Source organism: Chelon labrosus, assembly GCF_963514085.1.
Source record: "Chelon labrosus genome assembly, chromosome: 6".
NCBI lineage: Eukaryota > Metazoa > Chordata > Actinopteri > Mugiliformes > Mugilidae > Chelon > Chelon labrosus.
The window spans coordinates 22,555,085-22,627,173 of NC_140342.1; the positions used below are offsets into that span (position 1 = coordinate 22,555,085).

At 41.4% G+C, this 72,089-nt stretch overlaps 4 protein-coding genes and 1 pseudogene across 5 annotated transcripts in view; all 5 read left to right on the top strand.

Annotated features, from left to right (window-relative positions):
* Positions 1 to 10,202: 10,202 nt before the first annotated feature.
* On the top strand, positions 10,203 to 26,786 carry LOC311488876 (CD48 antigen-like; the record flags this gene model as incomplete). Its single annotated transcript, XM_084545738.1, has 4 exons — positions 10,203 to 10,260; positions 25,399 to 25,704; positions 25,789 to 26,073; positions 26,582 to 26,786. The coding sequence occupies 4 exons, from the start codon at positions 10,203 to 10,205 to the stop codon at positions 26,650 to 26,652; spliced, it is 720 nt and encodes a 239-aa protein (XP_084401864.1). The 3' UTR covers positions 26,653 to 26,786.
* On the top strand, positions 12,508 to 20,231 carry LOC311489182 (annotated as a pseudogene). The gene is made up of 5 exons: positions 12,508 to 12,541; positions 14,365 to 14,670; positions 14,755 to 15,039; positions 16,092 to 16,135; positions 20,067 to 20,231. The product of its transcript is annotated as an uncharacterized misc_RNA (transcript).
* A 3,464-nt stretch (positions 26,787 to 30,250) lies between the features above and the next one.
* On the top strand, positions 30,251 to 35,152 carry LOC311488877 (SLAM family member 6-like; the record flags this gene model as incomplete). Its single annotated transcript, XM_084545739.1, has 5 exons — positions 30,251 to 30,308; positions 31,988 to 32,293; positions 32,378 to 32,662; positions 33,911 to 33,963; positions 34,988 to 35,152. The coding sequence occupies 5 exons, from the start codon at positions 30,251 to 30,253 to the stop codon at positions 35,150 to 35,152; spliced, it is 867 nt and encodes a 288-aa protein (XP_084401865.1).
* Positions 35,153 to 39,657: 4,505 nt separating this feature from the next.
* Positions 39,658 to 45,676, top strand: LOC311488878 (SLAM family member 5-like; the record flags this gene model as incomplete). The annotated part of the gene is made up of 5 exons (XM_084545740.1): positions 39,658 to 39,706; positions 42,775 to 43,080; positions 43,165 to 43,449; positions 44,521 to 44,564; positions 45,659 to 45,676. The coding sequence occupies 5 exons, from the start codon at positions 39,658 to 39,660 to the stop codon at positions 45,674 to 45,676; spliced, it is 702 nt and encodes a 233-aa protein (XP_084401866.1).
* Positions 45,677 to 70,138: 24,462 nt separating this feature from the next.
* Positions 70,139 to 72,089, top strand: part of LOC311488879 (SLAM family member 5-like) — a gene marked incomplete at both ends in the record, with an annotated part of 13,095 nt that continues 11,144 nt past the window's right edge. Inside the window, 1 exon segment of the mRNA XM_084545741.1 lies at positions 70,139 to 70,448. Within this exon segment, the coding sequence (XP_084401867.1) occupies positions 70,139 to 70,448 (310 nt within the window).

Genomic DNA, 72,089 nt, shown 5'->3' on the forward strand with positions numbered 1-72,089 from the left:
GGTAAGACGGGCAGTAGGGACAGACAGATGTACGGAGGAAGATGATCGTAGAGAGCGGGAGGGAGTGGGAACATGGAGGAGATCAGACAAATATGGGGGGGTGAGGTTGTGAATGGCCTTGAAAGTAAGCAGGAGGACTTTAAATTGGATGCGAGATTGAACTGGGAGCCAATGAAGTTCTTGAAGGACAGGAGTGATGTGGTGAATGGAGGGGGTTCGAGTTATGATGCGGGCCGCTGAATTCTGGACTAGTTGAAGTTTATGGAGAGATTTGTGTGGAAGGCCAAAGAGGAGAGAGTTGCAATAATCCAGACGGGAAGTGACAAGACTGTGAACTAGGATGGCGGCAGTGGGGGGGTGAGGGAGGGGCGGAGGCGATTAATGTTACGTAGGTGGAAGTAAGCAGACCGAGTAATGTTATTGATATGGGATTGAAAGGATAGTGTGCTGTCAAGGATGACACCCAGACTCTTAACCTGGGGGGAGGGTGAAACGGAGGAGTTGTCAATGCTAAGAGAAAAGCTGTCGGTTTTGGATAGAGTGGATTTGGTGCCAATGAGGAGGACCTCAGTTTTGGTACTGTTAAGTTTAAGGAAGTTATGGGTGAACCAGGTTTTTATTTCGGAGATGCAATCAGTAAGGGACGTGGGTGGGAGAGCGGACGAAGGTTTGCTGGAAAGGTAGAGCTGGGTGTCATCTGCATAACAGTGGAAGTGAATATTAAATTTGCGGAAGATATTGCCGAGGGGGAGGAGGTAGATGATGAAGAGTAGGGGCCCCAGGACAGAGCCCTGGGGCACACCTGAAGTGACAGAGGAGGGGATGGATTTAAGGGACTTAAGTTGAATGAACTGAGTGCGGCCAGAAAGGTAAGATGTGAACCAGTCTAAAGAAGTGTGGGTGATGCCAATGGAAGACAGCCTGTTGAGGAGGGTGGTATGACAGATGGTATCAAAGGCTGCACTCAGGTCGAGGAGGATGAGGATGGTGAGGAGTCCAGAATCAGCTGCCATAAGGAGGTCGTTGGTAATTTTGATAAGTGCAGTTTCAGTGCTGTGGAGTGGGCGGAAACCAGACTGGAACTGTTCATACAGGTTATTATGGGATAAGTGAGAATGGAGTTGGGAGGCAACTGTTTTTTCGAGGATTTTGGAGATGAAGGGTAGATTAGATATAGGACGGAAATTGTTGAAGTTAGAGGGGTCTGCACCAGGTTTTTTCAAAATTGGGGTAATGGCAGCAATCTTGAAGGATGTAGGGACAGTTCCAGTGGTGAGAGAGGAGTGGATGATGGCAGAGATGAGAGGGGCAAGGGAGGGGAGGCAGGTTTTAACAAGTTGTGTGGGGAGGGGGTCAAGTTGACAGGTGGATGGCTTGGATTTCCGAATAAGTTCTGTGATTTCTGAAAGAGTGGGGAGCTGGAAGGAGGAGAATGAGTGTGTGAATGGGTGGGAGTCGGCTGGGATACTAGAGTGAGGAATTGTGCCAAGGTGCTGATGAATATTCTGAATTTTTTTCGATGAAGAATGACATTATGGAGTTACAGAAGGAGGTAGTGTACAAGTGAGGGGGGAGAGAGTCTTGAGGTTGGGTGATATTGTTAAGTAGGGAGAACAGTGACTTAGAGTTGCCTTTGTTGGCAGAGATTATACTGGAGTAGTAGTGGGTTTTGGTGCGGGTAATGGAATCCTTATAACATAAGATGTGGTTATTGTACATTTCTTTGTGAATAGTGAGACCTGTTTTTCTGAAGAGACGTTCAAGTTGGCGACCTCTGGCTTTCATGAGACGAAGGTCGGATGTGAACCAAGGGGCGGAAACAGAAAAAGAAAAAGATCTGGTTTTTAATGGAGCGAGGGAATTAAGGATATTATGGAGATCGGTGTTGTAATGGGAGACCAGAGCATCAGGAGTGGATAGATTGTGGATGTCAGGGAGGCAGGAGGAATGAATACTTAAGGTGAGAGTGGCAGGCTCGATATTCTTTATATTCCGAAAAGTAATAAGGCGTGTTTTTTTGGAGATGGAGAGGGTGAGTTTCACTGTAAATGAGAGGAGAAAGTGATCAGTTATGGGGAGTTCATCGGCTGTAAGGTCCAGAGGGGTGACACCAGAACAGCAGATTAAATCCAGGATGTGTCCTTTGGAGTGTGTGGGAAAAGTGGTATGTTGCTGACATCCAAAACTATCTAAACAGGAAATAAAGTCTTTGGTGAGAGGCTAATTGATATTGTCCATGTGGATGTTAAAATCTCCCAGAAGTATTATGTTTGGTGAGAGAGAGGACAAATGGGTGAGAAAAGCAGCAAAGTCATTTAAAAATTCACTGTTTGGTTAAGGGGGGCGATAAACAGTAGCAATAATGGTAGGAGTGGGACCAGACAGCTCGCAGACAGCAGATTCGAACGAGCTGGAGACGGGCACAGATACCGGCAAGACTTTCCACTTCTCGCGGTAAATTATCGCGAGACCTCCTCCCCGGCCAGAGCCACGAGGTTGACAGGTGTAAACAAACCCACTAGGAGTGGATTCATTCAGCTGAGAGAAGTCATTGGGCTGTTGCCATGTCTCGGTTAAACAGAGAAAGTCAAGCTTACGGTCATCAATGAGGTCCTGGATGAGATGTCCCTTGCTTGTCAGTGAGCGGATGTTGAGCAGAGCGAAGTTGAGTGAGTTGTTGTCACAGCTGATGGTGGTGCGAGCCGACCGAGCTAGGCGGGCTAGCACGCTATGGTCAACAGCCCGGCTGGTGGAGCGTGGAGGGCGACGAGAGCTGGACCAGATGGACTTTATAGCTGTTGAACTGTTGTGGAGGAAATGCCGGCGGGATCCTCGGTGGATATATCTCCGGCGAGGCTGGAAGGCGATGTCTGGGTGAAGGTGGAGAGCCTCCGGCGCAGGTCCAGGCAGGTGGCAGCGCAGCCGTAGCAGGTCGGTGGCCGAGTACTGAAGCAAACCCGTCACTAGCTGGTGAACAGGCAGTAGAAACAGCCAGGCGCAGACAAACAGGGTGTATATCCTACCGGCCCACATTGTGGATGAGGACTTAGGCAGCATCGACGGCTAGTAACGCCAGGTGAGGCTCAGACCGGGGAACAGGTGAGCTAGCAGTGAAGGCTCACACAAACGGTAGTGCCGACAGATCGTTTCAGTATTCCAAATGAAGGCAATTTCACTCGCCGGTTAGGTCATAAAACCAGAAAATGATTCAGAAGAGTCCGGAAAGTTAAAAAGTTAAAAGGTTACCGGCAAGCAGCGGCAGCAAGTTGTGCCAGCGTTCACTCGCGCAGTGATTTTTGTGCAATTAATCAGCCAATGTCTACATGCCTAAATGCATTGAGTTGCTGCCATGTGATTGGCTGATTAGAAATTTAAGTTAACGAGCAGTTGGACAGGTGTACCTAATAAAGTGGCCGGTGAGTGTATATTGTGTCTATCTAATATTGTGTAGGTCTCCCTTGTGCCTTTAAAACAGTTGTAACTCATCACAGAATGGACATGGGCCTTCTGAGGGTGTCCTGTGGCGTCTGGTGAAAGGATGTTGTTAGTGTGGGGTCTTTGAGGGGAGGGGCCTCTGTGGATCATCCCACAGATACTTGATCAGTTTGGGATCTTGCGAATTTGGAGGCCAGGTCAACACCTTGTGCTGTTCTTCATGTTTTTTTTTTTTTCCAGTTGTTCCTAAAGCGATTTTGTGTGTGTGTCTGTGTCAGGCTGCATCCTGCTGGGGATGGCTGCTGAGATCAAGGAGTATCATTGCTATGGGGTGGGGGTATCTGGTCTGGTCTAGGTGGGTGCTACATGTTTAAATAACATCCACACGAATGAATGCCAGGTCCAAAAGTTTCCCAACAGAACACTGAATGGGCACAAGATGATCAATGTTATTAATTTCTCCTGTCAGTGGTTTGTAATGTTGTGGCTGGTCGGTGTATTCAAAAGTACTTGTGTAGAAGCTAAGCTAATGCTTTGAGAAAATTGTCCACTGTCACTGTGTTTTGTTTGGGTTTTCAGCAAAAATATTCAGTCTTGTAATATAATACCCACTTGTAGTGAGTACAGCCTTAAACTGTTCACCTCTGGACAAAAGATCTATGTTTCTGTTCATCACCACAGAGTAACTGAGAAAACAGTTTACTGTTTAAATCTAATTTCTAGGACATAGTTTGTTAAAGGTTTAATCCTCCAAGACACGATGCTACACTAGTACATGCTAAACTATGTTGAGTGACTGAAACCAGGCATCATTTTCTAATCTGTTTTTTGTTTTTCTGTACAGACTCTGAAACCAACCACCACCATATTATTGCCATCGTCTGTGCAACAGTAATAGCTGTTGTTGTCTTATAATTCTTGCTGCATGTTATTATCATCGTAAGAGAGGAAAGAGTAAGTCCAAATGTTTATTATATCTTGAATTACAAACTAGAAAGATGAGTCTGTTTTATCTCCTGCCTTACTCATTAATAATGCTGAACCCTTCTGTATATAGTATTCATGATAGTTTACAGCTGCTCTTTAGAAACAGCAAATGTTCAGACAAGCACCTGTGTTTTAGAGTCTCTAGTCTATGTGCTGCTTTAAGCTCATTCATTCTCAGAATCCTTCACTTGTGATCATCTACATTATAAAACATCACATATGGAGACTTTATAGTGTGTGTCTGTGTGAGATTAGAATTATTTATACTTGCAAGAAATTTGGACTCAGTGTAGAAACAGCTTAAGAAATGTGAGGCAATTATTACAGTAGAGCTTTGAGCATTTGTTGGATAATCCTCTGTACACAAGTCACTGATGAATTCCTGATTTTTCTGATCAGGTGGTCTCTTTATTTTTAAAGACTGTATATTAAAGATGGGTGACAGGACAGCTCCTCTAAAGTGAAGCCAAAGTAAGTAGAGCTCCCCCTGGTGTCTGGCTGCAGTATAGGTCATAAGCTCCATCTCCTCCATGTTAGTGGATGGGACTTGGGCCAAACACTTATGTATTTGAAGTAGCCTGCTGCACATTATTATTGCACCCTATTAGATTTTTCAGAAAGGTCAGAGAGTCAAGAAATCAGGAAATCAGGAAACTGGCTGCCCCCACATTCAAATATTATGTAATGTTTATAAATATGCCATGCAATGTTGTTGCTGTAAAGCTTCAATTCAGTAATTCAGTTACAATCCCTTGTGCCAAGAGCCCAGGCAAAACACATTTAGAGGCCCCGTTCAACTCAGACGGTCATGTGATATGACGATTAACCTACAAGCTACATGAACTAAGTAAATGCTGCTCGCTTGTAAGCCCACAGAGCAGCAGAGGATAATTCAAACATTGTGAAACATAAGCTAACCTACGCTGCTGGCTTGTATGACCCGCTCAGCAGCTAACCATAGCTACCAAGCAACATGAAGACATCAGGAACCTGGCCTAAACAACAGCAGTATACACCATGTCATTGAGGTTTTCAAGTGGGTACCTCCCTTCACCGATGTTTCGTTAAGTTAGGCCCACGACACCTTGAGAAGGCTTAACAGTGACTTCCAGCGTCCTGGAGTCACCCCCCTCCACACTGCCACTGCACAACCCCGTTTTCCTCACCATTCAATGTCTATCAACAACTAATATTTCAATCATTAGCCTAGTCCTTTCATGAACCACGAGCCAAACAAACAAATCTACCATGGTTCGCCCCATTGATGCGGACTGAACCACGTAACAAACAACCTTTTGCCAACACCGTCCATTCGCCCGACAATCAACCGGAGTTACATGAGTCACGTAGATGACTGCACAGATTTTTTTCATTTTTTTTTTTTTTCATTTTTCACATAACCCAATTAATTACATGTAGGTATATGGGTCTATGTTAATTTTAGGAATGAAATACAATTTATTTGGAAGCAGTTTGTGTTGTTTGGTCTGGGATCAGTCTATTCCTCGCCCCCCTCCTCCTTGCCTCTTCTGACACACACAACCTGTATGACTCTCAGCAGCAAGTTGACGTGAGAATTGACATGGAAATGAGTGGAAGTTTTGTTTTGAGTTTTTTTTTTTTTTTTTTTTTTGAGGGCGCTCGTGTGCCCTCACATAGATTGCACCCTGGGCGGTCGCCCACATTGTCCACAGCAAAAACAGACCTGGACTCAGAGCCTCCTTCCTCCATCTCACCTCTCACCATCCTGGAGAAGGACATGAAGAGGCTGTTTGCGAGGCAGAAACCCCGCAAGGCTGCTGGACCGGACGCTGTGTCTCCATCCACCTTGAAGCACTGTGCTGATCCGCTGTCTTCAGTGTTCACAGATATCTTCAACATCTTCCTGATGTCATGTCACGAGCCAGCTTGCTTCAAGGTTTCCACCACCATCCCAGTCCCCAAAAAGCCAAGGACCACTGGACTCCATAACTACCGCCCTGTTGCCCTGACATCGGTTGTGATGAAGTCTTTCGAGCGCCTTGTGCTTTCACACCTTAAGGATTTAACAGACCCATTCCTGGACCCCTTGTAGTTCGCCTACAGATCAAACAGATCTATGGATGACACCGTCAACCTGTCCCTCCACCTCATCCTCCAGCACCTGGACTCCCCCAGATCATATGCCAGGGTCCTGTTTGTGGATTTCAGCTCGGCCTTCAACAGGGTCGTTCCGTCTCTACTACAGGACAAACTCTCCCAGCTGACCGTGCCTGACTCCATCTGCAGGTGGATCACAGCCTTCCTGTCTGACAGGAGGCAGCATGTGAGGCTGGGAAAACACATCTCAGACTCTCGTACCACCAGCACAGATTCCCCTGAAGGCTGTGTCCTTTCTCCTCTGCTCTTCTCCCTGTACACCAACAGCTGCACCTCCAGTCACGAGTCTGTCAAGCTCATGAAATTTGCGGATGACACCACCCTCATTAGGCTCATCTCAGGTGGAGATGAGAGCACCTACAGACTAGAGATTGACCGCTTGGTGACTTGGTGCAGCTCTCACAACCTGGAGCTGAACGCCTCCAAGACAGTGGAGATGATCGTGGACTACAGGAATAACAGAGCCCCACTCCTTCCATGGACTCCTTCCATCTCCCAGGACCTCAAATGGGAGCTGAACATCAGCGCCCTAATTAAAAAAGCACAGCAGAGGATGTACTTCCTACAGCAGCTGAAGAAATTCAACCAGACAGTGATGGTTCACTTTTACACTGCCATCATTGAGTCCATCCTCTCCAACTCCATCACCCTCTGGTATGCTGCAGCCTCAGCTAAGGACAAGAGCAGACTGCAGCGTGTCATTCACTCTGCAGAGAAGGTGATTGGCTGCAGTCTGAAGTCTCTCGACGAGCTGTACGCTTCCAGGACTCTGAAGCGTGCAGCTAAGATTGTGGCTGGTCCCTCTCACCCTGGACACGGACTATTTAACAGACTCCCCTCTGGCAGACGGCTGCGATCCATCGAGTGTAGGCCCACTCGCATGGCGAACAGTTTTTTCCCATCCGCAGTGCGTCTGCTGAACAATGCCAAGCCCCACCCATGAACACATCAAACCCACTACCATCCCAGTGTAAATGATTTTTGTGTATTTGAGAGCCAAGTTTCTATATTTTATTTTATTTTTTATTATTATTTAATTTTTTATGCATAATGAGTGCAACAACACCAAAGCAAATGCCTTGTATGTACAAAGATGCTTGGCAATAAAGTCTTTTCTGATTCTGATTCTGATGGTGAAATGTATTCAAGAAAAGTCAAAACTAGTCCCGCTGCCTTTGTTTTAGATATACTGTGATCTTCAAAGACATATTGCTCTTCTGTGTACTGTATCTCTCGATGGAGTGGGTATTCCATTTTATGTATAACTGTTAAATGCTTCATAATGTTAGCACATATTGTACATTGGCACTTTCGGCAGTCATGTGTAAAACATGTAATACTGCTAAAGACACTACATAAAAATCACTGGCTGTACATCAACTAGAGAACTTCTACAAAGCTAACTGTGAGCTAATTGTAATAGTGTGTCTATGTCTAAGTACAATAAATTCATTTTTAGTTATAATGGCTGTTTGAGGACCCAACAACTGGATACAGACTATAAATACACTATAATAACCAGTTTATTGAATCATCATAAAGTTACAAGTTGGAGATGTGTGTCAGTGGTTGAAGCTGAGTGCGTCAGACAGGTGGCTGATTGGAGGTAAGATGTGATGTGGCCGGCTGGTTATACTGACCAGATTTTGACATTGGTAGAGGTGGCTTGTAATCCTGGAGAGCCGAGAACAAGTAAGTTAAATTGCAAACAAAACAAGAAAACACAAAACAAACTTTTAGAGAACTGGAAGATACACACAAGGAGAAAGAAATTCAACAATCAATGGGGGAAAAAATCAAGGAAGACAAGAAACACAGAGGAAGAAAACAAACACAAGAGAAACAAAACAAAGAAATGTAAGTTTCTTTGTTTGATCTCTTTTTTCCATTATCACTTTTTAAACCTTAACCCATCATAGTGCACTGGTTCAAAACTCTCATATCATATTTTTATTTCCTCAGTTCCAGTGTCTCCAGTAGTGACCTCCATCAGCTCACATCCCTGTAATCTCGATGTGACCTGTAGTTCATTTACCTCTTACATCAGCAAATCTGTCCAACAAACCTGCACTCAGGAGGAAGAAGAGAGCTTGGATGCCACAAAATATTCTTCCTCTCTCAGTGTCTCCCTGAATCAAAGTTACATCATCTGTAACCACAGCAATACAATCAGCTGGAAACAGGACAAGAAGGAGATCAAAACCTACTGTGGGACAGGTAAGACTGAAAAGATGTAAAGATGTAAATTGTGCTCATTTTAAAGACTTTGGCATATATAGAATTATAGCGTAGGTGGGATATAATTTTTTCCATTTGTCACGTCTTTTGTCATGTCTTGTTCTTCGTCATGTCTTTTGTCATGTCTTAGTTTCTGTCATGTCCTCCATTCTTCGTTTTCTGTCATGGTTTTGTCATGTCTTTCGTTCTTGGTGTTCTGTCATGTCTTTTCACAGTCACGGTTTAGTTTGTCATGGTTTCTGTTTATTGTATTTTGTTAAGTTCCTGGTTTTTCAAAGTCAGTCTTGTCATGGTTTAGTTTCTTGGGTTTTCTGTTTATTGTGTTTTGTTCATGGTTTAGTTTTTCAATTTTCTGTTTCCTGTTTTATTTTGTTATGTTCTTGACTTCCTGTTTGTCTCTACCATGTTTTCTTTTGATTAGCTCATTGGTTTCACCTTGTCCCTTGATTTGCTTCACCTGTGTCTCGTCACCCCTGTTCCTCATGTGTGTGTATATATAGCCCTGCCTTCCCCTTTGTCCCTGTCGCGTCATACTACTAGATTACCATGTTCCATGTTACTGTTTGCCATGTCTCTTGTTAAGTGTTTCATGCTTAGTTCAGGTCATAGATTTTCATGTTTCATGCCACGCAGTGTTTTTGGATTTCCTGCCCTGACAGCAGCGCCCTTGGTTTTTTTGTAAGTTTGTTTCTTTTTTTGTTAATTAAAACCTCATCTTTCGCCTACTCCTGCCTCCTTGAGTCCTGCATCTGGGTCCGCACCCCAACCCCCGCTACCCTTTGTGACACCATTAAGTATTGTAGCTTTTCCCCATGTCCCATTTGCTTTTCAGAGCATTTGGAACAGTTCTCATATGGTGCTTTTTTTTGCGAATGTACTGCCTTTGCTAGCTATATTATGTTTGTGAGAAGTTTTCGGACACTCACTGTCGTAAGTTTGCATGCAATGCTTTGGGGACAAAAAAAAAAAGAAAAAGATTTGCTGCTGTTCTCCTGAAAAAAGCTTAAAATCTTAAAAATCTGTTTCTATGTGCTGAAGCCACACTGAACACTGAATTTCCCTCAGGATAAATAAATTATCTATCTATATATCTGTTTTACTTGACGTATAAAGGATTGTTTTTTTTCCCCATGTATATCAGTTTAACTTATGAGGTTATCATGACTGTAGCCTGTTTTCCTTGTGAAGTGTAATAGTGGAAAAGTGGATCATCTCACCATTGTAGTCTGACAAACTATAGGCCCGCAAACAGCATCTTTCATAGGGTAACGACAAAGCTAAAACACTTCTTCCGTCACTCACTGTCACGGCTGTAGGATATAATTCAACAGGAAGCTACATCTTTTCATTCACTCTCATGAACTGATTCGAGCACTTCCTTAAACTGGATCGCATGTGTTGAAATGGCACCTATATACTTCTTCTTGGCTGTTTTCATGCTGTATTCAAGTCAAATTCAAGGTAAAATCTTATTTTTCTACTAATAGTTGATGTTTTGCATCTTTTTAATTTTAAAATCTGCTTTTCATACTGTAGCGTGCAGAGGAGGAAGAAGGTCCAGTAAATGTTGAAACAGATATTAAAGTACTACATGTGGGTGGCACAGTGGAGAGGTGGTTAGCACTGATGCCTCACAGCGAGAAGGTCATCCGGTTTGAATCCATGGGCTGGCCTTTCTGTGTGGAGTTTGTATGTTCTCCCTGTGTCTGCGTGGGTTCTCCAGCTTCCTCCCATCATCCAAAGACATGCTCATTAGGTTAATTGATGATTCTAAATTGTGTTAAAACTGTTCAAAACATGTTGATTATAGTACAAGTGTAAGAAAAGTATTGTTCAAAGGAGGTCCAATACCATTTATATCGATCAGGCAAAACAAAAGGGTGTACCCCCGCCTCTCACCCGATGACAGCTGGGATAGGCTCCAGCAGACCCCCGCGACCCTTAACAGGAATAAGCGGGTATAGAAGATGAATGAATGAATGAAAGTACTATATGTCCATAGTACATTGTAACCTTAACTGTTTCTTGAGAGAGAGAATTTCTGTTTGAGTTTGTCTTGTCTAAGAATTTAACATAAAATTACAGGGTGTGTAACCATTTCCTGGGTTCACGGCTTAAAATGGCGCCACAACAAATTAATTTTTTTATGACAAAGTTAAAGTTAGAACTTTACAAACATTGTCACTTCATCTCCTGACTTACTGGCAGTACTATCATACACCTAAAACAATACGTAGGTTTTAGCTATATAGATGGTACTTTTCTAGTAAGATCAGTAAAACATGTCGAACAATTACATCCGATCTTTCAGGCATGATATCTTTAACGTATATAAAACATCCTGTATCAGACGGTCTCTGCTTGACTGAACTTCCTCAAAATAAGAGTTTAAAATTGAACAGAATACCAGTGGGAAAAGACTATGTTCAGCGCTACTTTATGATAAAATACAGTTTGAAATTAAATCCTACAATTCCTTTTATATGTACAGCATACACTTGAAACCAGATGTTTACATACACTATGTTAAAAGACACATAAACATTTTTTCCTCACTGTCTGAAGTTAAATCAGACTAAACCTCTCCTGTTTTAGGTCAGTTAGGATTACTAAAATTATTTCTATTTGCTAAATGCCACAATAATGAGAGAGAGAATTTCTTAGATAATTTTGTATTACTTTCCTTTAAAGTCAGAAGTTTACATACACAGAGATTACTATGTCTTTAAACAATGAAGGAAAGCCCTGATGATGATGTCATGGTTTTGGAAGCTTCTGATAGGTTAACAGACAACATTTGAGTTAATTGGAGGCACACCTGTGGATGTATTTTAAGGTTACACCTCAAACACACTGCTTCCTTGTTTGACATCATGGGAAAATCAAAAGAAATCAGCCAAGATATCAGGAAGAGAATTGTGGAGCTCCACAAGACTGGTTCATTCTTGGGTACAATGTCCAGCCATCATACCGCTCAGGAAGGAGACAGGTTCTGTGTCCCAGAGATGAACATGTTTTGGTCCGAAACGTGCGAATCAACCCCATAACAAAAGCTAAAGACCTTGTCAAGATGATGGCCGAAGCTGGAAAGAGAGCGTCATCCTCCACAGTGAAACGAGTCCTGTACCGACATGGGCTGAAAGGCCACTCAGCGAGGAAGAAGCCATTACTCCAAAAGCAATTTAAAAAAGCCAGATTACAGTTTGTAAATGCACACAGGGACAAAGACCTTAATTTTTGGAGACATGTCATGTGATCTGATGAAACTAAAGTGAAACTGTTTGGCCATGATGACCATCGTGTGGGCAGATCTGAAAAGGTGTGTGCGAGCGAGGTGGCCTACAACCCTGACTCAATTACACAAGTTCTGTCAGGAGCAATGGACCAGAATTCCAGCAGACTATTGCGAGAAGCTTGTGGAAGGATACCCAAAGCATTTGACCCAAGTCATACAGTTTAAAGGCAATGCTACCAAATACTAAGGAAATGTATGTAAACTTCTGACTTTGAAGAAAGTAATAAAAAATTATCTAAGAAATTCTCTCTCTCATTATTGTGGCATTTAGCAAATGGAAATAATTTTAGTAATCCTAACTGACCTAAAATAGGAGAGGTTTAGTCTGATCTAACTTCAGACAGTGAGGAAAAAAGGTTTATGCGTCTTTTAACACAGTGTATGTAAACATCTGTAAAATATAAAAGCCTAAGATGAGTTCATCTGCTAGTGATCTAGAAAACTCAAGTGAGATCAGAACTAATATGAGAATTACTATAGTTCATAAACAAAATGATATACAATGCTGTGTATATATAACATGTTGAATGTGTAGATTGTATAAATAAAAGACATCATCGAGAAGCAGGAGAGAAGCTCCTAGAAACCAGGTGTGAGCTCTTTGATGCTGTGAACTGCTACTATTGACTAAATAGCTCTCATACACTGATAACATTATGACCACCTTCCTAAGATTGTGTAGGTCTCCCTTGTTCCTCCAAAACAGTTGTGACTCATCAGAGAATGGACATGGTCCTTCTGAGGGTGTCCTGTGGTGTCTGGAAACACAATGTTGTTAGTGGGGGCCTTTGAGGGGAGGGGCCTCTGTGGATCATCCCACAGATACTTGATCAGTTTGGGATCTAGTGAATTTGGAGGCCAGGTCAACACCTTGTGTTGTTCTTCGTGTTTTTTTTTTTGTTTTTTTTTTTAGTTGTTCCTAAAGTGTTTTTTTTTTTTGTGTGTGTGTTTGTGTCAGGCTGCATCCTGCTGGGGATGGCTGCTGCCATCAAGGAGTGTCATTGCTATGGGGTGGGGGTGCCTGGTCTGGTCTAGGTGGGTGCTACATGTCTAAGTAACATCCACACCAATGAATGCCAGGTCCAAAAGTTCACCAGCAGAACATTGAATTGTCACAAGATGGTCAATGTTATTCACTTCTCCTGTCAGTGGTCATAATGTTTTGCCTGATCGATATAAATAGTATTAGATTTCCTTTGAACTATACTTTTCTTACACTTGTACTATAATCAACATGTTTGGACAGTTTTACCATATCAGCTTACATTCCTTCACATTTAACACTATAAAAATATATAATATATAATTAAGCTTGGGGCTACCACAGTAATTAGTAAAAACATCACGTATCCAAATCTTTATACAGAGTTATATTATAATGAAGTAAGTACACAGACAGTCTACAATGTTCTTAGACATTTTAGCCATACAAACTATGCTCTTCTATTTGTATTACATCGTAGTATGATTGCTGTTAGTCAGAGACTCAGGGCTGTAGAATTTTATTTTTTAACAACTTCCTTTTTTTAATTTCGTTTTCCTACCATCACCCTCAGTATGTCATGGTATAACAGTGTCATAAATAACAAGGCTATGCAAGGCTATTATGAGCCAACCATACATGCAGTACTCACATGTCTGCTGTAAAGCAGAAGTTGGACAAACTGACATGGTTACTGTTTCTTTGTATGTTTCTTTGTGACTGACACATAATTTAAAGATAAACAAGTCGTATATCTGTGAGCTCTGTTTTAAGAAATGGTGGAACCAAAAGGAAGAAAATAAAAGCAACAGACACATCAGTGGCTGTTGATGCTGAAGAGGTTTTCACTGAACTATTTCAGCTAAAAAAATAAATCGACTCTATGAAGAAGATTCTGATAACAAAAGAAACGTGATAATAACACACTGCAAGATAATAACACATAGTGCACTGAGACAAATTTAAGTTTGTCTTAGTCATTCGATCTTTTTTTTTTTTTTTTCCTGTGGTGACTTGTAGAAAGGGAGTGAAAGATTCAGAGACAGAAAAGACTGTAGAAAGTCCAGAGGTTTTCAGAAGAGAAAGAATGGACAGATGGAAAAGACTCATTATATAATTTCATGAATGACAATTTCATCAATGAGAATCCACCTGTTAGTAAATCCAGATGACCTAAATGTACATAATAATTTTTTACTGATCAGAATTCTTTTGGAAATTAGGTAGAGGAATACAGTATTTGTGATTGATCTTTATTTTTCATTATTATGTATCTACTGTTTTACAGGGTCCAGTGCTGTGACTCCTGAGTTTGTGAAGAGAGGAGATGATGTACTTCTGGAAGTCATAGATAATGCTCCAAAGGAATTTGACTTTCTTGTCTGGAAATTTAATACAAGCAAAGTTTTAGTTAGATAATCACCTGGTGGAAGACCAACAGTCTCTGAAGGTTACACTGGAAGGGTTGAGTTCTCTGTGGAAAATTACTCAGTGAAATTGAAGAATCTACAAGATGCAGACAGTGGAGTTTATACAGCACGAGTGACAGGGGATCAAGAACAAATAATAGCTGAATACATGGTCACAGTTCAAGGTAGGTTTCTTAACATTTCAGACACTGACAGAGAACATCTGCTGTCATGTTTCTAAACCTCCTCCACCTACTTTCCTCCATCAGTTCCAGTGTCTCCAGTTGATCTGAATCCAGACTCTGTGTCCATCAGCTCAGACTCCTGTAACCTCACTGTGACCTGCAGCACAGAGGACTCAGACATCAGCAGCACTTTCAGATGTGACACCAAAACCTGCTCTCAGGAGGGAGGAGAGCAATCAAAGGTCACCAACTCTGGAGCTTCCCTCCGTGTCTACCTGTCGAATGATGCAATCATCTGTAACCATAGCAACCAAGTCAGCTGGACGGAGAATACAACAAAGATTCAGGATTTCTGTTCCCTACATGCTGGTAAGACTCATTGACTGAATAAATAAATTAATTAATTTAATAACTGGTTTTATAGTATGCTTGGGAAGATTAGTAGTTTTACACTTTTACACTTTATTCTTATTAGGGTTTAATTGAGGAACTGAGACGCAAGAAAAGTGTGTTCTCTAATTTTGTCTCCTAAAGATGTAAATTTATACTAAACTCATTTTAAATTTAAATAAAGTCTATCTGTCAAGAAATTTAGACACAGAACCTATCAGTAAATTGTCCACTGTCACTGTGTTTTGTTTGGGTTTTCTTCAAAAATATTCAGTCTTGTAATATAATACCCACTTGTAGTGAGTACAGACTTAAACTGTTCACCTCTGGACAAAAGATCTATGTTTCTGTTCATCACCACAGAGTAACTGGGAAAACAGTTTACTGTTTAAATCTAATTTCTAGGACATAGTTGGTTAAAGGTTTAATCCTCCAAGACACGATGCTACACTAGTACACGCTAAACAATGTTGAGTGACTGAAACCAGGCATCATTTTCTAATCTGTTTTTTGTTTTTCTGTGCAGACTCTGAAACCAACCACCTGCATATTATTGCCATTGTCTGTACTGTGATAGTTGTTGTTGTCATCTTTATAATTCCTGCTGCATGTTATTATCATCGTAAGAGAGGAAAAAGTAAGTCCAAATGTTTACTATATCTTGAATTACAAACTAGAAAGATGAGTCTGTTTTATCTCCTGTCTTACTCATTAATAATGCTGAAACCTTCTGTATATAGTATTCATGATAGTTTACAGCTGTTCTTTAGAAACAGCAAATGTTCAGACAAGCACCTGTGTTTTAGAGTCTCTAGTCTATGTGCTGCTTTGAGCTCATTCATTCTCAGAATCCTTCACTTGTGATCATCTACATTATAAAACATCACATATGGAGACTTTATAGTGTGTGTCTGTGTGAAATTAGAATTATTTACAAATTAAATTTCTGTAGAAACAGCATAAAAAATGTGTGAACAGAAAAAATACATTTAAATCTAATCACCATTCATTTCTTTATCTCTGACCTGCAGATGACAGCAAGAACATGGAAAACACAGTGATTGCGGTTCCTGAGGTAAGTGTCAGGTTTTGTTGGCCAATTTTTACAGTTGAGCTTTGAGCATCTGTTGGATAATCCTCTGTACACAAGACACTGATGAATTCCTGATTTTTCTGATGAGGTGGTCTGTTTATTGTTAAAAACTGTATATTAAAGATGGGTGACAGGACAGCTCCTCTAAAGTGAAGACAAAGCAAGTAGAGCTCCCCCTGGTGTCTGGCTGCAGTATAGGTCATAAGCTCCACCTCCTCCATGTTAGTGGATGGGACTTGGGCCAAACTTAAACATTTATTTATTTGAACTACCCTTCAAATAAATGTTTTTCAAGAATGGTTTCTGTCATTTTAGGTAGTTAATATAATGTTGATGTGTCCATTTTTCTGATCAGTTTTAGTTAATTATTTGACACTATGTCTGTGAAGGTTCTCAGTCATCCAGGTCTTGATATATCCAAAAAAGGTTCAAAAAAGGCAACTGGACTTGGAGAGTTTTTATTTGAGAAAAAGGGAATACACTTAGGTAAGGACTGGTCCACCCTAAAGACAAAACACTCAGGCAAAAACAGAGTAATGTGGTGTACGCTGTTCAGTGCAGTGAGGAGTGTACAGATTTATACATTGGGGAAACCAAACAACCCATCCATAGACGCATGTACCAGCACAGGAGAGCCAGCTCATCAGGAAACGATTCAGCGGTCCACCTACACCTGAAGGACAAAGGACACTCCTTTGAAGATAATAATGTCCAAATCTTAGCCAGAGAAGACTGATGGTTTGAAACAGGAGTAAAGGAAGCCATCTATGTCAGACTGGAAAAACCTAAGCTAAACAGAGGAGGTGGACTGAGATTAATCTGCCATCTATTTACAATACAGTTTTAACTTCTGTCCCCAAAAAGTTTCAACCCCATTCACACCTTGACACTGGAGCCTCTGACGGACAAGAGTCATTAGAGCACCATTCATAGGGAAGAGGAGGGGGACAAAACAGTCACCCCTCAACAACAGGTAAGTACCCAGTCGTTAATGGAAATTAGCTGCACTGGTTTCTGGTTGTTAACATAACAAGCAAGTCCGAGTAGGAGTTCCTATTTAAACCTCAGACTTCCCACCAGTCCCCTAGAAATGAAGAAGCTACGTCTTCTACGTTAAGAAACGTCTTCTCAAAAAAAAAAAAAATTTAAAAAAAATCTACAAGTCCACTTGCTTTTTTTTTGGGATATTTGACACTATCAAAACAGGATGTGACATCATGATAACTACCAGTTGCCATCTAGTAATCATCGACCTTCATGAAATGGTCCCATAGGATCATGAGAGTAGGAAAGTAATAGATAGATAGATGATAGATAGATAGATACTTTATTAATCCTGAGGGAAATTCAAGCATCCAGTAGCAGTTACAAACATTGAACATAAAATACAAAAGCTATATAAAAAATAGAAAGTGACTAGAAATAAAATGTTTATACAACTATAAACTATGTTAAAAATATAAAGTGACCTGTTAGAAAATATAAATATAAAGTGACCTGTTAGAAATATAAAGTGACCAGTAGAAGTAGAAGGGTTTTTTTTTTTTTTTATAAATATGAGAGCTACAAATGGGAAAAAATGAATGAAAATCACAGTCACCACATGCAGCAGAGGTAGACAGACATGGTAAATGACAGAGTGTCCAGTAAGTAGGTGCAAAAGATTTGTCCATTGTCTATTGTGTCTCCTGCCATCACTGAGAGCTGTTGTACAGCCTGATGGCCAGGGGGACGAAAGAGTTCTTCAGTCTGTTGGTGGAGCAGGATTGAGACAGCAGCCTGCCACTGAACACACTCCTCTGCCTGATGAAGGTGTTGTGCAGAGGGTGGTGGGCGCTGTCCAGTATGGACAGCAGTTTGTCCAGGGTCCTTCTCTCTGCCACTGTCACCAGAGAGTCCAGCTCTGTGCCCACCACTGAGCCAGCCCTCCTCACCAGTCTGTCCAGTCGAGCAGCATCCCTCTTCTTGCTGCTTCCTCCCCAGCAAAAGAGGACGCTGGCCACCACAGACTGGTAAAACATCTGCAGCAGTTTTTTGCAGACGTTGAAGGACCCCAGCCTTCTCAGGAAGTACAGGCGGCTCTGTCCTTTCCTGTGGAGTGTGTCCATGTTTGTAGTCCAGTCCAGCCTGTCGTCCAGCTGCAGCCCCAGATATTTGTAAGTCCGGACCACCTCCACATCGACCCCGTTGATGGACACAGGTTGGAGATGTGATTTCTTCCTTCTGAAGTCCACCACCATCTCCTTGGTCTTGGAGGTGTTCAGCTGCAGATGGTTGGACCTGCACCACCTCATGAAGTCCGCGACCAGGCTCCTGTACTCCTCCTCCCGTCCTTCCTTGATACAGCCAACTATCGCAGTGTCATCTGAGTATTTCTGCATGTGGCAGAGCTCAGAGTTGTACTGGAAGTCAGATGTGTACAAAGTGAAGAGGACGGGAGAGAGCACGGTCCCCTGTGGTGCTCCGGTGCTGCTGACCACAGTGTCCGACGTGCAGTCCTTCAGTCTGACGTACTGTGGTCTCTCTGTGAGGTAGTCTGTAATCCATCTCACCAGGTGTGAGTCCACCCTCATCTCTGTCAGCTTGTCTCTCAGCAGGAAGGGCCGGATGGTGTTGAAGGCGCTGGAAAAATCAAAAAACATGATTCTCACAGCACCGCTCTCCTTGTCCAGATGAGAATAAGCCCTGTGTAACAGATAGAGGATGGCATCCTCCACGCCCACCTTCTCCTGGTATCCAAACTGCAGTGGATCCTGGGCGTGGTGGACCTGGGGTCTGAGTAGATGGAGCAGCAGCCGTTCAAAAGTCTTCATGATGTGGGATGTTAATGCAACTGGTCTGAAGTCACCTGGCTCCCTGGGGTGTTTTGTTTTGGGAACCGGGATGAGACATGAAGTCTTCCAGAGCACGGGGACCCTCCCCAGCTGCAGGCTCAGGTTGAAGACATGCTGAAGCGGCTCCCCCAATTCAGCAGAGCAGGCCTTGAGCATCCTTGGACACACTTTGTCTGGGCCCGCTGCTTTCCTTGGGCGCAGCCTCCTCAGGTCTCTGCTCACCTGATCCTTGGTGATGGTGAAGGGGAGGGGGGTTGAACTGTCCGTGGTGGTGGTGGGGAGGGGGAGGTGGGTTGAACTGTCTGTGGTGGTGGTGGGGAGGGGGAGGTGGTTTGAACTGTCTGTGGGGGTGGTAGGTGGGAGAGCTCTGCAGTCCGAGGTGATGATGGACGTGATGGGGGTGTGGAGTGGGCAGTCACTGTCTGTGGGAGCTGGAGTATCGAACCTGTTAAAAAACAGGTTTAGCTGGTTTGCTCTCTCAGCATCCCCCTCTTCTGTGCTGCTGCCCTTCTTCTTGCAGCCTGTGATGGTTTTCATGCCAGACCTCCCTCATGTTGTTGTAATAAGTACAGTGTATAATCCAACATTTCTTTGTAACTGGTGGAGGTAGAGCAGAGCGTAGTATTAACCAAACAAATCATCCACCAGTGAGTCTAGAGGAAGTTTGGGTGGGTCACTGATAACGTGGCTCCACTCTTGGACAGTACTACTCAGACTCTTACAAGATGGCGCCGCCTGTATCCTCAGGATTTTAGCCTCAGTTTGACCACCGGGATGAAGTGGAGACGTGTCGTCCATATTTATATACAGTCTTCTGTCTTTTTAGCTAACACCATGTAACCTAAACTACTGGTTTTATACTAGTAAAGAAGTTTGTACTGCTGCATAATCTCAGATAATGAAAAACAGAAATAAATTACTACTCATTGGTATCAAAAGAATAATGTGGCCATAAGACTCAGGTCAAATCTGCATTTATTGTCTTTTGTTGTCGTGCTCACAGAAAAGTTTCTGAAGGATACAGATGATCATACCATTGCTAAAAATGTCAACTGTCTTTTTTGTTTTTTTTCTTCAAGGTTGATCTGAATCAGCGTTCAGCAGATGATGATTCAGGTCTTTCTTCAACCTCCACCTACAGCTTGGTTGGGCCTCATACTGGACCCAAGGGATCCACTAAGACTAAAGACAAGAATTTACCAGAGAACCTGTATGCAACGATAGAAAAGCCTTTTAGATCCTGAGAGAAATCATCAGGATATATTGTGTATATTCTACATACTGGTGTTAACATAACCCTTGCCCTGACATGATATGGGCTTCAAATCACATTTATATTTTTCATATATTTTGTTTTTCATATTATCTAAGATACTCCGGCTTCCTCCCACCATCCAAAGACATGCTGGTTAGATTAATAGGTGATTCTAAATTGGCCGTAGGTGTGAATGTGAGTGTGAATGGTTGTCCGTCTCTCTGTGTTAGCCCTGAGATAGACTGGAGACCTGTCCAGGGTGTACCCCGCCTCTCGCCCAATGACAGCTGGGATAGGCTCCAGCAGACCCCGCTACCCTTAACAGGACTAAGCGGTTACAGAAGATGAATGAATGAATATTATCTAAGATAAGCTCAAACCTAAACTTACGGCTACCAAAGAACATTATGTTTGAACTAAAAATCATTTTAACACATTCAATTTAATTGTGTTGTGATTTTAACATTAAATCTATTAAATGAATGGTCCATAGTCCAAATTCAAGCACACTCCTCATAAACGTCCTTTAAATAAACTGATCTATACATTTCAAAGAACAAAAAGAATAAAGGAATGTGTTGTGTTGAGCATAACTAGACAAAATGAATGTCCTGAATTGTACGGAAAATAATTTACATTATATAGATGTGGGTTTGAAACCAATGCACTGTAAAATAGCAATATGCTGCAGTATTCTCATTTCCTACCACATTTCATATTTTACACCTTGTCATAGTATTTAGATACTCAATGTTTGTGTGTGTCAGCTTATATCACATCTAATTATACTGCTGCAAAAGAGCATATAACATACAGCATATTTACCACATGCAGTTTTATACTGTTGCACAGTTTGAATAAATTTGTGATGTGTGTGGAAGCTAGAGGAAGGATTTCTGTGATATTTACGTGGAAATCTATTAAAAGACTCCTGCACCAGAAATTAAAGTTCTTATCGTCTACTACGTTTTATATTTTATATGTTAAACAATTTTTCAGCACTGTATTTTACTAAAGAGTTGAATTGTGATAGGTAGATAGATGGATAGATGGATGTCCAGTAGCTTCATCACTTAGGATATGTTGGTGATTTAATGAATTCTGACTTGATGGAATTGTGTAAAAGTCTTTTTAAAGGGATACTCCACTTTAAATTCAAATTATTAGAATCAATTACTGTGTAATGTTTAAAAAATATACCATGCATGATTTGACCCTTCTCAAACAGACTAACATCTTTTCACCAGACTACGAGATGTATCTTTAGACATGGTTGTTTAAAAAAAATAAGAAGCTACTTATTGCATCAGTTGGTGTTAAATAACTTGTTGCCAGCTGAAAGATAATCACCCATGCAGTAATTATCCAATAGGAGGCTCCTACCTATTTGCTTAGTTAAATCCAGGTGGAGACTTTTTTGTACTATGTAATGTTTATAAATATGCCATGCAATGTTGTTGCAAAGTATTGCTTTGAGTTAAACTTCTGAATATTCTTCATTAAAGTGTCATTAAAAGTTTTTGAATAACATACTTTGTGGTGCCTTCACTGACTGTGTTGATATATATATCACTGATTCCAAGCTGAAAATGTTATACATGATGAACATGACTTTTATTTTCTGTAAAGTCACAGAATTACCAAAAGTACAAGCTGGATGCATAGCTGTAATACGTGTCTACTACGTAGCATGACATCTAATCCTGGATTATTTCCCTTTAACGTGGCTCTGCTCATCATGCTAACTTTGCACCTTCAACCTCTCTTGTAGAAATGTAGCTGTCACTTTGTGCTGCTTTCTTGTGACTTGCTTTGAACCAAAGAAGTGGCTATGATCCATCTGTTCTCAGGGAACAACAAGGTAAATTAATAATGACAAATATATTTTCCCAGCAAGATGTTTTAGATTTATTTATAGGTGGTCAACAGAGCTGCCAAGTTCAACTCTAGATCCTTCACAACCAACAGCTGACATAATTATTAATGTCTGTGGAGTTACCATCAGCTTCTCAATCATGTGAGGTTGAGCTGCCACAAATATACTGTACAGTAGTTACTGTAGTTCATTATGAGACAAAGCTTTCCTTTTCATGACACTTATTATCTTTAATTACCTTTATCTAAGTTGTCATTTGGATCTAGTTCAAAGTTCTGGAGAACAGGGGGACTCTGGTCATAACTTAAAGTACATACACTGATCAGGCATAACATTATGATGACATTTTAATGTTGTGGCTGATCGGTGTATTCAAAAGTACTTGTGTAGAAGCTAAGCCAGTGCTTTGAGCCACTGAAGTGCTACCACGCTGGAACTCTAAGTGATGAGAATTTAACTTGTTTTCTTCTTGACCACTAGATGACATCCGCTACACCCTTTCCTCTCTCAGCTCCTCCCCTCAGAAAGTTTGCCACTCTCAGACACAGACAGATGTTTTAATCCTTACTAGGGGGTGACCTATCCGGCAGGGGCAGGACTCTGAGGAAGAGGAGGTGCACATCGACCGTATCAGCCGACAAAGTGCCCTGTACATGCGTTTCTTAATGTGCAGTGACATTACAAGTTCTTCCTGTTCACTGCCACTTTTGCGGGGACCTGGTTTCTGTTAAGAAAACTCTAAACTAACATTTAGAGAGCTGGCAGAAGCACACAAGGAGAAAGTGAAACCAAACAGGGTCACAGAAAGCATTCAGAAGACCATACCATGACACAATGTCAGGGATGCAAACCCACAGATTATCTAAATACACATCAATACTTACTAATACATGATGAGGTAGTAGTAGTACAGAACAAATACAGTAAAGTAAATACAGGTATCACCGCACCGATACTGAAATCGATACTTGGATTATTAATCAGTTAAAATCCAGTACAGAATTTGGGCAAAGTTTATAAGTAAATAGAAAATATTTTATTATCACAATAAAAAAAAAATCTGTCCAGAAACAACACAAAATTGTCACTTGAGAACAAATGAAAACAAACTCTTTTTGAGGCAGTGTTTAAAAAATAGAAACTGTAATACAATTATAAAACTAAATCCCTCCCTTCATTAAACTTCTTTCTGTATTTTTTTCTTAAATGAAAGTATACAAAATTATCATTCCACAACAAATATTATAAAACATGTAAAACTTTTTTTTCAAGTCTAGAGTAAGTAGCTACAATACAATACAAAAATAAGACAACATTTCTCCCCCTCTTGTGACAGCAGCAGCATTTGGATAAAAAACAGTCAGGTCTCCTCTTTAATGAAACCACTGCAGTCGGACAAGAGAGAAACTGAAACTTAAGTGTCTCATTACACTGGTATCGGTCAATATCGATACCAACGTTGATATTGATATTATCGATATTTGGATCGATCCGCCCACTACGCAGGCCCAAGTGTCAGAACAATGACTCGTGTTCTTGTGTTTATCGCTTTTTTGCTGTCGTTCCCTCTACTACAAGGTAAAAACTTTTTGTTTTTCCTCATAAATATTGTTTTCTTGTTGTACTGTAGCACTGTCAGGCACTGCCATGACGGTGACAGCTTCACTGAGCTTCACCGCTGTTCTTCAGGAATAATACGGGCGACGTTTCACAGGTTTCGTCCGTCTTTTTATTTATTCACATGAAAACATGGGGAGGACTAGGTCTATTGAGGAGAACAGGACACTCTGAGATCCCTTTTAAACGATGACTACAGTTCTGCTAGGAATTACAGTTAGTCACTGTTCTTAAACTAATCGTATTAAACAACAATCCAGACGTGAAACACTCATAAACGGGGTCTCAGTCTGAGACGAAAACTTCAATCGTCTTCTGTGTGTGTGTGCAGCAGTTGGTAGGTATGTTGTAGGGGAGAGTGCATTTATCTCATACATGTCAAACTCAAGGCAGACGGCAGCAAGATAATATTTGATATATTAATTTATATATATTATATATTTATCATTTTTGCAATAGCTGAACTTGTGGTTTCATGCAGGTACGTCATTAGTTTCTTCTAACAACTTTAGTGACAAACCTAGAATACACTGGCCAGGTCAACACCTTGTGCTGTTCTTCATGTAACATCCACATGAATGAATGCCATGTTGCGGCTGGAATGCAGGGTGGACCCAAAATGCAGAGATATCAGTTGGCAAGGTTTAACAAGTGTTTATTTTCCAGTTCTTCAACACAAGGCAAAAAACTACAAACTCAAAATAATCGCTCAAAGTAACAAAGCAAGGCAGGCGGCGACCGGAGGCTAGCAGACATCAGGGAACTGAAGCAGTAGAGAATGGAATCATCCGACAGTGGCGTCGAGGGTGAACTGGCTTTTATGGGGTGGTGATTGTGAGATGGAACTCAGGTGAGCTCTGCAGATCCTAAGGAGAAAGTGGGTCAGCCACGCCTCCGAGCCACCACCTGCACTGCTGGAGAAAAAGTAAAGGGAAAAACTGAACATGGCCACAAAGCAAGAACACAAGACAAAAAACCTCAAACCATAACATGCCAGGTCCAAAAGTTTCCCAGCAGAGCACTGTATTGTCACAAGATGGTCAATGTCATTAACTTCTCCTGTCTGCGTTTCTACACATTTAACTGTAAAGTAGAACTTGGACAAACTGACATGGTTACTGTTTGTTTGCATGTTTCTTTGTGGCTGACACATAATTTAAAGATAAACGAGTCATACGTCTGTGAGCTCTGTTGTAACAAACGGGGAAACGAAAAGGAAGAAAATAAAAGCAACAGACACATCAGTGGTTGGTGATGCTTTAGAGGTTTTCACTGAACTATTTCAGCTGAAAAAGATAAACTGACAAAACTATAAAGAAAATGCTGATTATAATAAAGACATGGGATAATAATACACAGTACACTGAGACATTTAAGTTTGTCTTAGTCATCAGTTTGTTTTTTTCCCATGGTGACTTGTAGAGAAAGAATGAAAGATTCACAGATAGAGAAGAAGACTGTAGAAAGTCCAGAGGTTTTCAGAAGAGAAAGAATGGACAGATGGAAAAGACTCATTATATAAAGACTTTTACTGACCTCTTCATTTCACTGTCACTTCTCAGAAATACACACTGAGTCAAAGCAAGTAAAGACATTTTCAGCTAAAAATGAGACTGATTGATTGATCTTTATTTTTCATTATTATGTATCTACTGTTTTACAGGGTCCAGTGCTGTGACTCCTGTGTTTGTGAAGAGAGGGGATGATGTACTTCTGGAAGTCATGGATAATCCTCCAAAGGAATTTGACTTTCTTGTCTGGAAATTTAATACAAGCAATGTTTTAGTAGGATATTCACCTGGTGGAAGACCAACAGTCTCTGAAGGTTACACTGGAAGGGTTGAGTTCTCTGTGGAAAATTACTCAGTCAAACTCAAGAATCTACAAGATGCAGACAGTGGAGTTTATACAGCACGAATGACAGTGGATCGAGACCAAACAATAGCTGAATACATGGTCACAGTTCAAGGTAGGTTTCTTAACATTTCAGACACTGACAGAGAACATCTGCTGTCATGTTTCTAAACCTCCTCCACCTACTTTCCTCCATCAGGTCCAGTGTCTCCAGTTGATCTGAAGACAAACTCTGTGTCCATCAGCTCAGACTCCTGTAACCTCACTGTGACCTGCAGCACAGAGGACTCAGACATCAGCAGCACTTTCAGATGTGACACCAAAACCTGCTCTCAGGAGGGAGGAGAGCAATCAAAGGTCACCAACTCTGGAGCTTCCCTCCGTGTCCACCTGTTGAATGAAACTATCACCTGTAACCACAGCAACCAAGTCAGCTGGACGAAGAATACGACAAAGATTCAGGATTTCTGTTCCCTACATGCTGGTAAGACTGACAGACTGAATAAATAAATAAATTAAGTAACTAGTTTTACAGTATCAAGTTTGGCTATTCTTATTAGGGTTCAATTGATTCTCCCTTACTGCAAAAAAAAAAAATAATTGTTCTCTAATTTTGTCTCCTAAAAATTTAAATTTATATTAAACTCATTTTACATTTAAATAAAGGTATCTGTCAAGACATGTAGACACAGAACCTATCAGTAAATTGTCCACTGTCACTGTTATTTTCCAAAAATATTCAGTCTTGTAATATAATACCCACTTGTAGTGAGTACAGACTTAAACTGTTCACCTCTGGACAAAAGCTCTGTTTCTGTTCATCACCACAGAGTAACTGGGAGACAGTTTACTGTTTAAATCTAATTTCTAGGACATAGTTGGTTAAAGGTTTAATCCTCCAAGACACGATGCTACACTAGTACACGCTAAACAATGTTGAGTGACTGAAACCAGGCATCATTTTCTAATCTGTTTTTTGTTTTTCTGTACAGGACTTGAACACCCCCGCAACCATATTATTGGCATCGTCTGTGCAATAGTGATAGCTGTTGTTGTCTTATAATTCTTGCTGCATGTTATTATCATCATAAGAGAGGAAAAAGTAAGTCCAAATGTTTATATCTTGAATTACAAACTAGAAAGATGAGTCTGTTTTATCTCCTGCCTTACTCATTAATAATGCTGAACCCTTCTGTATATAGTATTCATGATAGTTTACAGCTGTTCTATAGAAACAGCAAATGTTCAGACAAGCACCTGAAAAACAGAAATAAATTACTGGTCATTGGTAGCCTGGCTCCGCCTGCCTACGTACCTCCGCTCATTTGCATTCCCTACAGTACTCCATCTGGAATAGCTTGATCTGCTAACGTTTACTCCGGCCAACTGGTTGGCGAACCAATCAGCGAACAGAGGGCGGGTCTGAGAGCGATTACGTTTCAGTTGCGCGCAGAGTTTGAAATGTTTACACGAACGGAGACGGATATACTCGAAGCCATTCGCTCCGTTGTGGATATGCTTCCTGGCATTACAGCACTTTTATTCCAATTTCGTGTCCTTAATTGCAATGGGGGATGGTAGAGTAGCGATTTGTTTACTTGTTGCATTCTTGAAAGCGGAAGTACGAGGCAGCAGAGCCTGAAGGCTCCGGCGCATAACATACGTCATTACCAAACGTTAGTGATTGGTTAAAGGAACTCCGATGATTTTAAACCTCAAACTGTGCCCTCCCACCAGGAAATAAACGTTTGCCAATGGAGCTAGGCCAGACTCTCTGCGAAGTCAGAGAGTCTGGTATCCAGGCTAGGTCATTGGTATGAAGACTTAAGAATAATGTGAGCATAAGACTCAGGTCAAATCTGCACTCATTGTCTTTTATTGTCATGATCACAGAAAAGTTTGGTTTCTGAAGGATACAGATGATTGAACCCTTGCTGAAAATGTCAACTGTCTTTTTTTTTTTTTTTTTTCTTCAAGGTTGATCTGAATCAGCGTTCAGCAGATGATGATTCAGGTCTTTCTCCAATCTCCACCAACAGCTTGGTTGGGTTGCCAGCTGAAAGATAATCACCCATGCAGTAATTATACAATAGGAGGCTCCTACCTACACTACTCACAATAAGTTAGGTATATTTTGAGCGACTCAGTGGTTGTCATACATACGGTGTTTGTTTCACTTCAGAGATTTTTGGGATAGGGAGGCAATTGTATTGGGGTGATAGATGTGGCACCTGGAATAAGATTTCATTATACTTATATAGCAAGTTATCTTATTTTATCATTTTAGTTCATATTTGTTCTGAAATGTATTATCGCACTCGCCAGTAGGTGGCAGTATAAGCTGCCTGTGACACTGAGTAGCGAGAAAAATAGAAGAAGAGTGTGTTGTACGAGAGGTGCTGAAGTACCTACAGCTTGTTTTATAAGTTTTACTTGTCCCACCGGTGGAGTAATAAAATCTACGTTTTCTACACCACTGATGTCGTCAATGTGTGCGAGCGGTGTAACATAGACACACCTCATTTTGTGTTTTCCACATAATGGTCTCACTGTGTACAGTGTGCCTTACATATTGGGGCCAATACCAAAAAATACTAAAAGACAGCCCTTTTCAATGTGGCATCAATTTCAACATTGTGTGGGTATAAAAAGCGGGTATTGTCTGAAAGTCATTCCAAGTTCATCATTCAAACAGCCATGAACACACGACGTCACTTAATGGACGAGCAGCGCCACCTGGCCATAGCGCGCCTTCGGGTCGGTGGCAGGCAGTCAGATGTTGCTCGTGAACTTGGTGTGTCTCAAAGTGTCATCAGCAGACTTGCATCAAGACACAGAACTACTGGCAGAGTTTGTGACAGACCCAGGACTGGAGCCCCACGAGTGACAGACCGCAACGATGACCAGTACCTAAGGACCTATGCACTCAGACATCGTTATGCAACTGCCACACAGCTGCAGGCCCGTTTACGAGATGTGAGGGGTACTAGGGTTTCAAGACAAACCATTCGCAACCGACTCCACCGCTTTGGCTTGAATGCCAGACGACCGTTGCAGGTGATTCCACTGACACCAAGACACCGCCGTGAACGTTTGCCGTGGGCACAATATCATGTGACCTGGACAATGCAGCAGTGGTCTACCTTCCTGTTCACTGATGAGTCTCGGGTCGCCTTGCACAGAAATGATGGTCGTCAGCGTTGCTGGAGAAGGCAAGGTGAGCGATACGCCGAGGTCAACATGGTCCCCAGGGTTCGCTTTGGTGGAGGAGGTGCAACAGTCTGGGCAGGCATCACCAGTCAGCGCAGAACAGATTTGGTTATTGTAGATGGCTCAGTCACTGCACATTCATCCCCCAATTCCGTCAGCACACCCCCAACTTTCTGTTCATGGATGATAATGCTCCACCACATCGTGCCAGAATTGTCACAGCTCGATTTCAGGAAGTCGGAGTGCCTCATGTGGTATGGCCAGCAATGTCCCCTGACCTGAACCCCATAGAGCACGTCTGGGACCAGCTGAAGCAGAGACTGGATGATCGTACCCCACCCCCACGTGACCTGGCAGAACTGCGTGTAGCACTTGTGGAAGAGTGGAACGCACTGCCTCAGAACAACACCATGAGGCTAGTGAGGAGCATGAGACGTCGCTGTCAAGCTGTCATTGCGGCAAATGGTGGAAACACCCGCTGCTGACATTGTCAATTTTTGTTATTTGGGGCTATCCTTGTTACTGTCTAAATTTTTGGGGTAATAAATATTAAAATAATGAAAATGGTGTTTCTTCTCATTCATTATCAGTAATATCAAAGGGAACTTTTACTTATTTCATTAAAATTCAGACCAAATAGGAAAAGCACTCATGTAAAATAACAATATCCCTAACTTATGGTGAGTAGTGTATATAGACTTGTATATAATTCACTTGTCACAAGTTGTGTGTTGTGGTGTAAATAAAAGGTTCACTTTGTTTGCACGTCGCATTCCTCATGTTTGTTTTTTTTTTTTTTTTGTTTTTTTATGTTACGTCCTTCAACCCCTAGACCTGGTGGGGGCGAACAACCCCATTGAGAATCTTTGGGATGTGCTGGAAAAGGCTTTGTGCAGTGGTCAGACTCTCCCATCATCAATACAAGATCTTGGTGAAAAATTAATGCAACACTGGATGGAAATAAATCTCGTGACACTTTCGAAACTCATGACTATTTTGAAACAATGCCACAGAGAATGTGTGCCGTAATCAAAACTAAAGCCAGGCAGTGTGTGTGTGTGTGTGTGTATATATATATATTTATTTAGCTTCTTCTGAAGCTACTGTACACCGAATTTCTCTCAGGATAAATAAATTATCTATCTATATATCTCTTTTACTTGACGTATAAAGGATTGTTGTTTTCCATGTATTATCATTTTTTTATGAGTTTAACTTATGAGCTTATCATGACTGTAGCCTGTTTTGCTTGTGAAGTGTAATAGTGGATCATCTCGCCGTTGTACTTTAACAAACAGCATCTTGCATAGGGTCCCCACAAAGCTAAAACGTCCCTGCTCTCACTGACTGTAACTCCTGTAGGATATAACTAAACAGGAAGCTACATTTTTTTTCATTCACTCTCATGAACTGGCTCGCACACTTCCTTAAACTGGATCACATGTCTTGAAATGGCACATATATTCTTCTTATTGGCTATTTTCGTGCTGTATTCAAGTCAAATTCAAGGTAAAATCTTATTTTTGTACTAATAGTTGATGTTTTGTATCTGTTTAATTTTAAAATCTGCTTTTCATACTATAGCTCTGAAATGTCTTCATAAAAGATAGACAGTATTGGAAAAAAAATGGATCTCTGCAGAGGATGAAGAAGGCCCAGTAAATGTTGATAGATATTAAAGTGCTATATGTCCATAGAGAGAGGAGACATGTTTCTGTTGGAGTTAGGCTTGTCTAAGAATTTAACCCTCCTGTTGTCTTCAGGTAAATTTGACTCAATTTCAGAATGTAAACTGTCATAACTTTGGTTTTCTTCCATATAACTGCGCCACAACAAATCTGGTTTTTCATGAACTTCACAAAGTTAAAGTTAGAACTTTATAACCATTGTCAATTCATCTCCTGATTACCTCCTGTTGTTTTTTTTAAAGCTGAGACTTTGTGGCAGTACTATCGTACACCTTAAATAATACGTAGGTTTTAGCTACATAGATCGTACTTTTTAGTGGGATCAGTAAAACATGTCCAATCTTTCAGGCATGATATCTTTAACATCCCGTCAGGCGGTCTCTGCTTGACTGAACTTCCTCAAAATAAGAGTTCAAAACTGAACAAACCAGGGCTCTCAAGTTTTGAACTTAGATTAGAGTGAGATTTTTTTTTATTTTATATTTTTTTGGGGGGGGGGTGAATTGTGCTTGAATATAATGTATTAGTATATTCATCTAATAAAGGACAAATTCCTTTAAACCAAAACAATTGTTTATCTTCGACTTTCATTAGCTCTTGTGTTTCTAGGACATTCAACCTGGACATGCAGACAGCATACGTGTGTGTGTACATTTCTATGGCAGTTAAAAACGGAAACTCAATTAATTTTAAGCCAGTCTACAATGTTCTTAGACATTTTAGCCATACAAACCTGAGACATACAGATGAACCATGCTCTTCTATTTATATTTATTTTTAAACAACTTCCTTTTTTAATTTCTTTTCCCTATCCTCTGTATGTCGTGGTATAACAGTGTCGTAATTAACAAGGCTATACAATGTAATGAGCCAACCATACGTGCAGTACTCACATGTCTGCTGTAAAGTAGATCTTGGACAAACTGACATGGTTACTGTTTGTTTGCATGTTTCTTTGTAGCTGACACATAATTTAAAGATGAGTCATATGTCTGTGAGCTCTGTTGTAACAAATGGGGAAACGAAAAGGAAGAAAATAAAAGCAACAGACACATCAGTGGTTGTTGATGCTGAAGAGGTTTTCACTGAACTATTTCAGCTAAAAAAATAAACTGACACAACTCTATAAAGAAAATGTTGATTAAAATAAAGACATGGGATAATAATATACAGTACACTGAGACAATTTTAAGTTTGTCTTTGTTGTTAAATTGCATCAGTTTTTTTTTTTTTTTTTTTTTGCAGTGGTGACTTGTAGAAAGTAAGAATGAAAGATTCACAGATCGAGAAGAAGACTGTAGAAAGTCCAGAGGTTTTCAGAAGAGAAAGAATGGACAGATGGAAAAGACTCATTATATAAAGACTTTTACTGACCTCTTCATTTCACTGTCACTTCTCAAAAATACACACTGAGTCAAAGCAAGTAAAGACATTGTCAACTAAAAATAAGATTGATTGATTAATTTTTAATTTCATTATCATGTATCTACTGTTTTACAGGGTCCAGTGCTGTGACTCCTGTGTTTGTGAAGAGAGGAGATGATGTACTTCTGGAAGTCATGGATAATGCTCCAAAGGAATTTCTATTTCTTGTCTGGAAATTTAATACAAGCAATGTTTTAGTAGCATATTCACCTGGTGGAAAACCAACAGTCTATGAAGCTTACACTGGAAGGGTTGAGTTCTCTGTGGAAAATTACTCAGTGAAACTGAAGAATCTACAAGATGCAGACAGTGGAATTTATACAGCACATGTGATAGAGGCTAAAGACCAAACCATAGCTGAATACAACGTCACAGTTCAAGGTAGGTTTCTTAACATTTCAGACACTGACAGAGAACATCTGCTGTCATGTTTCTAAACCTCCTCCACCTACTTTCCTCCATCAGATCCAGTGTCTCCGGTTGATCTGAAGACAAACTCTGTGTCCATCAGCTCAGACTCCTGTAAGCTCACTGTGACCTGCAGCACAGAGGACTCAGACATCAGCAGCACTTTCAGATGTGACACCAAAACCTGCTCTCAGGAGGGAGGAGAGCAATCAAAGGTCACCAACTTTGGAGCTTCCCTCCGTGTCTACCTGTTGAATGAAACTATCATCTGTAACCATAGCAACCACGTCAGCTGGACTCAGAATAAGACAAAGATTCTGGATTTCTGTACCGTACACACCAGTAAGGCTGAAAAACACAACATTTGTTGACAATACTGCACAGGCTCATTTTCTATATAGTGTGTGTATTGTATGTTCAATGTATGTTACTGCTACTGGATGCTTGAATTCAAAGATTCAGGATTTCTGTTCCCTACATGCTGGTAAGACTGACAGACTGAATAACTAAATTAATTTAATAACTGGTTTTATAGTATGCTTGGGAAGGTTAGTAGTTTTACACTTTTACACTTTGTTTTTATTAGGGTTTAACTGAGGAACTGAGATGCAAAAAAGACATATGTTCTCTAATTTTGTCTCCTAAAAATTTAAATTTATATTAAACTCATTTTAAATTTAAATAAAGGTATCTGTCAAGACATTTAGACACAGAACCTATCAGTAAATTGTCCACTGTCACTGTGTTTTGTTTGGGTTTTCTCCAAAAATATTCAGTCTTGTAATATAATACCCACTTGTAGTGAGTACAGACTTAAACTGTTCACCTCTGGACAAAACATCTATGTTACTGTTCATCACCACAGAGTAACTGGGAAAACAGTTTACTTTTTAAATCTAATTTCTAGGACATAGTTGGTTAAAGGTTTAATCCTCCAAGACACGATGCTACACTAGTACACGCTAAACAATGTTGAGTGACTGAAACCAGGCATCATTTTCTAATCTGTTTTTTTGTATTTCTGTACAGACTCTGAAACCAACCTCCACCATATTACTGCCAATGTCTCTCCCGTGATAGTTGTTGTTGTTGTTGGCCTTATAGTTGCTGCATGTTGTTATCATCATAAGAGAGGAAAAAGTAAGTCTAAATGTTTATTATTTCTTGAATTACAAACTACAAAGATGAGTCTGTTTTATCTCTGCCTTACTCATTAATAATGCTGAACCCTTCTGTATATAGTATTCATGATAGTTTACAACTGTTCTTTAGAAACAGCAAATGTTCAGACAAGCACCTGTGTTTTAGAGTCTCTAGTCTATGTGCTGCTTTAAGCTCATTCATTCTCAGAATCCTTCACTTGTGATCATCTACATTATAAAACATCACATATGGAGACTTTATAGTGTGTGTCTGTGTGAGATTAGAATTATTTATACATGCAAGAAATTTGGACTCAATGTAGAAACAGCTTAAGAAATGTAAATATGAATAAAAATACAGTAAACTAATAGAAATGGCAGCAGTCTGAACAGAAAAAAAATACATTTAAACCTAGTCACCATTCATTTCTTTATCTCTGACCTGCAGATGACAGAGAGAACATAGAAATTATAGAGAATACATTGTATGCGGTTCCTGAGGTAAGTGTCAGGTTTTGTTGGCCAATTTTTACAGTTGTGGTTTGAGCATCTGTTGGATAATCCTCTGTGCACAAGTCACTGATGAATTCCTGATTTTTCTGATGAGGTGGTCTGTTTATTGTTAAAGACTGTATATTAAAGATGGGTGACAGTACAGCTCCTCTAAAGTGAAGCCAAAGCAAGTAGAGCGCCCCCTGGTGTCTGGCTGCAGTATAGGTCATAAGCTCCACCTCCTCCATGTTAGTGGATGGGACTTGGGCCAAACTAAAACACTTATGTATTTGAAGTACAATTCAAATAAATGTTTTTCAAGGATCGTTTCTGTCATTTTAGGTTGTTAATATAATGTTGATGAATGTTCAAGTGTCCATTTTTCTGATAAATTTTGTTTTAGTTAATTATTTGACACTATCAAAACAAGATGTGACATTGTGATGACTACTAGTTGCCATCTGGTAATCATCGACCTTCATGAAATGGTCTCGTAGGACCGTGAGAGTAGGAAAATAACAAGTACAGTTTATAATACAACATTTCTTTGTAACTGTTGGAGGTAGAGCAGAGCGTAGTATTAACCAAACAAAACATCCACCAGTGAGTCTAGAGGAAGTGTGAGTGGGTCATTGATAATGTGGCTCAGGACAGTACTACTCAGACTCTTACAAGATGGCGCCGCCCGTATCCTCTGGATTTTAGCCTCAGTTTGACCACCGGGATGAAGTGGAGACGTTTTGCCCATATTTATATACAGCCTTCTATCTTTTTTAGCTCACACCATGTAACCTAAACTACTGGTTTCATACTAGTGAAGAAGTTTGTACTGCTGCATATTCGTAGATAATGAAAAACTGAAATAAATTACTGGTCATTGGTATCAAAACTAAGAATAATGTGAGCATAAGCCTGAGGTCAAATCTGCGATCATTGTCTTTTATTGTCATGGTCACAGAAAAGTTTAGTTTCTGAAGGACACAGATGATTGAACCCTTGCTAAAAATCTCAACTGTCTTTTTTTTTCTTCAAGGTTGATCTGAATCAGCATTCTGCAGATGATGATTCAGGTCTTTCTCCAACCTCCACCTACTGCTTAGTTGGGCCTCATACTGGACCCAAAGGATCCAGTAAGGCTAAAGACAAGATTCTGCCAGAGACTCTGTATACAACGGTAGAAAAGCCTGTCAGGTCCTGAGAGAAATCATCAGGGTATACTGTATATATTCTACATACTGGTGTTAACATAACCCTTGCCCTGACATGATCTGGGCTTCATAGTATTGTACATACAGTAGATGTTAAAGTTAGACTGATGCATAAAACCAAAGAAAAGTGTAACAAACAGGATCATCACTGTAGTGAACACCTTTTAAAATGATTTACACATTTCCAAAAACAAAAACAATGAAGGAATACGTTGTATTGACAATAATGGACAAAACTGCTACCAAAGATTCTATTTGAACTAAAAATTATATTTTAACACATACAAGTTAAATTTAATTATGTTATGATTTATAAGCAGGCTTTAACATGTAGTTGTGTTGAAATCTATTAAATGAATGGTCCATAGTTCAAATTCCAGGTCCTCATAAACGTCCTTTAAATAAACTGATCTATACATTTCAAAGAACAAAAAGAAATAAAGAAATGTGTTGTGTTGAGCACAACTGGACAAAATAAATGTCCTGAATTGTACAGAAAATAATTTACATTATATAGATGTGATCTTGAGGCCAATGCACTGTAGGATAGCAATATGCTGCAGTATTCTCATTTCCTATCACATTTCATATTTTACACCTTTTCATAGTATTTAAGATACTCAATGTTTGTGTGTCAACTTATATCACAGCTTATTATACTGCTGCAAAAGAACATATAGCATATTTACCACATGCTGTGTTATACTGCTGCACAGTTTTATTCTGATGGTTGAATTAATTTATGATGTGTGCGGAAGCTAGAGGAAGGATTTCTGTGATATTTGTTAGGAGATGGTGACGTGTTCTTGCGTGGAAATCTGTTAAAAGACTGCTGCACCAGAAATTAAAGATTTTAGAATCAAATCCATGCTCCTTGTGAAGCAATGTGTTGTCCTGATAGTAATGAACAAAGTGATGCTCCTACATGTGGATGTGGGTTAGAAGGCCTTGTACTGTTATTGTAATCAGAAGCAATGTATGTGCTGCTGTATTCTTATCTACTACATTTCATGTTTTTTTATGTTTATCAATTTTTCAGCACAGTATTTTAGAGAGTTGAATTGTGATGGATGGATAGATGGAAAGCAATTCAGTGTCCAGTAGCCTCATCACGTAGGAGACGGATTCCCAAGATGAAAAATGTAATGGCGTAGAAGAAGTTATCTTCTTTGTTTAAAAATGTTATCACTGTAAAGCTTCAGAGTATTGCTTTGAGTTAAACTCGTGAATGTTCTTCATTAAATTGTCATTAATCGTTTTTGAATAATATATTTTGTGGTGCCTTCACTGACTGTGTTCCTATAGATATATCACTGATTCCAAGCTGAAAATGTTACACATGATGAACATGACTTTTATTTTCTATAAAGTCACAGAATCACCAAAACTACAAGCTGGATGCATACAAGATAAGATAAGACAGGACTTTATTCATCCCCGTGGGGAAATTAGGGTGTTACAGGGGCAGGAAACAACAGTGCAAGATGCAAAAATGATACAAAAAAAAATAGAATACGGCAAACAAATATGTTATGTACAAAAATATTTATTATTTACTGCATCAGATAAAAATTACGGTGGCTAGTCAGAAGTTGAAACACCAACTTGTGTAGACTGAGGGTTGAGGTGTTAAGGAGGTTAAATATATATATTGACATTAACATTCATGAATATCATGAGTAAAACAACAAACTCCAATAGGAGTTGTATTACCAAGTATTGCAACTAGAGAGATGTGAGATAATGGTTGTGTGTACTGTAGTCTTGAATGTCCTGAAAAGAAGCTCAGCAGCAGAAGAGTTAGGAAATTCTGATGTTGAAGAGTCTGACTGCTGAGGGGACAAAAGACCTCCAGAAGCGTTCCTTCTTGCACTGTGGGTGCAGCAGTCTTTGGCTGAAAGCGCTTCCCAAAGTCCCAACAGTCTCATACAGGGGGTGAGAGGGGTTGTTCCTGATGTTGGACAGTCTAGCCAACATCCTCCTCTCCCCCACCTGCTCCACTGAATCCAGAGGACAGCCCAGGATGGAGCTGGCCCTCTTGATCAGTTTGCCCAGTCTATTCTTGTCCCTCTCTGTGATTCCGCCACACCAGCAGACCACAGCGTAGAAGGTTGCCGATGCAATCACAGTGTCATAAAAAGTCCCAAGCAGTGTCCTACACTCTCCAAAGGACCTCAGTCTCCTCAACAGATGGAGGCGACTTTGTCCCTTCTTGTATAGGACATTGGTGTTGTCTAACCAGTCCAGTTTATTGTTCAGGTGAACACCCAGGTACTTATAGCCATCCACAATGTCGATATCCAAACCCTGGATGTTCACCGGTGTTGTGTGTGCTGCCTTCCTTTGGAAGTTAATCACCATCTCCTTTGTCTTGGTGGCGTTGATGTAAAGATGGCTGCGATCGCACCAGTTGACAAAGTCCTCGACCACCTTCCTGTATTCCAGGTCATTCCTGTCTGTTACCTGTCCAACGATGGCTGTATCGTCAGAGAACTTCTGGATGTGGCAGCTGTCTGTGTTGTAACGGAAGTCTGAGGTGTAGATGGAGAAGAGGAATGGAGAGAGTACTGTTCCTTGTGAAGCTCCTGTGCTGCAGAGCACCTCATCAGACACACAGCCATGAAGCCTCACATACTGAGGTCTGATAGTCAATGGTCCAATGGTTGGTGAGATAGTCGATGGTCCAGCAGCGAGGGTTGTGTTGTGTTAAAGGCACTGGAGAAGTCAGAAAACATGACTCTCACAGTACCTCTGGGTTCCTCAAGGTGCAAAAGGGATTTGTGCAGCAAGTAGATGACAGCGTCATCCACCCCAGTGCTCGGTTTGTAGGCAAACTGCAGGGGGTCCAGCTTCGGGCTCACAAGGGGTCGGAGGTGGTTCAGGATCAGCCTCTCCATGGTCTTCATCAGGTGAGATGTTATAGCCAAAGGTCTGAAGTAGTTGGGCTCCCTGGCGTGTGTGATCTTTGGTACTGGGATCATATGCTGTAGTACGTGTCTACTATGTAGCATAACATCTAATCCTGGATTATTTCCCTTTTACGTGGCTCTGCTCATCATGATAACTTTGCACCCTCAACCTCTCTTGTAGAAATGTAGCTGTCACTTTGTGCTGCTTTCTTGTGACTTGCTTTGAACCAAAGAAGTGGTTATGATCCATCTGTTCTCAGGGAACAACAAGGTAAATTAATAATGACAAATATATTTTCCCAGCAAGATGTTTTAGATTTATTTATAGGTGGTCAACAGAGCTGCCAAGTTCAACTCCAGATCCTTCACAACCAACAGCTGACAAGATAATTATTAATATCTGTGGAGTTACCATCAGCTTCTCAATCATGTGAGGTCGAGCTGCCACAAATATACTGTACAGTAGTTACTGTAGTTTATTATGAGACAGAGCTTTCCTTTTCATGCCACTTATTATCTTTAATTACCTTTATCTAAATTGTCATTTGGATCTGAGGGGAGGGGCCTCTGTGGATCATCCCACAGATACTTGATCAGTTTGGGATCTAGTGAATTTGGAGGCCAGGTCAACACCTTTTTTCAGTTGTTCCTAAAGTGTTTTTGTGTGTGTGCCTGTGTCAGGCTGCATCCTGCTGGGGGCTGCTGCCATCAAGGAGTGTCATTGCTATGGGGTGGGGGTGCCTGGTCTGGTCTAGGTGGGTGCTACATGTCTAAGTAACATCCACATGAATGAATGCCAGGTCCAAAAGTTTCCCAGCAGAACATTGAATTGTCACAAGATGGTCAATGTTATTTACTTCTCCTGTCAGTGGTCATAATGTTAAGCCTGATCAATGTATTCAAAAGTACTTGTGTAGAAGCTAAGCCAGTGCTTTGAGCCACTGAAGTGCTACCACGCTGGAACTCTAAGTGACGAGAGTTTAACTTCTTTTCTTCTTGACCACCAGATGACATCCGCTACACCCCTTCCTCTCTCAGCTCCTCCCCTCAGAAAGTTTGACACTCTCAGACACAGACAGATGTTTTAAAACCCTTATTAGGGGGTAGCCTGTCCGGCGGGGGAGGGACTCTAAGGAAGAGGAGGCGCACATCGAACACATCAGCTGAAGGAGTGCTCTGTACATGCATGACCTCTGGACCACATTTCTTGAAATGCAGTGACGTTACAAGTTCTTCCTGTTCACTGCCACTTTTGCAGGGACCTGCTTTCTGTTGAGAAAACACTAAACTAACATTTAGAGAGCTGGCAGAAGCACGAAAGGAGAAAGAAAAAACAAACAGGGTTACAGAAAGCATTCAGAGATCATACCATGACACAATGTCAGGGATGCAAACCCACAGATGATGTAAATACACATTGGTACTTATACTAATACACAATGAGGTAGTAGTACAGAACAAAAACATAGAGTGAATAGTGCAGTTCAGAGTGACGTAGAGGCGTTGATATGTGGAAATGATTTCCACCCACAGGACGTTTTACTTCAGTTCCTGCTTCTCATTTTTTGTACCCAAGTGTCAGAACAATGACTCATGTTCTTCTCGCTTTTTTGCTGTTGTTCCCTCTACTACAAGGTAAAAACGTTTTTGTCCTCATAAATATTGTTTTCTTTTTGTACTGTAGCACTCTTTCAGTGATTGAAAGTAAACAACTACAAATTAGTTGCTGTATTTGCTTTTCGTGTTTATCTTGAGCCTTGCATGCATTCTTGAGTGAATTGACTAAAATTTAGTATATTGTAACATGAAGGTATTAGCGGCATTTTAAATTACTCTTTGTACTGCCAGGAGTACGACCGTATTTTCCGGACTATAAGGCGCACCTGAATATAAGCCGCACCAGCTAAATTTGGGGGAAACTACAGATTGTGCCATATAGGCCTATAAGCCGCACCCGACTATAAACCGCTGTTGTTTTAATGTTTAATTACCGTAAGGGTTTCTTCTACCACGGAGGGGATTGTCGGGACAGAACCCTGCAAACATTTCATCAACCTGGGGGTTGACGGTAGGTCTAAGGGGCGACCTCTAGCGTGAAACGAGTTTAAAATAGGTCTAGGTTGCACTCGACCACAAACCAACTAGATGAAAAAAATAAATGTATACAACCAATCGGGTGAGAGCCCTTCTAGCCAATCAGAGGCGAAAAGGGCGGGACCTTCTACTTCAAAACTCAACAGAAGAAGAAGAAGAAGAAGAAGACTGCAGGGAAGCAAGCACGGCACGTATCGAACAGTTTTTTTCGGTAAGTTCGTTGACATAAAACATTAGAGACGGTTTATATGTGTTCATATCATAGACTGTAGGTTCATATGCAACTTTCTGTGTTTTAAAAAGTGTCATTGACCGACCGTGCGTTATGTGTTTAACTGTCGAGTGGATTTCAAGCTAGCTGCTCACTCGGCTAACATGAAACAGGGCTCTTCAGTGTGCTTTCTGTCTAATGTTCTGATATTTTTGGACTATTGGAGTTTAGAAATCCAGACATAAATCAGTGAAGCACTTATGCAGACGAGCTGACATGGAGGTGTCCAGAAAATGCAGCATGACGCGCGTCGAGGATTTTTGGGAGGTGCACGTCTGGCCCTTGCGTAGGACGCACGGGGGTCCGCAAGGACGTAATAGGTCCGTACGCCCCCTCGCGCTGTGTCAACGCGTCTATGACATGATAGTGCGCCCCTGGTGACCGTTAGCTGTAAAAGTCCATCCGCCGTTGTATAAACCGCAGGGTCCACAGCAAGTGACAAAAGTAGCGGCTTATAGTCCGGAATTTACGGTATATTATATACTTAACTTTTGAATTAGCCAGGACCAAGGTGGAGTCAGGCACTGCCATGATGACAACGGCCTCTTTAAGAATAATACGGGCGACGTTTTACAGGTTTCGTCCATTTTTATTTATTCACAAGATAACATGGGTAGGGCTAGCTCTGTCTAGGAGAACAGGACACTCTGATCCCTTTTAAACCATGACTACAGTTCTGCTAGGAATTACAGTTAGAGTCACTGTTGTTAAACTAATCGTATTAAACAACAATCCAGATGTGAAACACTCATAAATGAGGTCTCAGTCTGAGACAAAAACTTCAATCGTCTTCTGTGTGTGTGTGCAGCAGTTGGTATTTTGTGCGGGAGATTGCATTTATCTCATACATGTCAAACTCAAGGCAGGCGGCAGCAAGATAATATTTGATATATTTGTTTATATATATTATTTATATATTTATTATTTTTGCAATAGCTGAACTTTTGGTGTCATGCAGGTACATCAATTAGTTCCTTCTCCCAACTTTATTGACAAACCTATCAGAGTATATTGGTAGAATACGCTTGTTGGGGAGGAATTTGTGGTGATGCCTATGAAGAAGAAGAAGTACCAGAGTCCTGTATGTCTTATGCTGAAGGAGTTTATTTAGGCCCGTACAAGGAGAACAGAAGATTCATCATCACAACATAAGTGCATGAGTCCACCTCAGTTCTGAGGGACAAACAGTAAAGCTCAGATTCTTATACTAGCAAGCAAGGCCGAGGCAGCAAACGGGAGATGTGTTAACATCCAATTGGCTATAGTACATAAACATGAAGACTAGGATTCACACCAGCTAGGAAATACAAACTATCCTCCAGTGACGGAGGACGTTATCATCTAACTCTACAGCTATGTTTGTAATGCAAAGTGTCCTCCAGAGAGTGAGATTGAAGACGCCAAAGAGGACCATGGTCTTAGCATGTTCCTCAGAGAGAAAATAGGGCAGATAACTGACGCCAGCAGTAATCTACACAAACTATCTATAGGGAAGTCAAATTATTCTCTAACAACGCTGGCCAGGTCAACACTTTTGCTGTTCTTCAAGTGTTTTTGTGTGTGTGTCTGTGTCATTGCTATGGGGTGGGGGTGCCTGGTCTGGTCTAGGTGGGTGCTACATGTCTAAGTAGCATCCACATGAATGAATGCCAGGTCCAAAAGTTTCACAGCAGAACATTGAATTGTCACAAGATGGTCAATGTCATTTACTTCTCCTGTCTGCATTTCTTCACTTGTCTGCTGTAAAGCAGAAGTTGGACAAACTGACGTGGTTACTGTTTGTTTGCATGTTTCTTTGTAGCTGACACATAATTTAAAGATGAGTCATACGTCTGTGAGCTCTGTTGTAACAAATGATGGAATAAAAAGGAAGAAAATAAAAGCAACAGACACATCAGTGGTTGGTGATGGTGAAGAATTTTTCATTGAACTATTTCAGCTAAAAAAGATAAACTGACAAAACTATATAAAGAAGATTTTGATTATAATAAAGACATGGGATAATAATACACAGTACACTGAGACAATTTTAAGTTTGTCTTAATCGTTCAGTTGCATCAATTTGGTTTTTCCCGTGGTGACTTGTAGAAAGAAAGAATGAAAGATTCACAGATAGAGAAGAAGACTGTAGAAAGTCCAGAGGTTTTCAGAGGAGAAAGAATGGACAGATGGAAAAGACTCATTATATGAAGACTTTTACTGACCTCTTCCTTTCACTGTCACTTCTCAAAAATACACACTGAGTTAAAGCAAGTAAAGAAATTTTCTACTAAAAATGAGATTGATTGATTAATCTTTAATTTCATTGTATCTTTCATATGTATCTACTGTTTTACAGGGTCCAGTGCTGTGACTCCTGTGTTTGTGAAGAGAGGAGATGATGTACTTCTGGAAGTCATGGATAATGATCCAAAGGAATTTGACTTTCTTGTCTGGAAATTTAATACAAGCAATTTTTTAGTAGGATATTCACCTGGTGGAAGACCAAGAGTCTCTGAAGGTTACACTGGAAGGGTTGAGTTCTCTGTGGGAAATTACTCAGTGAAACTGAAGAATCTACAAGATGCAGACAGTGGAGTTTATACAGCACAAATGACAGGGGATAAAGAACAAACAATAGCTGAATACATGGTCACAGTTCAAGGTAGGTTTCTTAACATTTCAGACACTGACAGAGAACATCTGCTGTCATGTTTCTAAACCTCCTCCACCTACTTTCCTCCATCAGATCCAGTGTCTCCAGTTGATCTGAATACAAACTCTGTGTCCATCAGCTCAGACTCCTGTAACCTCACTGTGACCTGCAGCACAGAGGACTCAGACATCAGCAGCACTTTCAGATGTGACACCAAAACCTGCTCTCAGGAGGGAGGAGAGCAATCAAAGGTCACCAACTCTGGAGCTTCCCTCCGTGTCTACCTGTTGAATGACACAATCATCTGTAACCATAGCAATCAAGTCAGCTGGACAAAGAATACCACAAAGATTCAGGATTTGTGTTCCCTACATGCTGGTAAGACTGAATAAATAAATAAATTAAGTAACTAGTAGTTTTACATTTCAGGTTTGGCTATTCTTATTAGGGTTCAATTGATTCTCCTTTATTGCAAAAAAGAAATTTGTTCTCTAATTTTGTCTCCTAAAAATGTAAATTTACATTAAACTCATTTTAAATTTAAATAAAGGTATCTGTCAAGACATTTAGACACAGAACCTATCAGTAAATTGTCCACTGTCTCTGTGTTTTGTTTGGGTTTTCTGCAAAAATATTCAGTCTTGTAATATAATACCCACTTGTAGTGAGTACAGACTTAAACTGTTCACCTCTGGACAAAAGATCTATGTTTCTGTTCATCACCACAGAGTAACTGGGAAAACAGTTTACTGTTTAAATCTAATTTCTAGGACATAGTTGGTTAAAGGTTTAATCCTCCAAGACACGATGCTACACTAGTACACGCTAAACAATGTTGAGTGACTGAAACCAGGCATCATTTTCTAATCTGTTTTTTGTTTTTCTGTGCAGACTCTGAAACCAACCACCTCCATATTATTGTCATCAGTCGTGTGATAGTTGTTGTTGTCATCTTTATAATTCTTGCTGCATGTTATTATCATCATAAGAGAGGAAAATGTAAGTCCAAATGTTTATTATATCTTGAATTACAAACTAGAAAGATGAGTCTGTTTTATCTCCTGCCTTACTCATTAATAATGCTGAACCCTTCTGTATATAGTATTCATGATAGTTGACAGCTGTTCTTTAGAAACAGCAAATGTTCAGACAAGCACCTGTGTTTTAGAGTCTCTAGTCTATGTGCTGCTTTAAGCTCATTCATTCTCAGAATCCTTCACTTGTGATCACCTACATTATAAAACATCACATATGGAGACTTTATAGTGTGTGTCTGTGTGAGATTAGAATTATTTATACATTAAATTTGGACTCAATGTAGAAACAGCTTAAGAAATGTGAGGGTGAAAAAAAATGCAGTAAACTAATTGAAATGGCTGCAGTCTGTAAAGAAAAAATACATTTAAACCTAATCACCATTCATTTAATTTCTTCATCTCTGTCCTGCAGATGGCAGAGAGAACGTAGAAAATACAGTGTATGTGGTTCCTGAGGTAAGTGTCAAGTTTTCAGAATTTAAGATGTTGGTTATTTTTTACAGTTGAGCTTTGATTTGAGGGTATCTGTTGGACAATCCTCACACAAGTCACTGATTAATTCCTGATTTTTTTGGTGAGGATTGTATGCAGCTCCTCTGAAGTGAAGCCAAAGTAAGTAGAGCTCCCCCTGCTGACTGGCTGCAGTATAGGTCAAGCTTCATCTCCATGTTAGTGAATGGGACTTGGGACAAACACTAACATATACGTCAAATAATTTTTTCAAGGATGATTTCTTTCATTTCATTATATTTTAATACAATGTTGATGAAAGTACAAATGTCAGTTTTTTGACAAGTTTCATTTTAGTTAGTTATTCGATGCTATAAAAACAGGGTGTGACATGATGCATACCAGTTGCCATGCCAACTGCTTCATGAAAGGGTCCCGTAGGACCGTGAGAGTAGGAAAATAATAAGTACAGTGTATAATACAACATTTCTTTGTAACTGGTGGAGGTAGAGCAGAGCGTAGTATTAACCAAACAAATCATCCACCAGTGAGTCTATAGGAAGTGTGGGTAGACTCTTACAAGATGGCGCCGCCTGTATCCTCAGGATTCTAGCTTCAGTTTGACCACCGGGATGAAGTGAAGACGCATCGTTCATATACTGTTTGTTTTTTTCGCTGTAACCTAAACTACTGCATACTATTACACAATGAAAACAAAAACAGAAATAAATTACTGCTCATTGGTATCAAAACCAAGAATAATGTGAGCATAAGACTCAGGTCAAATCTGCATTCATTGTCTTTTGTTGCACTGATGCCTCCATCGGCTGACTGGGCCATTCTGTGTGGAGTTTGCATGTTCTCCCTGTGTCTGCGTGGGTTCTCTCCAGGTACTCCAGCTTCCAGGGTGTACCCCGCCTCTCGCCCGATGACAGCTGGGATAGGCTCCAGCAGACCCTGCGAAAAGGAATAAGCGGTTACGGAAGATGAATGAATGAATGAATGTCTTTTGTTGTCATGCTCACAGAAAAGTTTAGTTTCTGAAGGATGCAGATGATTGAACCCTTGCTAAAAATGTTTGTCATTTTTTTTTCTTCAAGGATGAAACCACCATCTGAATCAGCGTTCAGCAGATGATGGTTGGGCCTCATACTGGACCCAAAGGATCCATGAAGGCTAAAGACAAGAATCTGCCAGAGAGCCTGTATGCAAAAGGCCAGGGCCCTCATGTACAGAGGCCGCTCCTGTTACCGCTTCCTGTTCAACCCCAGAGTTGGTACATTCCCTTTCCAGTTGATGGATGATATTTGTAAATTTGTTTTGGGAATTGCAAAAGTGTTTCGCTACTTGTAAATTTGTGTCAGAGTTTGTAAAAGTGTTTTGCATCTTGTTCATTTGTTTTCTGAAATGTAAATTTGTTTCAGGACTTGTATTATGGCAATGTAATGTTGTTTTATGATATGTAAAAATGTTTTCTAAAATGTAAATTTGTCTCAAGCTTTGCAAAAGTGTTTCACTTTTTGTAATGTTGGTTTGCACCTCTTGGCCACTGTAATGCTTAGAGCCATTAGCAGGGTTGGGTAGTAATGGATTACATGTAATCTGGATTACGTAATCAGATTACAAAAATCAAGTAACTATAATCAGCCCAGATTACAATACAAAAATTGTGTAATCAGATTACAGTTACATTGTTGGGGATTACCTGATTACATTTTATCATGCAAACAATGCGACTTGTTTATGACAGCCTATTAATTTGACAAGTAGTTCATTCGTTTGTCCACTAGATGACACTATCATCCAATTGCCTGTGTAGTTTTTTTCTTGACAAGAAAAAGGTTCAAATCAAAACTCAAGATGGAGGAGCCGTCGACGTCGAAAGACAGTTGAGAAAAATGCTTTTTATAGATGGCAATATCGCCACAACTTCGATTTAAAGACAGTGGAAAATAATAATGTGTATGTTGTGCAAACCAAAAGTGCAAGTATTGTCAACGGCGCCAACATCTACTTCAAATCTGAAGAAACACTTGGAGGTAAGTTGAACATTATTAACATCACAGAAACATGCTCGGCATCGTTCAAGCATTGCTAGCTATCAGGTGGACCAATGATGATAAACTAATGGTTTCAGTTATTACACAATTTAGTGAAGGTTACAGTTGCATTTTCCACACATCAGTATTGATCATGTTAGCGATGGCTAAACGTTATGTCGACCGCTCATAATGTTATATTGGATTTTATTAATGGACCTCTTAACGTTATCATGGGATTGTAACATCACTGGACTTGTTAGTTAGCTTAGGTAATGTTAGTACAGCAGTGTTCTGCTGTGTAATTTTCTGTCATTTGCTGTATGAATATGATATTCAAATACAATTGGGACCACTCATTTGATTTCCAACCCATCTAACGTTAGCTAGGAAGCTAAACTGAACATTCATTTAACCGTACAGCCCGTGCTGGACAGAGGGTTGCCATTGAATGGTAGCGTGGTTTTGGTTAATGTTAGTGCTAGAAAACTTGTTTCTGTTAGCCTGGGTGTTCCCATACTGCTTTGCGCGCGATTTCATTCTCGCTGCAAAAGCAGTCTGGAAACCATCGCCAGAGAACGTCTAATATGGGGAGAAGTTCCACTCTCACTGAACTTCCGGGTTCTGAACTGTTGCAGTTCCACTCTGATTCCATATGAGGGCGCTCTCAGGACGAGTGCAGAATGAATGGCGGTCTATGGAGCAGTACCCCTCAAAATCCACTTTTCTCAGGATATAATTTTTTGTGCAGTAATTTGAATATTGTATTTGAAAGGAGATGCAAAGCAATGACACACTGCTGGGTGTTAGATTTTTTAGAGTCACTTATTTTGCTTTAAAAAGTATTTTAAAATGTCAATGACGTCATACACATCGTACGACCAGATACTGCTTTACGGCAATCCTTCAGTCACTGCTTTGGTGCTTTCGCGCTCTGCACTTTCTTTTCTCTCGAGGCATGGACAACACAGCTGACACGGGTAAATAATCGTGCTAGAAGAGTTTCTGTTTTGTTATTTTAAAAGACCGGGCCGAAAAAAAATAACTTGGGCGAAAAAGTCCGCCTTAACATTCTGGTCCCGCTTCGGATGCCACGATGCCGTCAAGCGGGATCTGGTCGTAATCAGTCCTTCACTGACCAATCAGCGTTCATTAGCACAATGCTAGCGTGTTATGGGCAACAACAACTCAACCTGTAAGAAAACGAAAGGACATAAGTTCTCGTTCATTCAACTTTTGACCTATAACCCATGTTGAACTTGCAAAACCTACAATCAAATCTGAGATTTCTCAACGACAATCGGGTGAAAGAGACACATTTAGCCGTTTAGCTCCATAGAGTCCATTCATGTTGCACTCATGGCGATCGCCCCCAGTGGAAATCTGGTGGAACTGCAACCAAAATTCGTTACAATGGGACTTAATAGAGAGTGGGAAGGCTCTCCGTAGGCGGGCTCTGCCATCGCCCATATAGAGAGCCGAAGTCCCGCCCCTCTACTTCCGGGTTATGGGACCTATCTTTCGAAAAAATATGAACGGCAGTCTATGGAGAGATAATAATTATTTTCTGGTCCCGATCGAATTGTGGCATGAATTTCACATATGATGTGTGTGAATTTAAAAGATAATTTTTCACGTCAAGAGATAAATTATTTGACGTAAATAAGAACAACATTAGGTTTTGTATGAGATCGCTTAGTGAACTACATCTCTCGTCTCCAACAACGTACGTCTCCTTGTTGAGCTTTACCGTCTTCTTCCAGGACGAAGGCAGAAGCATCAAACGAGGTGAAAATCATTATAAATCGGGTCATGTCGAGAGCTGTAGTTACACGAAGGGAGTTTTGGTCGGTTCTGTACGCGCCAGCATGCGGGACTTGTAGTTCGTTTAATTACGTATTTTCCATAGCGTTTTACTTAACTATCTTGCGATAAACTGTGACATTCTTGACATGTAAAATCATTTTTTATTCTGAAAAACAACATATGTATAATCCAAGGCACAAGTCGATCGGGACCAGAAAATAATTTATCTTTCGCCATAGACTGCCGTTCATATTTTTTCGAGAGATAGGTCCCATAACCCGGAAGTAGAGGGGGCGGGACTTCGGCTCTCTATAGAGAGCCGAAGTCCCGCCCCCTCTACTTTTTTTTTTTCACTGCCACACCAAGTGTCATGGTGAACTTTTACAGGAACTTTTGAATGATTATCTTATCTCTTATCTCTTCTGTTTGTCCAGCTACATTTCATACGCATGCTTTTTACACACATTACACAAAAGTAACACACCCATTCAAATTAGAAATGAACACTACTCAGTTATGCTGCAAGTGGAGCACACTGCACCATTTTATTAATCAGAGAGTGATTTACACAGATCAGGCACAACATTAGTATTCCTAATATTGAGTAGGTCTCCCTTGTGCCTCCAGAGCAGACATGACTCATCAGAGAATGGACATGGGCCTTCTGAGAGTGTCCTGTGGTGTCTGGCAGCAGAATGTTGTTAGTGGAGATCTTTGGATTCTGTGGGTTGAAGGGAGCGGCCTCTGTGGATCATCCCACAAATACTTGATCAGTTTGGGATCTAGTGAATTTGGAGGCCAGGTCAACACCTGTGCTGTTCTTCATGTTTTTTTTTTAGTTGTTCCAAAAAGTGTTTTTGTGTGTGTGTCTGTGTCAGGCTGCATCCTGCTGGGGATGGCTGCTGCCATCAAGGAGTGTCATTGCTATGGGGTGGGGGTGCCTGGTCTGGTCTAGGTGGGTGCTACATGTCTAAGTAACATCCACATGAATGAATGCCAGGTCCAAAAGTTTCCCAGCAGAACACTGAATTCTCACAACATGGTCAGTGTTATTAACTTCTCCAGTCAGTGGTCATAATGTTCTGCCTGATTGGTGTATTCAAAAGTACTTGTGTAGAAGCTAAGCCAATGCTTTAAGCCAATGAAGTGCTACCATGTCAGAACTATAATTGACGCGCTTGATCTCTCTGATGGATGAATATAGTACGAGACCAACTTTGTATTTGTAGTTGTGTTACAACTTTGTCCATTATAGTTTCCATAAAACTTGAACATAATTAAACACCACAATGTGACTGAACTTCTCCAATAATTCCTTGCAGCCACCTCAGTGGTCAAAAACTCTTTGCCTTCTATGTAGCAGGCAAGTAATTGCTGCTGCACAGCAGTGTGGTGAGAGAGAGGGGGTGTGGTGTAGCAGGGAGATGTACTAATTGTAGACACCTGTGAGTTGTGTGAGGGGGAAAAAAAGGAGACAATGGAAATCAGGAGAGAGTGTTAAGAACAGAAGGAGTGCAAATACCCAAAAAAGCATTAGTTTAAAGAAGATGTATATCTGCCAAGGACTAAAAGGAAGCTCATAGGAAACCAGAGTGGGTGAATTAGTCGGCCTTTGTAATCTGGAATCTTATATGGAGCACTGAAATCATCCTAAAGCAGCGACACTGAAATCTTCTGCATGCGGGGCACTGAAGTCTTCTTCCAGGACTACCTCCAGTATAAGGATTGTTAACCTCCTGTTCCTGACAACAGCTCTCCAAACCGCAAGTTCTCCCATTATCCTCTCTTCCTCTCCTTATCCTTCTCATTTTCTTTTTCAAAACCCCGTACATTCTTTGAAACATAACATTACACATCAACATTGAACTTTGGGTTGGTATTTTGTTTGGACTTGGGAATATCTTAATTGATTTTGCAAGAACTTTGGAGGGAGAAGTTGGATTTAAGGACTGGTTGTGTTTGAGGAACGCTTAATTTTGACTGTGCATGAACAATTGGGGGAGACAATGTTGGATTTATGGACTGGGGAATATTGAAATTGTTTTGTTTGTTCTGTGGCACATTTAATGTTTCTTGAACTATTAAGACATGTGGGTCATTACCTGTGATAATTAATTTATGTTATTGACTGATTTTTGAAAGAAGAAATTTTGAAAAGGGTTTTGTAGTTTTAAATCATATAATCGTGTCCTTAAGGTTTACTGTATTTTGGTTGCCATGACATTTTGGTTAATGAAAAAACAAAAGACACTTAACTGATCTTTTTTGTTAATCAGGAGTTTAATGCTCTTGTCACTGTGAAAAAAATAATTTTTCATGCAACGCAAATGTGACTTGAATTTGTACACACAGTGTGTGACACCAGTGCCCTCTGCTGGTAAGCCCCCAGCTTTAAAAAGGGGACAAGTTCATGACACAGCTGGGGACATTTTGACAGATAAAAGTCCCGTTCTGATGAGTGTCCTGGTGGCTTGAGGGCGAAAGGTGCAGACAGTGCAACTACAATGACACTGGAATGAGGACCTGGATATTTAATTTCATGTCATTAGTCATTTTCTCTGTCCTCTTATCTCTACTCTCTAATAAATGGATGCTTGACTAAGACAGTCTCCAGGGATAAGACTTAACAGCGACCTTTAATATGTCGGCGGGAAATATGAAGTGCAGTGAACAAACCTGCAAGAATCACCATGGAAAAATATTTTACAGGGATGAAAAGAAAGGCAGAGAGAGACGGCGATAAAAAGACAACCGAAAGTCTCCCAAAAGCTAAGACGAGAAAATATGACGAAGAGTATGTAGCGCTTGGCTAGCGCTATTCTTTAATGTTAACCCCTTAACGCCTGAATTGATTTTTCAGTTATATAAAGAAATTAATTATTTGTGTTTTTTGCTTACCACTCCGACTGGTCCTACGAGAAACTAGTGCTTGCAAAAGGTTCCTAGGATTTTTTGAATGTGCGAAAACCGACACTGGAGCATTACATGCGTTAATTCGGCTGCAGTCTGAGTGGAAACAGTGCGTTGCGTATTCGCGACACTAGGCGTGAAGGGGTTAATAAGGATACAATGTTATGCAGAGGTGTATTTATAACAATTTATAGACAAATTATACTATTTATAGTCGCGGCGGAAAGTCGTAACAGAAAATAATTGAGAAGCACTGCACTAGCGGTTACTCTGATCCGCAACTTCCAGATCCACAGTTCGTTGAAGTCTACTGCTAGCACAGCCTTCCAGGTAGCCAGGCTTCACCCCGGGTGTGTCCGAGAGCCTCCTCTTGGTCTTGTTCAGGTCTGAGATTGCTAACAACATCTTGCATCTTGCTCCAAAGGTGGAGACACCCACTTCCTTCAGATCTTCATCAGACAGAGTGAAGAATGTCTGGTAGTCGATCTCTTGTTCTTCAAACACATCAATGTACTTGATGAGGCCGAGTTGGCTGAGCAGCTCAGGTAGGCCATCCATCATAGGCTCCGGTTGACGCCCTCCTCGAAGAGCACACGCTCTTGTAGTAGCTGACACTGATCACGAAGCTCTATGAGGGTTTGTCATTTCTGCTTCTGTTCACCGAAGACGCAAATGTGGGGAAGGAGGAGGTGGACGAGGAGAAAGTAAACGGGAGAGAGGAAGGGGAGGAGGAGGAAGAAGAGACAGGCAGGGATAATAATGTGGATCCACATCTGTTCCTCCAGTTCTCGGAGTCACTCCAATTACACACCTTCCCAGTCTGAGCAGCCCACGACTGTTGCTGGTTGGTGGTACTGGTTGTGCTCAGATAGAGTTATTTGACAGCCTCGGCTGGCGTAGATTTGGAGAAGCCAAGGCCGCTCCAGGTGTCCGTAGGTGTTCATACCTCTGTGACCACAGGCTTCCTCTGCATGGCTCTGGTTGCCAGCAGTTTATTCTTCTCATAGTCATGATCCTCAGCCTTGGATGAGTCAGCTCAAACATTCTGAGCCAGAGTCACGTCTCTCCTAAGGCTGTTCATCCGCTCAATCCTCCCTCCCTCAACGCCTGCGTTCAGCAGTCAGTACGTCAGCGCCTGTCCCGCTGAATGGCGTCTGCCCTGGCAGAATACCTTGGTAATATCAGGACCCTGGAGACTGCCCCTCCAACAGTTCGGTCCCATTCTGCTAATGTTGTTGTTAACTGGTTCATACACCTCTGACGGTGACATCACCATGACCTCAGAGCTCTGATCCTCCGATTGGCCAGACTGGTCGTCATTTTCAAGGATCTTCTCCGGTGGCTGAACGTCTGTGCCCTTCAGTCCTGTTCTCCCCTCCTCTGCGTGAGAGGTAAGGCCTGGTGGTGGAGAGGGCCGGGACTTAGTGCCAGCGATCAGCTCTGTAATTGGCTTCATTTCTTTAGTAGTGGAATGGTTGTTATTTCCTTTAGGCCTTAAATATATTTTTCTCTACCCTGAGATTTTAAATGATAGACTTAATAGTCTGTCTGGCGCCCAATTAAATTTACATATTATACATATTTTTGGCCTTTAGTTATGCTACACCTGACTCGGTAAAGATTGGTTCTTATAGACGTACCCTTAAATTAGCCCTAACACAGCATACATTCTGTTATTACAGCCTTTCATAGCTTCAGTCTGTTTTTTTGCTGATTAAAACTTCCTGCTTAGGAATTAAAAATAACACCTCCATGTTAATTTCACTTTTGATATTTTTTTAATTTTAGTGTATTTTCATGAGTCACAGATTTGGTTTCAAGTAACCCAAGTTTCACTTTAGAGGATTTTCCGTTTGGCGGGGAGTTACCAGACCCAACAGTTAGTGAGATCAGCTTGTAGATTTCCCCTGAATATTACTGAAACTCTGAATAATTGATATCAGGTGATGAGGTGCTGCTGATGTCAATACTGCAAGAGACTGTAATTATGTATGTTAAAGTTCATCAATGACAGAACTTTTATCCAGCTAGTTTGAGCAATGACCTCCAAAATCCTTAATCTCATACAAGAAACGAATTTAACTGCTTTTCTTCTTGCCCACCAGATGACATGAAAAAATGGATAATGGGTTGTTTTCTCATTTTCTGATTCTTCACCTAAATGAAAAATCAAGACTGTTTTTCATGTGAGTCAATTATGTTAATAGCTAGATTGTAGGACAACTGACTTTGAAGCTATGTATCAGTTTGCTGCTAATGTAGCTGGGGCTAGGTCACCTAAATAAGAAAGACACCGATTCCCTGAAATGTCTGTGATTAGTGGGCAGGTGCAAATCTCCTGATGATATAGCTATACTCGCTACAGTTAGTTTTTCACCCAGACACAAGCAAATCTCCTGATCGGGTCTTCAAATTATGTCGTCAACAATTCTGATAACTTTCTCTCATTTAAGCTGTCAAGTCATCAGTCTGAGGTAAACTAGGTCGCCCGGCTAACCGCCAAAAATGGATAAATGGCTAAAACGGATAGGCTGTCCCTCCAGAGACTCCTCAACTGCTACCACCAGTCGGCCCATATATTATGCATGCTAAATGTGGGTGGTGGGGGTGGCGGCAGGCTCACAGACATTTCTTCGTGACCAGCATTGCCATCTACACCTCTGCCTTTGTGACTCTGTGAGCCTCCGACTCACCCCTCAGCAAGAACGACCCGATGCTTGGTGTTACTGTCCGTGCCTCCACTGCTTGCTCCACAGTTAACATGCCTGCTAACATTGTCTTTCTTACGTGACTCGCGATGACAAAGGGAAGCTTTAGGGAAGGTAGTTTCAACAGAAACTGACATGATGGCTTATCTGGAATTACCACAACATTGTTTCTGGAAGTGCTTTTGAGCATTTCAATGCATTTATTTTTTTCTACGACACACACACCCCCACCCCCACACGCACAAACACAGAACAACAAATGAAACGCGAAACCAAGGGGACATCTCAGAAACTATAGTCCTCTTCTCAGAAATAACTCGGAACAAAATTGTGTCTGCACACGACACTAAATGCTAATAATAATAATAATATATAGTTATAATCTAAAAACGATACTAAAAGGACACTGAGAACATGCGTGCAGCACATCCTGCACCAGGATTAGCATATTTCTCCTGTGTTGTAGTTTTGGTGAAGTTTTAAAACTACTTACTCTGGTTTTAGCTCAGAATCTTTTGTTGGTCACATGGTATGACCTGTTGCAACGCAGATTCCTGTTTCACACCAAAGAGAAGAGGCCACATGAAGGTGTGAGAACGGAAGAACAAACTGCAAAAACATTATGTGCAACATGGGAACTACAGACATGTCATCCTGTGTTTTTAATCATATTTGTGCTACTTTCTGCACAAGTGAAACACAGGTTAGTTGCTAAACAAATGAGTAAATGTAGGCCTGTGTTGTAAAATTAAAATACGTGAGGTCAGGGTTCCAGCCTAGCACTATGCATCTGCACATACAGACATTCAACCACTCAACCTTTGAGGGACGACCCTGTCTGATGATCCGGGTGGCCAACATGAGTCTTTTGCTTGGGTGTCAGGTAAGTTGTATGGAGATGGAGATAAACAAGAAGAGGGATTAAATTCAGTCCTATGTCTGAAGAATTGACAGTGAAGTTAATCTTTAAGCTTTGAACCCGTTTAGTTGAAACAACTTCTCCTCAGGTGACTGGAAAACTGCTCCAGACGTCTCTGATCAAGGAAGGTGAGTCTGGATCAGAGAAATGTGCCCTTTCAAGTGGACACTGCCAGCGACAGCCCCTTCCTCATCCTGCCCCTCACCTTCTACCACGTCATTGATGACAACAGCCCCTTGCGAGCCTGGGAAGCAAAAGGTATGTTTGCTGTGGTAACTTGTGTGGGTCTGTAGTGGAACATCCTTTGGAAACCACCGCAGTTTCAAAACCCAGTTTTTCATCCTCTCTAACGTGTCATTCATACCACTGTGGACAGAAATGTTTTCATTCTTGTTTCCTAAAATGTGGTCTGTGGGCAGAGTCTGTTGTGTTTCTCTCTAAGCCATGGCAACAGTTTCTGTTTCTGTTCAAAGCTGTTATTTGAACAGTTACTGTGTTAGAGTCCTTTCTATGGTGGTAGGATTTTGGTCCTGTTTGACTCAGATATTGTTAAACCATACTTTGTTCAGACAAGAGCGTCACTGCAGGATTGTCACTTACAGACTTAAATAAATGCAAAGTTTAACTGTATTAACATGATCAAGTGAAATTCTAATGAAACACTCCAATTTCCACATTTAAGAGGTATCATATAGTGATTAATAGTTGTGTAATGATAACAGCTAATGATACAGGAATATCCTATATTCAAATGAAATGTTTACAAAAACTCATTTTTAGTGTATTTCTAAAAAACAAAATATTGCATTTTAAGCCGATATGAACGTACTTTGCGATAATGCGGAGTTTAAAAATATCCCCATGTTAAAGGAACCGTATGTAGGATTGTGGCCAAAACTGGCCAAAACTAGTACTGCAATCACTTTCAAAATACTGTAGAACGGTGTATCCCCTCCCCCTCCCCCCGACTCGAGGTTGCCAGCTAAGCTGCAGGATCCAATGCTAATGTTGTTTTCCTCGGCGTTTCAGCATAATGACAGAGAAACGGGCTCATAATGCATTGCTAATGTTAACAATGACGACTCGCCGTTTTTATTTCCCAAACAATTCCACCTTTTCAATTCGATGACCCACCTCCTCTGTATGCGCTAACGTAACGTTACTTTGCACGAACATGCATAACTTTGTTCGACTGTCGTGAATATTTGAAATGTCCATTTACATTATGTACAAGTAAGTTAGCCAGATGAATCTTACCTGTCCAGGAGAAAATTAGCAACGTTGGCGTCTGTCTTCAAATTCTTCTCCGTTTTCAGCCATCTCCATTTTTCAAAGGCATCTCCTATACAAATCCTTGTTTTATTTCGGACTTTGTCACGACGTATTTCGGATTCATAATGAGGTCTTTTAGGTTTAGTAACGTTATACATGTTTTATCCGACACGTTCGTAGCTGCAGCTGTGGTAACTAGAGCAGAGCTGGCAACCCGGATGACCAAACTCTACTGACTTCGTGATTAGTAGATAGCTGGAGGGTGGCGCCTCAGACCAAAACACAACATGACAACATCAACATCAGTTGAGGGCTGCAACTTTCACTTTTAAATGACAATATCCTGGCCGGACCACTGTTGTCAGTGATATAAGTATTTGAAATGAACATGATTTCTTCATGTCATGACATGTCAGGGCCATTTTATGATTAATTGAAATACATTTCTTACATACGGTTCCTTTAACCTTCAGAGAATAGATATAACAAGAACTGCAGAACCACAGTAGTTCCTCTTTTTATGCTTTGCTTCCTGCTTCCTCCCACCTTGTTAGGGACATCCACCCCACCTGTGGCCATCTATAAAGGCATGGCCCTTCTATCATGGCATCCTCTCCTTCCTGGATGGCTGGTGCCTCAAGGCACCCCAGCAGAGTTTTGTTTGTTTGTGTTCTGTTGGTTCTTTTGTTTAAAGAAACTTATGGTTGATTTAACTGGTCGCTGTGTGGTTCTCCCTATTTAGTTGTGCTCTCAAACGAGTTGGGCATAACAAGTGGGGGCTTGTCTGATTTTGAACTTGGGAGTGTCAATGTTTGGCACTTGCGTGGCTGTGAAATTTTGGAGGCTCACAGTGGCTTGGATTTGACTGTAGTGTTAACCAGGGGGGGAAATGGTGTGCTCTCTATTTTGTTGACCTGCATTTAGAAGAGTGGTGGCTTTAAGTTGCGCTGTGCATAGCTGTGGGGAGGTTGTAGCTGGAGCAGTTGTGTCCCTCATGTAGGTTGTAGTGGCAGTTCTCTCACAAGGAGGAGTTCCTGTTTTTTTTTTTTTTTTTTGTCTTTTTTTTTTTTGCAGTATTGGCTGGGACAAGTTGTCTTCCCCAATACAGATGGTTTAAGGTGCATAAATACCTGCCGCCAGTACGCACATGAAGACTAGGGTGCAGTAATTTCGGGTTAAGCAGCTAGCAGGGGGCGCTTCTTTGTCACTCAGTCTCTTTGTGGCTGTGTACTGTGTGATTTGTTGCTTTCTCTTTTAGAGGACATCCATGAAGTTTGCACTGGTTGTGGTTTAGGCTGACAGTTAATATGAATACTGAGCACAGTAATACATTGGTTTTTGAGTTCCTCCAGCGACCATCTCGTAGGACTTTAGCTCAATTTGCCAAATCAGACCTGGTGGACTTGGCAGTACATTTGGGTTGGTCTAAGGCAGGGGTCGGGAACCTATGGCTCGCGAGCCAGATGTGGCTCTTTTGATGGCTGCATATGGCTCGCGAGCCAGATGTGGCTCTTTTGATGGCTGCATCTGGCTCGCAGACAAATCTTTAATTAAAAAAAAATAAAATAATAATAATAATAATAATAATAACGTTAAAAATGTAAAACATTCTCATGTATTTCAATCCATTCATTTCCTACCGCTCATGTTCATGGTTGCGGGTGGCTGGAGCCAATCACAGCTGTCCTCCGGGACAACACCAAATTTTTATTGGATAATGCGTAACGTACGGGTCGTTGTGAGGTCAGGAAGTAAACATCCCTCCTTTTAATCAAGTTGTCAGCTAGCTAATTGCAGAAACCCTTTTATCGAAGAAGATGGCTAAAAGAAAAAAAGATGAGGAGTATCGTACTTTTCAGCAGGAATGGACAGAGGAATTCGCCTTTGTGGAGAGAGCTGGTTCTGCAGTGTGTCTAATATGCAATGATAAAATTGCATCGATGAAACGGTCAAATATAAAGCGGCACTTCGACACACGCCATACTACATTTGCATCGAAATATCCTGCGGGGGACAGCAGGAAGAAAGCATGTCAAGAGCTACTGTGCAGAGTGCAAGCTAGCCAGCAGCAACTCCGTGTTTGGACCCAACAAGGTGACTGGAATTCGGCTAGCTTTGCTGGTGCTTTAGCAATTGTGAAAAATGGAAAACCATTCACAGATGGGGAGTATGCCAAAACATTCATGCTTGATGTTGCCAATGAACTTTTTGACGACTTTTCGGATAAAGACAAGATAATCAAACGAATAAAAGACATGCCTCTGTCGGCAAGAACTGTTCACGATCGCACCATCATGATGGCAAATCAAATTGAGGCAACACAAGTGAAGGACATAAATGCAGCACCATTCTTTTCTCTCGCTTTGGATGAGTCAACAGACGTAAGCCATTTATCCCAGTTCAGCGTGATTGCAAGGTATGTTGTCGGTGACACACTACGTGAGGAAAGTCTTGCTGTTTTGCCTATGAAAGGGACAACAAGAGGGGAGGATTTATTCAAGTCTTTCAATGAGTTCGCTAAAGAAAAAAATCTACCAATGGATAAACTTATTTCGGTGTGTACTGATGGTGCTCCGTGCATGGTGGGGAAAAACAGAGGATTCGTAGCGCTTCTTCGTGAACATGAAAAGAGACCCATCCTAAGTTTTCACTGCATCTTACATCAGGAGGCCCTTTGTGCTCAGATGTGTGGCGAGCAGCTTGGTGAGGTGATGTCGCTGGTCATTCAGGTGGTCAACTTTATTGTTGCCCGAGCTTTAAATGATCGCCAGTTTAAAACACTGCTGGATGAAGTTGGGAATAATTATCCTGGTCTGCTTCTGCACAGCAATGTGCGTTGGTTGTCAAGAGGGAAGGTACTCAGCCGTTTCGCGGCTTGTCTGAGCGAAATCCGGACTTTTCTTGAAATGAAAAACGTCAAGCATCCTGAGTTAGCTAACACTGAGTGGCTCCTGAAGTTCTACTATCTTGTGGACAAGACTGAACATCTGAACCAGCTCAATGTGAAAATGCAGGGCGTTGGAAATAGTCTTATCCCTTCAACAAGCAGTGTTTGCATTTGAAAACAAGCTAGAACTCTTCATCACCGACATTGAAACAGATCGTTTACTACACTTTGAAAAACTGAGAGAGTTTAAAGATGCATGCACAGCAAGTGAACCGGCTCAACATCTTGATCTTCAGCAGCTCGCGGGCTTCACATCTAATCTCCTGCAGTCATTCAAAGCGCGCTTTGGAGAATTTCGTGAGCGCACTCGTCTTTTTAAGTTCATCACCCATCCACACGAGTGTGCAGTGGACAGCGCCGACCTGAGTTACATCCCCGGTGTCTCCGTCAGAGATTTTGAGCTACAAGCTGCTGACCTGAAGGCCGCAGACATGTGGGTGAATAAGTTCAAGTCACTGAATGAAGATTTGGAAAGACTTGCACGACAGCAAGCAGAGTTGGCGAGCAAACACAAGTGGGGAGAAATGAAAAAACTTCAACCCGCGGACCAGCTGATTGTCAAAACTTGGAACGCGCTTCCCGTCACGTACCACACACTGCAGCGTGTGAGTATTGCTGTACTGACAATGTTTGGCTCTACGTATGCATGTGAGCAGTCTTTCTCACATCTAAAGAACATTAAGATCAACCTACGATCACGTTTAACGGATGGAAGTCTCAACGCCTGCATGAAGCTTAACCTCACCACGTATCAACCAGACTACAAAGCCATCAGCAAAACCATGCAGCACCAGAAGTCGCATTAATGGTAAGAAGTACTTTATTTATCATTGGTTAGCAACAGCATAACAACGTTATTAAAAAGAATTCAGAGACTTATTGTACTTTAAAAGTGTTGGTCTTACATAAAATGCACACATTTACTTGTATTTAGTTTTAAACATATTGTATGGCTCTCACGGAATTACATTTTAAAATATGTGGCGTTCATGGCTCTCTCAGCCAAAAAGGTTCCCGACCCCTGGTCTAAGGCCAAGGAGTTGCCAAAAAAGACTGAGCTACGGCGCATTGTAGAAGGGCTGGCTGTGTCTGCCAATCTTTTGGAGGTGGCTCAGGATCCAGCAGCTCATGTTGGTCTAGCTGTTGGGGATGGGGCTTGATCATTTGGGCTTGGTGCCTGCAATTGGAAAGGGAAAAGGCAAAGCGGAAACGGCTTGAGATTGAAGCTAATAAATGAAGGTAGTAGTGGGGCTACAGGGCTGCATCATGGCTTCAATGTTGCTGAAGGGTTGCTTTTGTTGACAAAAACAGGGACTGAATGGCCCTTAGTAAGGAGCCATCCACCCCATACTCCCGGAGCACCCCCCACAGGATGCTCCTGGGGACACGGTCGTAAGCCTTCTCCAGATCCACAAAACACATGTGGACTGGTTGGGCAAACTCCCATCTCCCCTCCAGCACCCTAGTGAGGGTAAAGAGCTGGTCCATGGTTCCACGTCCGGGACGAAAACCGCATTGTTCCTCCTCGATCTGAGGTTCAACAATCGACCGGACCCTCTTTTCCAGCACCCTGGCATAGACTTTGCCGGGGAGGCTGAGGAGTGTGATCCCCCTATAGTTGGAACACATCCTCTGGTCCCCCTTTTTAAAAATGGGGACCACCACCCCGGCCTGCCACTCCAGGGGTACTGCCCCCGATGTCCACACAATGTTGCAGAGACGTGTCAGCCAGGACAGCCCTACAACATCCAGAGCCTTGAGGTACCCGGGGCGGATCTCATCCTCTCCCGGAGCTCCACCGCCGCGGGGTTGTTTCACTGCCTCGGCGACTTCTGCCCCAGAGATTGGACCACCCAACCCCAGGCCCTCCGGCTCTGTTTCCTCTATGGAATACGTGTTGGTGGGATTGAGGAGCTCCTCAAAGTATTCCTTCCACCGCCGGACAATATCCCCAGTTGATGTCAGCAGCTCACCACCCACACTGAAAACAGTGTGGGCGTGTTGCCGCCTACCACCCCTGAGGCGCCGGACGGTTTGCCAGAACCTCTTTGGAGCCGATCGATAGTCTTCTTCCATAGCCTCACCGAACTCCTCCCACGCCCGAGTTTTTGCCTCAGCGACTGCCCTTGCCGCGGATCGCCTGGCCATCCGGTACCGGTCTGCTGCTTCAGGAGACCCACAGACCAACCATGCCCTGTAGGCCTCCTTCTTCAGCCTGACGGCTCCCTTCACCTCCGGTGTCCACCAGCAGGTTCGGGGGTTACCGCCGCGACCAGCACCAGCGACCCTGCGACCGCAACTTGAAACAGCCGCCTCAACAATGGCGGAGCGGAACATGGCCCATTCGGACTCAATGTCCCCCACCACCCCCGGGACGCGGTTGAAGCTCTGCCGGAGGTGGGAGTTGAAGACCATCCTGACAGGTTCTTCCACCAGGCGTTCCCAGCAGACCCTCACTACTCGTTTGGGTCTACCAGGTCTACGTGGTGTCTTCCCCTGCCATCTGATCCAACTCACCACCAGGTGGTGATCAGTTGACAGCTCTGCTCCTCTCTTTACCCGAGTGTCCAGAACATACGGTCGCAGGTCAGATGATACGACTATAAAGTCAATCATCGACCTACGACCTAGGCCGTCATGGTGCCAAGAGCACCGATGAACAACCTTATGTTCGAACATGGTGTTAGTTATGGACAAACTGCGACTCGCGCAGAAGTCCAATAACTGAACACCACTCGGGTTCAGATCAGGCAGGCCGTTCCTCCCAATCACGCCCCTCCAGGTCACGCTGTCGTTGCCCACATGAGCGTTGAAGTCTCCCAGCATGACAATGGAGTCCCCAGTCGGGGCGCCATCCAGTGTCCGTCCCAGGGCCTCCAAAAAGGGTGGGTACTCTGAACTGCTGTTCGGCGCATATGCGCAGACAACAGTCAGGACCCGTTCCCCCACCCGAAGGCGTAGGGAAGCAACCCTTTCGTCCATCTGGGAGAACCCCAACGTACAGGCAGATAGTCCAGGGGCAAGCAAAATGCCCACCCCGGCCTTCCGCCTCTCACCCGGAGCAACTCCAGCAAAGAAGAGAGTCCAACCCCTCTCAAGGACTTGGGTTCCAGATCCGACGCTATGTGTCGAGGTGAGGCCGACTATATCTAGTCGATAGCGCTCCACCTCTTCCACAAGCTCCGGCTCCTTCCCCGCCAGAGAGGTGACATTCCATGTCCCAAAAGCCAGCTTCCATAACCGAGGATCAGACCGCCAAGGCCCCCACCTTGGTCTGCTGCCCAATCCACAAAGCACCGGACCCTTCATGAACCTCCTGCGGGTGGTGGGCCTACAGGGAGGCGAGTCCATGTCACCAGTTCGGGCTGGGCCCGGCCGGACCCCATGGATAAAGGCCCGGCCACCAGGCGCTCGCCCACGAGCCCCAACCCCAGGCCTGGCTCCAGGGTGGGGCCCCGGTAGCCCTCCGGGCCGGGTACACTTTCTCTTGCTCTTATTCTTCATCAAGGGTCTTCTGAACCGTTCTTAGTCTGGCCCTTCGCCTAAGACCAATCTGCCTTGGGAGACCCTACCAGGGGCAAATTGCCCCGGACAGCATAGCTCCTAGGGTCATTAGGACACTCAAACTCCTCCACCACGATAAGGTGACGGTTCAAGGAGGAGGTTCAGTGCTACTTTTATGATTAAATACAGCATGAAATTAAATAATGCAATTCTTTATATATGTACAGCATTTATATAAATATATCAGCCTAAGATGACTAGATCACTAGCAGATGACATCTGCTAGATCACTAGCAGATGTCTGCTAGTGATCTAGAAAACTCAAGTGGGATCAAAACTAATATGAGAATTACTATAGTTTATAAACAAAATGATATACAATGCTGTGTATATATAACATGTTTAATGTGTAGATTGTATAAATCTACACATATAAATATAATTAATGGAGCAGCAGGTGGAGAGCTCATAGTGGAACTCTCCACCTGCTGCTCCATCAACTGCTGTTTGATGCTGTGAACTGCCACTACTGACTAAATAGCTTTCATATACCGATCAGGTATAACATTATGACCACCATCCTAATATTGTGTAGGTCATTGATTCTTGAGAATTTTGATAAAACGGGTTTTAATTTTGAAAATAAAAGGTTAAATTACAAAATCAGAAAGTATATCATTTTAGACCAAGGTTTTGGCTGTTCAGAAATGTACCGGTGCAACCTCCCCATTTTGTATTTTTTTTTTTAGATAAAATAGGCATTTTCCAGTTATTACTTTGTTTTTGTCAACACCGTCGCACACAATAAAAGGCAAGTTATTTTTTTTTTATTTGGTTTAATATGTATTTAGAGTTTTTAAATCATTATCTGGCATTCTTAGTACACATATATAAACTATTGTTCATTTGTTATACTGTTTCACGTGTACTCCTTTAAAAGATCTAATATTACGTTTACTTTAAGCCTAAACAGAAAATGTAATGTTTTTTTATTTAACAGACACATTTTAGAATTAAAAGAGACTATTACTTTAATAACTCAACAGCACCGAAGGAGCATATTGTAAGCATATTCATTTAAAACAAATAAAACTCCCTCTGACGGTGGTGACTTTAGAACTGACGGTGGTGACAGTGGCCTCATTACAATGCACAATTCCAAAATGTATATCACTCAAATCAATGGCTTCTTGCTTAACAGATTTATTTAATTATTTGGTCCAAAAAAATAACAATCCTGAGCACTGTGATAAACATTTTCAAGGAATATAAGGTACAATTAAGCAATATCATCATCAATGGGGCGAACCACGGTAGATTTTATGTGGGTCGTGATTCAACCCGCATCAGCGACAGATTAGTTGTTGATAGTCACTGAATGGGGAGAAAAACAGAGTTTTGCAGCGGCAGCATGGAAGGGGGTGACTCCAGGACGCTGGAAATCACTGTTAAGCCTTCTCTAACTTAACGAAACATCGGTGAAGGGAGGTGCCCACTTGAAAACCCCAATGACATGCTGCATACTGTTGAATAGGCCAGGTATCTGATGTCTTCATGTTGGTTGGTAGCGAAATTTCTTTGTTTGGTTAGCTGCTGAGCAGGCCATACAAGCCAGCAGCACTTTGTTAGTTCATTTGGATGTAGGGAGATGTAGGTTAATCGTCATATCACATGACTGTAGGTTTGTTAGGGTTTCTCAGTTGGACAGGGCCTCTGTGTTTTGCCTGGGATCTTGGCACAAGGGATTGTAACATTTAATTCTGCGTATTAACGAATGTTAAAAGTACCCCATCCCCATATAATCAAATATCAAATCATCATCATCAAAAATAAGGTCATTACCAGTAGGAATAATGTACAATGTATCATTGTCATCTTAAACTGTCGCCTACTCATAAAATAATACATTATATTCTTCTGTAAACTGGACCGTAAACTGTATATTTGACGTGAAGAACAGATAACAATTGTGAGCACTGTGGCACTCTCCTCCGCAGATAGCTGCTGTTTAGCCATAACTTCCTAAAATATATAAAGTCAAACTTGAGTGTAATTGACTATGAAATTGGGGGGAATTACAGTGAATGTTAGATTTGGTTATATGGTGTCATGCCATTTTCATTTGGCTTTTGTCATTGGAGATGTATAGCCTACAAGGGATATTGTATGTTATGTGCTTTGTAGATTAGTAGTAGGTGCACAATGTGCATCCCAAATGATGTAAGGCAAATTAACATGGCATAACAGTGAACTGAGAGAGAGGGAAGGCAGACCTCATTCCCTAGGGTTGGATGATTATATAAATAAAAATATAAAAGAGGTTAATGAAACATTACAGGTCATATTGGTATTTATTTTGATCAACAATTATATTCTAGCCTCCATTGAGGACCATTTAGAGGTTTTTGTCACCACCGTCAGACAGAAAGTCTGAAACCAACTCTTTCACATGACATGCATGCACAGCAAATGCTGCGGAGTTAAAATTCTGGTGTTGGTGAAATTTTAGCAAGTGTAGTGTTAATTCTACTCTTTGTAGAATTAAATGTATTATATAGCCTATAACTCTCTGAGGACAAATAGTTGGTGTTAAAACAGAGTGTCAGAATGGAGTGTTTGTGATTTAACTCTGTTAGTGTCAGTGCAACACAACACTTTTAACTCTCTTAGGCCCCGTCCACACTGAAACGCAAAAACGCCGAAACGCATAAGTTTTTCATCGTTTTGGCCTTTCGTCCACACGTATCCTGTAAACGCATTGCCCTAAAACGCACTTTTCTGAAAACGGGTCCCAGGGTGGAGAAATTCGAAAACGCAGCTCTTGCGTTTTCATGTGGACGGGGAATACGGGGGAAACGATGACGTCATCGCCACACTCCCGAGCAGCCTTCCACATCCCGCGAGACGTCTCGTAACAACATCAACAACAATGGCGGACTACATGCTAGTTTTCATTCTGGAGAAGATATTGAGCCTATTAGGGTTACTAGGGCAACATATCATGCTCCTGTGCCACCACGCTGAGCAAAAAAGGTGATTTGTAAACAGCGCTCAACTTTATGCGCATGCTCCGCATCTTCCTCTCCATTTTTGGTGAATTTCTGAAACCGAAACAGCGCCACCTATAGGCCTGAAATAGGAAGTAGCGTTTTCGGTCGTGCTGAAACGGACCTGTGTGGACGCGGATATTTCTTGAAACAATGATCGAAAACGGAGAGGGAAAAGATCGTTTTCGTACGTGTGGACGGGCCCTTAGTTTCTATGAGGAGCTCTGAACCTGGATATAACACCTAAGGTGTTAATTTATAAACTCCGCCCATTTATTACCACCGCACCTGGACAATCATCCCGACAACTACCGGCAGATTATCACTGATGAGAAAATGTTGTTTGGTGAGTAAATGTGCTTCACTTTGTGTATAATGTTATGTTTGAAGTAAATATTGACTCTTAATCTCGCATGCGGCATGCCCTGTACACCGCTGTGTCCGAACAACAAGCTACCGCTAACGCTAACATTCGAGTTTACACGTATGCCACAGTCAGTAAATGCTAATTCATGTTCAATTACAAGGTTAACATAAGTAGGCTATTTCAGTTGTTACAGCTGACCAAGTAGACAAAGACTGTATAACTGAGTTGGTGTTAACATACGTGTCGGTTAGCATTAAGTTTGACCCTAGCTAAACCATGTTAGGTTAGCGGGACCATCACTGTCTGTGCCGACGCTAACGAAGAGCAAGCATTTTCACATTAAGTCCAAAAACCCTGTATTAGTCATTTGACTATATTTCTCTTTTAATTCTACTTTTTTGTGTGTGTGTTTGTTTGTGTTTGTATGCGTTTTTTTAACCAGGAACTCTACTGTGACCCTGAGGCAGTACAACACCTGCTGTAGGAGCTACAGGACTAATTCTCCCCTTCCCCCTGATCTGGAAAGTTTGATGTGGCATTTAATGTGTTGTTACTTGCATTTTAAAATAAATGTTTTAAGCTTAACATGGCCTCTTTATTTCATCATAGTTCATTTTACACGTAATATGTAACTGAAAACAATATTTACACCAGACAGTGTAAATATGGAGGTGGAACACCTGTAGCAGTTAACAACTGACACTATGAGATAGTTGATATCTAACACTATACACTAGTGTTGAGAGAAACTAACACTGGTTAGTGTTGAGAAGTGTTAAATTTTAACTCTAAGAAGAGTCAATAATGACACTTAGGGAGTGTTAACATACCAACACTTCAAAAAGAGTCAAATTAACACTCTGTGGTGTGGACCCATATAGACACTTTAAAAGTGTTGAGATTAACTCTGATGGTGTTGATTAGGGTGTGCTGAATTTGCTGTGTGAGCATGAGTCACATTAGCCACCTTGTTTCCCCTCTGTTGCTAGCTACTTCAGACCTCTTTTATACATTTATGTCATAATCTAATATAATATTTTTTATACAAATGGTGTTGACATGTTATGGTTGCGACAGTAGCATTGTCCAAAAATATGAACAAATTTAAGTGAAAATCGCAGACTTACAGGAGCTTGAGTGATCTGGAAGCATGCAGTAGAGCTGAGGGTTTGAAAATGGGGTCTTCAGGAATGTAGTTGACCATGTAGTTGAGTGATTTTATTGGTTTTTCTAAATATCTGACGGTGGTGACGAACGTGTGGGACACATTTTGAGCAACTACAAAATAATAGTAAATATTGTTCAAAACTCACTGTTTGTAGTTTTTAACACACATTACAATGAACTCTTTCATGTGGTAAAAATATTATTCAATTCAATTATTACTTTTTGTTATTTGAATCAAGTTGAAATGGTTATCGCCTGTCCAAGGATAACTGATTTTGTAGGCAATGGGCCAGCATAATCATTAAATTAATAAAAAATAAAAACAAACCTATAAAAGTATGATTATAACCTTGATTCTTTAAATTCATGAAAATCTTATTATTTTCCAACAGAATTGGCACTTTTCGTAGTGGGACATGTTTTTGCCAAGGTTTCAAGAATTGAAACTTCTGAGGGTGTCCTGTGGTGTCTGGCAACAGAATGTTGTTAGTGGAGGCCTTTGAGGGGAGGGGCCTCTGTGGATCATCCCACAGATACTTGATCAGTTTGGGATCTAGTGAATTTGGAGGCCAGGTCAACACCTTGTGCTGTTCTTTATGTTTTTTTTTTTTTGTTTTTTTTAGTTGTTCCTAAAGTGTTTTTGTGTGTGTGCCTGTGTCAGGCTGCATCCTGCTGGGGATGGCTGCTGCCATCAAGGAGTGTCATTGCTATGGGGTGGGGGTGTCTGGTCTGTTCTAGGTGGGTGCTACATGTCTAAGTAACATCCACATGAATGAATGTCAGGTCCAACAGTTTCCCAGCAGAACATTGAATTGTCACAAGATGGTCAATGTTATTTACTTCTCCTGTCAGTGGTGTTAATGTTGTGGCTGATCGATATAAATAGTACACTTGTACTGTAATCAACATGTTTGAACAGTTTTAACTATCAGCTTGCATTCCTTCACATTTAACTCTATAAAAATATATAAATATATAATTAGGCTCAGGGTCACCACATTAAATATTAAAAACATCACGTATCCAAATATTTATACAGAGTTATATTGTAATGAAGGAAGTATACAGACAGTCTACAATGTTCTGAAACATTTTAGCCATACAAACCTGAGACATACAGATGAACTATGCTCTATTTGTATTATATCGTAGTATGATTTCTGTTACTTAGAGACTCAGGGTTGTAGAACTTTATTTTTAAACAACTTCCTTTTTTTAATTTCTTTTTTCAACCAATGCCCTCAGTATGTCGTGGTATTCGTACTCGTACTCGTCTTCTTCCGCTTATCCGGGTCCGGGTCCTGGGGGCAACAGCTTCAGCAGGGAAGCCCAGACAGCCCTCTCCCCAGCCACTTCCGCCAGCTCCTCCGGAGGAACCCCCAGGCGTTCCCAGGCCAGACGAGAGATATAATCCCTCCATCGTGTCCTGGGTCGGCCTCGAGGTCTCCTACCGTTGGGACATGCCCGAAACACCTCTCCCGGGAGGCGTCCGGGAGGCATCCTTACCAGATGCCCTAGCCACCTCAACTGACTCCTCTCGACGTGGAGGAGCAGCGGCTCTACTCTGAGCTCCTCCCGTATGTCCGAGCTCCTAACCCTATCTCTAAGGCTGAACCCGGCCACCCTACGAAGGAAACCCGCTCCGATCCGCCTGTCGATCTCTCGCTCCCTTTTACCCTCACTCGTGAACAAGACCCCGAGATACTTGAACTCCTCCACTTGAAGCAGGACCTCCTCCCCGACCCGGAGTGGGCAATCCACCCTTTTCCGACTGAGGACCATGGCCTCAGACTTGGAGGTGCTGATCTCCATCCCAGCCGCTTCACACTCGGCTGCGAACCGCCCCAGCAGGAGCTGAAGGTCGTTGTTCGATGAAGCTAAGAGGACCACGTGATCCGCAAAAAGCAGGGACGAGATCCTCCGATCACCGAACACGACACCCTCCCCCACCCGGCTTCGCCTAGAAATTCTGTCCATAAAAGTTATGAACAGAACCGGTGACAAAGGGCAGCCCTGGCGGAGTCCAACCCTCACTGGGAACAGGTCCGACTTACTACCGGCTACACGGACCAAACTCGCACTCCTTTGGTACAGGGACTGAATGGCCCTTAGTAAGGAGCCATCCACCCCATACTCCCGGAGCACCCCCCACAGGATGTCGTGGTATGACAGTGTTATAAATAACAAGGCTATAATGAGCCAACCATGTGTGCAGAACTTGCATGTCTGCTGTAAAGCAGAAGGTGGACTAACTGACATGGTTACTGTTTGTTTGCATGTTTCTTTGTAGCTGACATATCATTTAAAGATAAACGAGTCATACGTCTGTGAGCTCTGTTGCTTTTATTTTCTTCCTTTTCATTTCACCATTTGTTACAACAGACACATCAGTGGTTGTTGATGCTTTAGAGGTTTTGACTGAACTATTTCAGCTAAAAAAATAAACTGACAAAACTCTATAAAGAAAATTCTGATTTTAATAAAGACATGGGATAATAATACACAGTACACTGAGACTAATTTAAGTTGGTCTTAGTCATTAAATTACATCAATTTGGTTTTTCCCCTGGTGACCTATAGAAAGAATGAAAGATTCACAGATAGAAAATAATATTGTAGAAAGTCCAGAGGTTTCTAGAATAGAAAGAATGGACAGATGGAAAAGACTCATAATTACTTTTATTGACCTCTCCTTTCACTGTCACTTCTCATAAATACACAGAGTCAAAGCAAGTAAAGACATTTACAAATAAAAATGATAATCCTTAGTAAATCCAGATGACCTAAATGTACATAATTATTTTTAACTGATCAGAATTCTGTTGGAAATTAGGTAGAGGAATACAGTATTTATGATTGATCTTTAATTTTCATTATCATGTATCTACTGTTTTACAGGGTCCAGTGCTGTGACTCCTGTGTTTGTGAAGAGAGGAGATGATGTACTTCTGGAAGTCATGGATAATGATCCAAAGGAATTTGACCTTCTTGTCTGGAAATTTAATACAAGCAATGTTTTAGTAAGATATTCACCTGGTGGAGGACCAAGAGTCTCTGAAGGTTACACTGGAAGGGTTGAGTTCTCTGTGGAAAATTACTCAGTGAAACTGAAGAATCTACAAGATGCAGACAGTGGAGTTTATACAGCACGAGTGACAGGGGATAAAGACCAAATAATAGCTGAATACATGGTCACAGTTCAAGGTAGGTTTTTTTAACATTTCAGACACTGACAGAGAACATCTGCTGCCATGTTTCTAAACCTCCTCCACCTACTTTCCTCCATCAGGTAACTGGGAAAACAGTTTACTGTTTAAATCTAATTTCTAGGACATAGTTGGTTAAAGGTTTAATCCTCCAAGACACGATGCTACACTAGTACACGCTAAACTATGTTGAGTGACTGAAACCAGGCATCATTTTCTAATCTGTTTGTTTGTTTTTCTGCACAGACTCTGAAACCAACCACCACCATATTACTGCCAGTGTCTCTCCCGTGATAGTTGTTGTTGTTGTTGGCCTTATAGTTGCTGCATGTTATTATCATCATAAGAGAGGAAAAAGTAAGTCTAAATGTTTATTATATCTTGAATTACAAACTAGAAAGATGAGTCTGTTTTATCTCCTGCCTTACTCATTAATAATGCTGAACCCTTCTGTATATAGTATTCATGATAGTTTACAGCTGTTCTTTAGAAACAGAAAATGTTCAGACAAGCACCTGTGTTTTAGAGTCTCTAGTCTATGTGCTGCTTTAAGCTCATTCATTCTCAGAATCCTTCACTTGTGATCACCTACATTATAAAACATCACATATGGAGACTTTATAGTGTGTGTCTCTGTGAGATTAGAATTATTTATTCATTAAATATGGACTCAATGTAGGAACAGTTTAAGAAATGTGACTGTGAATAAAAATGCAGTAAACTAATAGAAATGGCTGCAGTCTGAAAAGAAAAAATACATTTAAACCTAATCACCATTCATTTCATTGTCTCTGTCCTGCAGATGACAGAAGGACCATAGAAAATACAGAAACTACAGTGTATGCGGTTCCTGAGGTAAGTGTCAGGTTTTGTTGGCCACTTTTTACAGTTGAGCTTTGAGCATCTGTTGGGTAATCCTCTGTACACAAGTCACTGATGAATTCCTGATTTTTCTGATGAGGTGGTCTGTTTATTGTTAAAGACTGTATATTAAAGATGGGTGACAGTACAGCTCCTCTAAAGTGAAGCCAAAGCAAGTAGAGCTCCCCCTGGTGTCTGGCTGCAGTATAGGTCATAAGCTCCACCTCCTCCATGTTAGTGGATGGGACTTGGGCCAAACTAAAACACTTATGTATTTGAAGTACCCTTCAAATAAATGTTTTTCAAGGATCGTTTCTATCATTTTAGGTAGTTAAATAATGTTTATGGATGTTCAAGTGTCCATTTTTCTGATAAATTTAGTTTTAGTTAATTATTTGACACTATCAAAACAGGATGTGACATCATGATGACTACCAGTTGCTATCTTGTAGTCATCAACCTTCATGAAATGGTCCTGTAGGACCGTGAGAGTAGGAAAATAACAAGTACAGTATATAATCCAACATTTCTTTGTAACTGGTGGAGGTAGAGCAGAGCGTAGTATTTACCAAACAAAACATCCACCAGTGAGTCTAGAGGAAGTGTGGGTGGGTCACTGATAACGTGGCTCCACTCTTGGACAGTACTACTCAGACTCTTACAAGATGGCGCCGCCCGTATCCTCTGGATTTTAGCCTCAGTTTGAGCACAGGGATGAAGGGGAGACGTGTCGTCCATATTTATATACAGTCTTCAGTCTTTTTTAGTTCACACCATG